The sequence below is a fragment of the Miscanthus floridulus genome, chromosome 10, assembly GCF_019320115.1.
Source record: "Miscanthus floridulus cultivar M001 chromosome 10, ASM1932011v1, whole genome shotgun sequence".
In the NCBI taxonomy this organism is placed as follows: Eukaryota; Viridiplantae; Streptophyta; class Magnoliopsida; order Poales; family Poaceae; genus Miscanthus; species Miscanthus floridulus.
Window position 1 is genome coordinate 134,710,009 of NC_089589.1, and position 72,089 is coordinate 134,782,097.

The 72,089-nt window shown below is 47.2% G+C and overlaps 1 protein-coding gene and 1 pseudogene across 1 annotated transcript; one reads left to right on the forward strand and one right to left on the reverse strand.

Moving 5' to 3' along the window:
* Nucleotides 1–13,519: 13,519 nt before the first annotated feature.
* LOC136487312 (disease resistance protein Pik-2-like) lies at nucleotides 13,520–23,388 on the forward strand (annotated as a pseudogene).
* Nucleotides 23,389–27,757: 4,369 nt separating this feature from the next.
* Nucleotides 27,758–30,697, reverse strand: LOC136485779 (protein ALP1-like). Its single transcript, XM_066482617.1, has 2 exons — nucleotides 30,286–30,697; nucleotides 27,758–28,981 (listed from the first exon to the last, which is right to left on the reverse strand). The coding sequence occupies exons 1-2, from the start codon at nucleotides 30,419–30,421 to the stop codon at nucleotides 27,945–27,947; spliced, it is 1,173 nt and encodes a 390-aa protein (XP_066338714.1). The 5' UTR covers nucleotides 30,422–30,697; the 3' UTR covers nucleotides 27,758–27,944.
* Nucleotides 30,698–72,089: the final 41,392 nt, after the last annotated feature.

Genomic DNA, 72,089 nt, shown 5'->3' on the forward strand with positions numbered 1-72,089 from the left:
TTTGGCTTATTGATTGGGTCGTTGTTGTTTTTCCCTCTCTTCGGTTTTGTAGACATGTCCTTGACATAGAACACCTGATTCACATCCTTGGTAAGGACGAACGGTTCGTCTTTGTACCCAATATTGTTAAGGTCCACGGTTGTCATTCCTATACTGGTTGTCGACTGCTACCCCGCCTCCAGTCGCCTTTACCCATTGGCACTTGAACAAAGGTCCCTTAAAAGTAGGTGCATAGTTTAGTTTCCATACCTCCTCTATGCGGTCATAATATGTTTGCTTATTTCCATTAGGGTCGGTGGCATCTATGCGGACACCACTGTTTTGGTTGGTGCTCCTTTTATCATGGGCTACCGTGTAAAATATATTCTCATTTATCTCGTACCCTTTGTATGTGAGGATATGCCACGATGGCTGCCTAGCCAACAAATATAGTTGCTCATCAATACTCTCATCACCCGGACATTCTTTTCGCAACCAGTCGCTGAAAGTTTCCATGTGCTGACGCGTAATCCAAGCTTTAGACTTCCCTGAAAACTAGGATCGGAGCAACTCTTTATGTGTCTCGATATACGGATCCACCAAGGAGGAGTTTTGCAAAACTGTGTAGTGTGCTTTATTAAAATAATTGTCCTGCGTACCAATATATGGTTTCTTCCCTAGTGTCCCCTTTCCACTTGGTCTCCCTTCGTGTTGCGATTCATGAACACCAATCGGGTCAAGGTCGGGAATAAAGTCAACACAAAACTCAATGACCTCCTCTGTTCCATAGCCCTTGGCGATGCTTTCTTCTGGCCGAGCACGGTTGTGAACATATTTCTTTAGGACTCCCATAAACCTCTCAAAGGAGAACATGTTGTGCAGGAACACAAGACCGAGAATGCTAATCTCCTTGACCAGGTGAACTAGGAAGTGTGTCATGATATTAAAGAAGGAAGGAGGGAACACCAACTCAAAGCTGACAAGACATTGAACCACATTCTTCTGTAGTTTAGCTAGATCCATTGGATCGATTGCCTTCTAAGAAATTGTATTGAGGAATGCACATAGCTTCATGGTGGCTAGACGTACATTTGGAGGTAGAATTCCTCTTAATGCAACTGGAAGCAATTGCGTCATGAGCACGTGGCAGTCATGGGACTTTAAGTTTAGGAATTTCTTCTCTAGCACATTTATTATACCCTTTATATTCGAGAAGAATCCAGATGGTACCTTGATGCTTCCTAGGCATTCAAACATGCTTTCCTTCTCTTCTTTGCTAAGAGTGTAGCTGGCAGGACTTAAGTAATGGCGTCCATCATATGTCTTCTCTGGATACAAGTCGTCTCGTTCTTTCAAACACCGTAGGTCCTGTCGTACTTCAAGTGTGTCCTTAGATTTCCCATACACACCCATGAAGCCTAGTAGGTTTACACAAAGATTCTTCGTTAGGTGCATCACGTCAATCGTGCTACGGACCTCTAGGACTTGTCAATAGGGTAGCTCCCAAAATATGGACTTCTTCTTCCACATGGGTGCATGACTGTCGACGTCGTTCGGAATAGGTTCGCTGCCATGTGCCTTTTCAAATACTACTTTCACATCCTTGACCATATTGAGTACATCCTCACCAGTTCGGTTGCCCGACTTGGTCTGGTGGTCTGCCTTACTTTTAAAATGCTTGTCTTTCTTTCTTAGAGGGTGATTCATAGGAAGAAATCGACAATGGCCAAGGTACACGACCTTTTGACATTTTTTCAAGAATATACCTTTAATGTCATCAAAACAGTGCGTGCATACATTATATCCCTTGTTTGATTGTCCTAAAAGATTACTTAGAGCAGGCCAATCATTGATTGTTACGACAATAATGCTCGCAGGTCAAAGTGCTCCTGTTTGTGCTCATTCCACACACGTACACCTGGTCTATTCCATAAAAGTAGAAGTTCTTCAACTAGTGGCATTAGGTATACATCGATGTCGTTGCCAGGTTGCCTTGGGCCTTGGATGAGCACTGGCATCATAATAAACTTACGCTTCATGCATAACCAGGGAGGAAGGTTGTAGATACATAGAGTAACAGGCCAAGTGCTATGACTACTGCTCTGCTCCCCGAAAGGATTCATACCATTCGTACTTAAAGCAAACCTTAAGTTTCTTACATCATTTGCAAACTCTGGGAATTCTCTATCGATTGCTCTCCACTGGGACCCATCAGCAGGGTGTCTCAATATATTATCTACCTTATGGTCTTCTTTGTGCTATCGCAACAACTTTGCATGGTCTTTGTTTCTGAACAAACGTTTCAAGCGTGGTATTATAGGAGCATACCACATAATATTGGCAGGAATTTTCTTCGTGGGACGTTCGCCCTCAACATCACCAGGGTCATCTCGCCTGATCTTATACCGCGATGCATGACATATCGGGCATGCATCTAACTTCTCGTACTCCTCGCCATGATAGAGGATGCAGTCATTAGGACATGCATGTATCTTCTGGATTTCTAATCCCAAAGGGCAGACTACCAATTTTGCTTCATACGTAGTGGCGGGCAATTCATTATCCTTCGGAAGCATCTTCTTTTGAATTTTTAGTAACTCCCCAAATCCCTTGTCAGATACACCATTCTTTGCCTTCCATTGCAGCAATTCCAGTGTGGTACCCAATTTTTTCTGCCCCGCATCACAAGTTGGGTATAGCAATTTCTTGTGATCCTCTAGCATGCGCTCGAACTTGATCTTCTCCTTTTCACTTTCGCATTCTCTTTGTGCGTCACGAATGGCCTGACCAAGATCATCAGCGTGCTCATCTTCTGCCCCTACCTCTTCTTCAGCTTCCCCATTGCAGTATCATTGAAGGCACCATATTCAGCAATAATGTCATCATCGTCCCATTATTCTTCTTCACCTTCTTCTATTACAACCCCGGTTTCTCCGTGCTTCGTCCAACAAATATAGTTTGGCATTAAACCCGACTTCAACAAGTGTGCATGAAGACTCCTTGAGCTAGCATATTCCTTCAAATTCTTACATATGGCACATGGACAGCACATGAAACCATCGTGTTTGTTTGCCTCGGCCACACGTAAGAACGAATGCACGCCCTCAATGAACTCTTGGGAGCGGCGATCAGCATTGTATATCCAATGCCGGCTCATCTGCATTACATGACATACATACCATATTAAAACCTACAACATAATTAGTTAATTATACGACATGCATGCCACCACACAAGGTATTAATTTATGAAAGTCTCGCTACAATATAGACAATCCCAACTACCACTAAAAAAACTAAAGCTAAAATGCACTTCAGCCGCATAAGGATTTCGCGACCAATCCCAACTAAAAGAGACAGATCATGCGTTTGTTCAACATCTATGGGCTTCTTCCACAGGATCACTACCTCATTAGCCGCCGTAGCCGCCTGTGTAAGAGAGTTTTGCACGTGTTCAACATACTCTTCCTCCTAGTACCAGCCTGAACATCCAGTGCCATCCCACTGAAATTAAAACAAAAAAATTAGAACTTTAATCACAATCATCATGAAAATAAGTATAAATTAACCATAATCATCAAATACGACAAAATAACTCACATTGCAATCCGGACACTGGTAGAAGATACGGTCCTTGTTAGGACACTCCTTCCTCACCCGGTACTCCATCACAATCCTCTCCTCACACTTGCCGCATGCAATGAGAGGGAGGTCCGGCCTCAGTCGCTTTGAAACCCGACGAGAGGCCTCAGTCTCTATTCTCATTTTTAATATAATATAAATTTCTCATTTTATAAACAAATAAAATTAAAAAAACTCTAAAATTCTCTATATCTCTAAACCATAAAGTGTGCTATGCATGCTAGAAATAAAAGTTGAATACTAGTTTTGAATAACTACTTTAACCTTCCTTCATCCAAATATGCAAACTTTAAAGTGATTTTGAGCTTAAATGGCTTACAAATAAAAAAATCCACCATAAAAACCATATATATCTAGTCCACAAAATGAGATATGCTACTGATGAAACATGAGAGTATAAAGTTGGTAACCTTTAGAACCGAAGAATCGATGGGGGAATCGAAGAAAATCTTGTGATTACCGGCGATGAGGAAGAAGAGAGGCCGGCGATGAAGTAATAACACTGAGCTCGAAGTGGCTCGGGCTTGGGGAGAAAGAAGGGCTATATAGAAGGGGACCTTTAGTACCGGTTGAAGACAGAAACCGGGACTAAAGGTCTCTTTATAGTCCTGGACGGAGCCTCCAGCCGGGAGTAGACTTTTACTCCCGGATGGAGGTACCAACCGGGAGTAAAAGTTAACCTTTAGTCTCGGTTGGTATATCCAACTGGGACTAAAGGTCCCCTGCAGCAAAAGCCTACCGCAGTAGCTGTTGGGCATGAACCTTTAGTCCCGGTTGGAGCTACAAACCAAGACTAAAGGTCTCTCTAGTCCCGGGCGCGAAAAATACCGGGACTAAAGCCAAATTTCGAAGTGGATCAAAGATCGTTTCTCTACTAGTGTGTCCGAGGTCTGGGCCATGCTCGCTTGTCTTAGGAGGCGTCCTATTTCACAGACAGAATAGTGTTTTTTTTTTCTCATAAATTAGTAAACAGTATTTTTCAGTGAATCGAAGAGCCATAAGTGAGATTATTCGGTACAAAGTATTTGTAACAGCGCCAAACGGGAGAGCCATGCGCATGCGTGTGCAGCTTTTGTGCGTGCCACTCTGCCTCCTGGTCGGCCTATAAAGCTCTTACCGTTAAGCAGTTGGGCTTGGATCGGACAAGGCGTGTGTGCAGCCTGCGTGCCGAGTCGGTGGGCGTGAGTATAAGCGTCGCCCTCCGCCCTGTAATCGAAGACGGCAACAAATATAATAGGGGCTATTGCATCCATACCTCTATTTTATATTGATATTATAATTTTACCTCTATGTTTTTTAACTTTGTGAATTTATCCCTGCTTATCCAAAACGAAACACCACTTTGCCCCTATTCCGTCATCCTCTGGTATTAACTTTTGTACCAAAGGACAAATATGCCCTTGTGATTTTGCCCCTGGTTTTTAGGGCTATCTGTGATTTTACCCCTAACTTGAAATAAGACACATATACTGTATTTTGAAAAAAAATAGTTATTATATTTGGTCAATTCAAATTTAATATTGAAAAAAGTATTCATAAATCACATGTTCGATGTCTATAGTAGTCCTGTCCTGGCTATGATACCAAAAAAGTTAGAAGCAAAATAACAAACGAAATCAGCAAGTCAAGTCCATTGTTGCATTCCGGTGAACACCTTGCCTGCAGCCTGTGCTACTTGCCAATGCCGTTCGCAAGCGCGTAGGCCGGGGTGCCGCAGGCCGTGTGGAGGCGGCCGTCGTTGCGGAGCGAGTCCGGGAGTGCGGAGAGGCCGAAGTCGGAGATCTTGAGGTTGTCGTCGCCGTCGAGGAGGACGTTCTGAGGCTTGGCGTCGCGGTGCGCGACGCCGCGCGCGTGGCAGTACGAGAGCGCGGCGACGAGCTGCACGAAGATGCGGCGTGCGGTGTGCTCCGGGAGGCGGCGCCGTAGGAGCGCGGCGAGCCTAGACAGCAGGTCCCCGCCCATCGCGAGCTCCATGACGAGGTAGATCTTGGCGCGCGTGGCAAGCACCTCGTGGAGGCGGAGCACGTTGGGGTGGCGCAGCCGGCTCATGGCCGTCACCTCCCGGAGCACGCGCGGCGCCATGCCCGCCGTGCCCACGACCTCGGCCTTGTCGAGCACCTTCACCGCCACGGCCTCGCCGCCGGCGACCGGTCGCGCGAGGTAGACCTTGGCGAACGTCCGCCGTTTTATATGGGCACAGCTGCGCGCCTGCACACCCGCAGCGCTGCGCTCCCGCCGGCCATGCCGCGACGCCCGCCCAGCGGCACCCGCCGCGCCGCGAGCTCGCACGGCCGCAGCACCCGCCCAGCCGCGCCCCCGTCGTGGCTGCTGCACCCACAGTGCCCGCCTTGCTGCGCCCGCCGCGCCGCGCCGCGAGCCCGCCGGCCGTGCCTCCCCCGTCGATGTCGCGCGCCCTGGACCAGTGGACACGGTCCGAATGGGATAACTGTGATAAGGGCATTTCAGTCATTTCGCATCTGATTTTATGTGTTTTATTTTTTTTAAATCGTTTAATCAGCCTCTAAATAAAGGACATCCAAATCAGGGGCAAACTGCTCCTTTTCAAAATAACAGGGATAAAATCACAAAGTTAAAAAAAAATAAGGGTAAAAGTACAATTGAACTTACGGAGAGGGGAAAAACACCGTTTTCCCAATATAATATACGAACATGTGCCGAACCAATTGTCTGCAGCTTTGGGTCAAGCAGGGCCGACTTTGATCAACATGGGCCAGTTGGATGATTGTCTTGGGCCTGGCGGGCCAATTCCTTCTTGCTATAGGCCTGGCAGGCCATTCTTGCAATTTTTACAAGCCTGTGTGGCATTCTCTGTACCGATCTAGCAAGCATGGTGCATTGGTGCTACTCCAGTCTCCAGAGGATGCATAGATGGATGAGCTTCAAGAGGAAGAGATACAGAGGTAGATGTCACTTTATTCAATACATGTATACTAAAACATAATTTACAATGCTTTGATTAAAGTGTACTCCCTCTCTCCCTTTATATTTATCGCTATGGAAATATGCCGGTCATACTTTCTCAACTTTAACTAGGTCTATAAATAAATTTATTATGAAAATAGATTCAATGATTTATCTAATGACACTAAGTATATACCGTAAACATTAATATCTTCTTGTATACATTTGGTCAAAGTTGAGTTCATTTGACTTCTCGGGAAGTGCGAATGACAGATAAAAAGGGACGGAAGGAGTACCCATCAGATGTTATAATGCTTACTTAAATGTAGTGAAAAACAAAATAAAGAAAAATATATTCTATAATCTTAGTATTTGGTCAATAAAAAAATCCTCTACAAGGTCTATCATGTTAATTAGAAGAAAAAAAAGCATCACTCTACACGTCGATAAATTACCACTAGTATTGTTATCTCAGTATTTCGGCAAAAACAGCTCTCCACGATAAAGCTGGAGGCCTAGAAATCTCCATAGAGTCATTAAGGGTGTGATTGTTGGTTCGATGACCAGGAGAGCCTGGCTCTCTCCTGCGAGCCAGGCCAGCTGCATGCAAGACTTGAGATTTGGTTAACTGAATATATACACATCGGTTGTTTGGTTGCATTTCGTTTGCTTGCCTCCTGCATCTGCACTCTCTCGCACGAGCCATCGATGAGCGCCCGCGCGAGCCAAGCCCAGGAGAAATGGAAGTTTCACGTTTCTCTGGAGTCAGGCTCGGCCGGCCAGGCTCTAGCAGCCATGAATGGAACCAAACGGCATGTTCGTGCCTGGCTCTAGCACCCCTAACAGTGATGCTAACAAGATGGTGTGTTCTAGCAGCCATAACAGTGTTCATGAAACTGCAGTTCATAATTGTTTCTCTAAATTTTAACGTGACCATGTCATAAAAAAAGTATGCTTCTGGCAATAATTAAAAAATGTTAGAAAATTTTTTTAAGGTAATTTAATATGTATACAAATTATTTCATATAAATATTGTTTTTGCATACAATTAACTGCTTGTTAGTAACATTTCGTATATGTGTGTATAGCTAGCAATGAGTAGTACTAGTAGTAGTATTATCATATTTATATAAAAAGGCTCAAAATTTTAGTTTCGTTCTAGGTAAAAAAAAAACTCAGGACCGGCCCTGACGAAGACCCTAATAGACACTACTAGAGAACAGACTTTAGAACGATGTCCCAATTTAGCATTAGCCTCGGCATTTGTTGCCCCCGGGACTAAAGGACCCTTTAGTCCCGGTTGGTATACCAACCGGGACTAAAGGTCCCTGCCCAACGGTCGTCCGCGGGGCAGGGATCTTTAGTCCCGGCTGGTATTACCAACCGGGACTAAAACTTAGTCCCGGTTTGGGTGATGCCCCAGGAATAAAGATTAATCTTTAGTCCCGGTTTGGACCCCTAACCGGGACTAATTATCTCGGTCTATAATTCAGCTCATTTCTTCCTCCCTGAGCCCGAGCCATTCCATTATTCAAACTCACTGCCTCTGTTCTTTAGCTTGCTGTTGTTCTTGCTCTCTCCCCTCCATTGGTGTTGCTCTTCGATTTTGGAGGTAACAAACTTAATCCTCTTATGTTTTATCAGTAGCTTATCTCATTTTGCGATGTAGATGCATGTGTAACTTTATATGTTGGACTTTATTATGATTTTATATGTCATTTTTAGCTCAAAATCACATGATGATTTGCATATATGTTTGGATAAACAAAAGTTAAATTAGTTCATCAAAATCACGCCTCGCTCGTCCTCGCTGGAGCACGCGCCATCCTCATCCCCGATGGCTTACGTGATCTTAGAATTAATTTTTCCATGAAATGAAAAACTTAGAAAATTATAGAAAATCCGTACTAGTTGAACTTGCGGACCGTGTTCATGTCGGCGAGCATGTTCTCTGCCGAGCGGTAACGGACGTCAAGGAGGAGCTTTGATTCTACGAGGGAGAACGGCAACGGTCGTGGAAGACCGTGTTCCCTTTCTCGTAGAATCGGAGCTCTTCCTTGGCCAAGTACGGTGCCGTCCGGTGGAGAAATGCTCGCCGAGATGATCACGTAAGCAAGATCAACTAGTACGGAGGTTATTTATTGAAACATGTTTTTGAGCTATAATTTGATGGATATTTGATAACTTCAGACCTACAAATGTCATCTACAAATGTTACTATCCTCGGCAACCTAAACGTCCGCGAGCTCGCCGATATCGAGCAGGTCACTTAGAATTATTTTTTCCATGAAATGAACTACTTAGAAATCATGCCTTTTTTTAGAATTAAATTTTTCATGAAATGAAAAACTTAGTAAATAGTTAGAAAATTATAGAAAATCTGTACTAGTTGAACTTGCGGACCGTGTTCAGCTCGGCCAACATGTTCTCTGCCGAGCGGTAACGGACGTCAAGGAGGAACTTTGATTCTACGAGGGAGAGCGGCAACGGTCATGGAAGACCGTGTTCCCTTTCTCGTAGAATCGGAGCTCTTTCTTGGCCAAGTACGGTGCCATCCGGTGGAGAAATGCTGGCCGAGATGATCACGTAAGCAAGGTCAACTAGTACGGATGGTTATTTATTGAAACATGTGAAATCCGTACTAGTTTTGTTTAAATATATCATTTTAGAAAATATGAAATTTACACTAGTTTGCAAAAATAAGTATAGAAAGTAGATGACAACTGGTACCGGATCCTCAGCCTCTCGTTCGGTTGCGAAACGACTGAGGCCAGAACTCCCTCTCATTATCTGCGGCAAGTGTAAGCAGAAGATTGTGATGGAGTACCGAGTCAAGAGACAGGGACCCAACAAGGGTCGTGTTTTCTACAAGTGCCCGGATCGCGATGTGAGTTTCTTACGCATTTTATAATTATGGCTAATTGACCTGCTTTTCTTGAATATTTTTGACTAAATATTTTTTGGCTTTAATTTCAGTGGAAGGGCAATAGATGCGATGGTTGGTACTGGGAGGAAGATTATGCTACATACGTGCAGAATTTGGGTGCGCTTGAGGTAGCGGCTGCTGCTGATGAGGCAGTGAGCCAGCAGGAGAAGCTTATTGATATTCAACAGAAGAATGATTTGTCTGTTTTAGTTGCGTACGATCACAAAATAATTATGTTACTGAAGTGCATTGTAGTTTTAGTTTGTTTAGTGATAGTTGGGATTGCTTACGTTGTAGCCAGGCTTAGTTAATTAATCAACCGTGTGTGTGTCATTTATGTTGTGTAATAAAATACTTAATTATGTTCAAGGTTTTCATAATTTATCGTGTAATACAGATTATGTCACGCCATTGGATGTACAATGCCGATCGCCGCTCCCAAGACTTTATTGAGGGCTTGCACTATTTCTTAGGTGTGGCCGAGGCAAATAAGCGGGATGGTTTCATGTGCTGTCCATGTGCCCTATGCAACACCGCAAGGATTGCAAGGCACCACTTAATGTAGTTGAAATACCAGTAAGTAGTACTATATATACTTCCCCACATGTTTAATTACTATATCGTACTTCAATTTACGTGTGAGATGCTGAGAATAATCTTCTTCTCGTACAGTGGTGTTTGCGGCAGGAACCAGGTAATAACTTGTGTGGATACTACGTTTGTGAATTTATCACTGCATACATAAGAAGAACTCCTGAAGATGTCCTCAGAGTATGTATATATCATTTTTATTTATTTTTAAATGAATATATATATTTATATATATATATATATGTATTAATACTTTTCCTTTTATTTCAAATGCAAGACTGAATGGTTGAAATGAAGGGTCATGCAAAAAGACCATCTGAAAGCAGTTCAAGAGTCAATAGCAGGATATCTTCTAGAAAAAGTGCTAAATCCCAACGGCGAGTTCTACTTTGATCTAAGGAACTAATGATGTAAATTAAATGTTTATTGATATCGTTATTTTCGAGAACAAGATTATGAAAGTGTTGTATATATACATATATATCTATAATATATATAGTTTCATACTTTATTCGAATAATGCTCGAGATGAGAATTAGATGTATTTATATGCGTGCGTGTATTTATATTAGCAGCGTAGAATACGTACATAAAAACATATTATATATTAAACAAATATGTGTAACTGAACTGAAAATAAATTAAACAAAAAAAAGAAAAAGAAAAGGAACCTTTAGTCCCGGTTGGGGTTACCAACCGGGACTAAAGGGTGCGTCAGGTTTGCTCGGCTGGAGGGCCTTTAGTCCCGGTTGGTAACACCAATCGGGACTAAAGGTCCCTCTTTAGTCCCGGCTTGATGACCCGGGACTGAAGGTTCCACCTTTAGTCCTGGAATCGTTGTCCTGGCACGGTAACCGGGACTAAAGGCCGTTACCGCCCGGGACAAAGTCCATTCTATAGCAGTGAGACAGTGATTAATTACTGATTGCATTGTCTACTGGAGTAATGAGGCCGACGAAGAAGACTGACAAACAAAAAGTGTGCGCCTATCCGATGGATCAATCAATTTCTAGTACTGTTGTGTAGCTGGTAGGTGACATGGACGGATAGGGATAAGCACCTCAAAAACCGGTCATGAAGTGATGACTGATGAAGACATAACATCGACCAACTGACCAGGGCCTTGTTTAGATCCCATCAAAATTCTAAGTTTTTTCACTCTCTATTTATCACATTAATTTTTGACGTATGTATGGAACATTAAATGTAGATAAAAAAATAACTAATTGTACAGTTTGGTTGTAAATCACGAGACGAATCTTTTGAGCCTAGTTAGTCCATGATTAGACAAAATTTGTCAAATACAAACGAAACGTACTACAGTGTCCAGATTGCAAAAATTTACAATTAAATAAGGCAGGCAGGCATGCACCGGAATTATTGAGCCAGCAGCTCCGATGGACAAAAGTCTCCAACGGCCAGCAGCCCCGATGGACAACAACGGCCAGCAGCACCGATGGACAATGCCTAGTACAATCAGGAAAGTCTCCAACGGCCAGCAGCACCGATGGACAATGCCTAGTACAATCAGGAACAGTGGATCGGAGAGCTGCTGCCACTACTCATAATATAATGGAATAAATAGAAGGGCCATCTGGTTGTTGAAGGAGGCTCCACGCTCATGGAACTAACCAAGTAAATATCAAAATGTGTGCATGAATATATAGGAGTACTTTATTAACTAGGACAGCAGAGCAATGCTAATAATATAGTCGGCTTGCTAGGTTTTTTATAGCATTCTCTTAGCCCACTCATATAGTAGCTAGCTCTTCACTATTAATACATGGTTCAATTATCTCTCTCATAAAGTTTTTTTTTGTTTTTGTGCCTAAGCCGGCTGTAAGCTTACAGCCTGTTTCTTCCCTCTCTCTCTCCTCTCCTATCTTCTCCTCTTCAGCATTTAGCCAGCTTACAGCCTGCTATTATACTGCTCTCAGCCGTGCTTTGCGCGACCTATAATCTTATATCAGACATAAGTATCAGAGTTCATATTATAACTATAACTAATAAAAAATATGTATGTTAATTAGCAAGCTTTTTTGTTCTGTTCATTTTCTAACTCAACATGTGTATAGATACTATGTGATTTCTCTTCAATTGTGATAAACCTATCAATTATTGATCCATATGTTTTGTCTTCCATATACATAGTTCTTCCCCTCGACATGACACCTCAGTGTATCTTCAATATCTATTTAGTTAAAACTTTCATTTTAGTTATAGTGGAACTACTTGTTGCATCCTATGTCTAGATTTTAATTTTCAAATTTCAAATTTAATTATTACTAGAGTTTTTTTTATCATCAAGTTAAGTTCAAACCCAGTTCATAACAGCAGAGGTTAGTAATTATTTAGAGAACAATACTGATCCAACACTTATTATTATAAATGGTGATTAAGAGTGTACTTGCTAGATTTTCTGTTTTTGAGGTTACATATGTTATAAAAAAACTATGCCTACATGAGGACCAATATGTTATAAAAAACTTATGTCTACACGAGGACTAAGTGTGATAGGCATATGATAGGATAGAGAAGATAGATGACATGACACAAAACCTATTCTAAGAAACCTACTTGCTAGATTTTCTTCGATTATTGATTTCACATAGTACTTTCATGTACCTCCACCAGCGTCATTTATTAATTTCTCTATCGGCCGGCCCCGGTCTAGCTATCATGTATTCATTAGACATTCCATCATGTATTCATTAGATTTTCAAACATGTACTATGTATTGTTGCACAGTATTTTTGAGATGTTCCATAGTCTATTTTTTAGAGTATTCTTGTTTTATAAATATTGTATTAGGCAATGTTTGTGTAGGACATGTGAGATGTTCCATAGTGTATTTTTTGTTGCTCAAGTATAGCGTCAATGTGATGTTCCATGCCCATGATGTATGCTATCCATCACTCATCACTGAAGTATTGGATGATACGTTGTCGAGAAATGGAAGTTTCACGTTTCTCTGGAGTCAGGCTCGGCCGGCCAGGCTCTAGCAGCCATGCATCAATGCATGGAACCAAACGGCATGTAGAACACACGGTGTGTTCTACAGTAGTGCAAGCACCAGCACTGGTTGTAGGTATTAAACATGAACATCTAATCCTTATGTCTAGTCTGTGCAGACGCACGGGTTGACTGACCAGTGCAGCTAATCCACTTAATAACTCGATTATTTCTTAATCTCTACATTATGCTGGGACTAAACTCCAAAGAGGTCACACCAATCCGACTCAGCATTTCATTTGTTTGTGACGTTTACGAGTGTTTTCTTGTTTGGTCAATTGGTCTAGTCTAGATTAATAAATAAGACATCCGATGTTATCATTTATACTTGACCTGTAGGAGCGATGAAACGCGGCTCTGCCCATACTTTTCTGCTCGTATGGGGCCAGCGCTGGTTATATATACACTCATCCACCAGTAGATCCTCATCACCCAAGTTCCACACACACACACACACCAAGCGACACAGAAGAGCGCCCGTGAAGCATCGAGTATGGCAGACCTGGTGTTGGGGGCGATGGGCAGCCTCATTCTCAAGCTCGGCGAGTTGCTGATCAAAGAAGAATACAAGCTGCAGACCAGAGTGAAGGAGCGCATCAGCTCCCTTACCCAGGAGCTCGAGGTCGCGCAAGCCACACTCCGCATGGTGGCTGAGGTGCCGTGGGACCAGCTGGACGAGCCGGTTCAGCTCTGGGCACGCCAAGTCAGGGAGTCGTCCTACAACATGGAGGATGTCCTCGACATGTTCCTTGTGCTTGCCCAGCAGGGCCGTGATCTCTCTGAGCAAAAGATGTTGCTCAAACCCGTCAAGAAAATGATCTACTTGTGGAAGAACAACATGGCTCGCCGCGAGATCAGCGTCAATGTCGAGGACATCATGAGTCATCCCTCCAGGAAGTGACCGAGCGGTGTAGCCGGTACAAACTCCCTGATATTATGGCAAGGCCAGCCACAGCGTTGACTGTAGATCCTCGTCTTCATGCCATGTACCATAAAGTGAAAAACCTTGTTGGCATCTCGAAACCAAGAGATGAGGTCATATCCAAGCTGCAGTCCAACATGAAGATGAAGATATTATCAATTGTCGGAGTTGGTGGGTTGGGCAAAACCACTCTTGCCAAAGCTGTCTATGATAAGCTTAAAGGGGATTATCACTGCAGGGCTTTTGTTCCTGTTGGTCGGGATCCTGACTTGAAGAAGGTTCTCAAGGACATTCTTATCGATCTTAATAGGCAAAGATACCTACACTTAAGTATTGCAGTATTGGATGAATGGCAACTAATCAATGAGGTCCGTAATTTCTTCCTTGAAGAAAAGGAGAGGTACGTATCACCCACGCAATTTTGATGTTTTCTTTTTTGTTTTTACTTTGATCAATAATGCTTTAGGAGGAGTAGAATAGTGGAATTTGTATTGTGTTGCATTGGGCCTCATGAGCTCATTATATAGAGTACATATCACTTCACATGAGTAGGCAACGTGGTACTATTCCTATTCACGATAACAATAAATACCCCTCACGCTCTAGTGATGTGTTAATATTGTTTAATCTCCAATCATTTAAATCTTTAACACCAAATTATGCATTCAGTTGGATATTTGTCACACTTGGTTTAAGGACAAAATTGAATGCACGTCACGTGTATGCCAAGTTTAGTTCATTCATTCATATATGCGATGATATAGATAGTGATACACTGTAGTGTTTATTGTAATAAGTGATAATTTTATTACATAATGACCATAGGGTCTAAAAGAAAATTACATAGAGTTCCATCGAAGCAGGGCCTCTATCTCCACAAGCAGTCGACCGGGTGTACACCAACCTAGCCTCAACTCCATCGTCATGTAGCTCCATGTCCAAGCCTCAACAGTCGGGTGGGATAGCAAGGGGATAAAGAGAAGGGTGAGTACATCGAAATGTACTCCGCAAGTATAGGAAAGGCCTACTGGGGTTTGACATAAGCACTTAAGCAACACGTCCAAATTTACCTTAAATCCTTAAGCACATATTTTCTAAATGTAATCACCTCTGGCACCTTTATAACCAAACCATCACATGAGAACCAACGCATTGGAAACCATCTAAGAACCCAAACCAACCATCGGATAACATCCGATTTCCAAAACCACAACCATAACACACTAATCATGAAAAAGTCCAAGCCGTTGTTGACTGTGAGCACGACTAATATATCAGATTTACACATTGCAGAGGTTGCACATATTTACTCATGAGTCATGTATTCCCTTTTTATGCTTCACACTCTCGAGGTGATGAGCAGGGTGCCAGGGTCACAACACTACTAGGCCTTTACAAAGCAGTTGTTTTCAATTTGTACACCCAATAAGGTTTCACTAATTTAGATCACCTCTTGTGCCACGCAACCCACCGACAATGTACAGACATGAGCAACTAATTAATTTACCAAGTCCATAGCCGTATAGACCCCATGATAGTGCTGCTATGCCAAGTTATTTATCCATGAAGTGGTCCTTAGAATCTAGAGCGGGTATTAGCACAAATCCACGAAACACAATATATAATAAAACCAAATAACCAAGATACCAAACCTTCCATCATGCTTAGATTCCCTACTCAACATGTTTCTACTAGCAAAGGGTTACGATCCTAGACACATGTTTCACAATCAATTAATCAAGTTTAACATCGTAACCCAAACCAACCCAAAACTATAAGGCTAAGTGTCGTAGGTTTGTAACCATGGCTAATGATTCGATGTAACACCCTAAAATTTGCCTCTTTTGGAAAATAGGTTTAAAATGATTTAATTATGTATTTTGTGCTCATGAAATGTAGGAAAATAAATAAATTTCTCATGAATTTAAAATTTATCAAAAAGTAGCAACATGTATGTGCATTCATGCCGCTGCAAATTACTTTGGGAATGATTGGTCTTGATTCAAAGTTCAAATGAACTCAAAATCCATTTGAAAATACTTTTGAAAAACTCTAAAAATAAAAAGAAAAAGGATTTTTCCATTCTCTTTCCTTCCTTCCTCGGTTTCGGCCCGCAGGCCTTTCTTTCCGCGCCAGCCCACCAGCCCAGCCGCGCTGATTTCCTCCCTCCGCCCGCGCCCAGCTTCGCGTGGCCCGCTCGCCCTTTCCCCGTTTTCTTGCTGGGCCGGCCCAGCTCGGCCTGGCAACTGCCGCCGTGCCCTCCTCCTTCCCTTAGTCGCTGACCGCACGGCCCCACGCATCAGCTCCGCTCCCTTCCTTCGGCAACCGCCCGCTCATGGCGCTGCTGCAACCGCCGCCACGACGCGCGTCGTGGGCGCGTCCTCCCGTTGCCTCGGCCTCGTTAAAAGGCAGCCGAGCCCCCCCCTCGCGCGCCCCTGCTGCCCCGCTCCGTTTTCGCCTCGTCCCGGCCGAAACTGCCGCATGGAGGAGCCCCGCCGATCTCCGACCTCGCCGTCCGCGTCGCCGTCGTCTCCGAGCCGTCCCCACCTCTGTTTCTCGCCCGTGGTGAGCTCGCCGTGGCCCCCTCTCTCTCCCCATGCGATTCATTTTGCGTTTCGTGGTTTGTATCGCCCAATCCGCGAGCGCCGTGAGCTCTTGGCCGTCGGCCATGGCGGCCGCCGCTCCAACCTTCCCCTCCGGCCGTCTTCTCGTCATGGCCATGAACCCCCTTACCCCCCCGATCTCACGGGTGTCCTCGGTGATCTTTTTGGTGGACCGTAGGCCCCTTACCGAGCTCGCCGGCGTGATCTTTGCCGCCGGCCATGGCAAGCCTCGCCGGCGTCACTGTTCCGGCCGGCCAAAACCCCCCAGGCTAATCCGAACCGTCCGATCTGGATCTAACGGCCGGAAATAGAAGATACCCCTTCGGGGGTAAATTTGCTAAAGAGTCCCTGGATTTTTTCTAAGTCCTAACCCGCCGTCCTTAGCGTATTTCTCCGAATGCGCAAACCCGTTTAGAAAGCGTAAACTTCGCTGTTTAAGTCAAAAGTACGCTTTCAGTATTTACAGAAATGCCATTCGAACTGTTTCGCTTATAGAATTGTCGTTTTAACTCCGAATTGATCCATTCAAATCGCGTTAGCTTCGTAATTTCATAAGCTACATGTTGGAGCTACTGTTAGTCAAGTTTGGAACTTTTTAATTTCATGATTAGAATTAATTAAATATAGGGCTTTTGGAAAACCCGTTTTAATCATAACTTTCGCATTTTAGCTCCGTTTTTCGTGAACTTCGCATTGGCGTGATCGTAGCGAAACGTAGATTAGTTTTACAAACATTTTATTTTGATTTCAATACTGTTGGTGTACTGTTCTAATGATAGGAGTGTTTGCTTTGCATGAATGCTTTTGGAATGTTGTATGTTGCCGTGTTGGTCGCGTTCAGACGGTGAGGAAAACGTTGGAGACCAAGAACTCTTCGACGACCAGCAGGACCAGCACGAGTTTGTGAACCAAGGCAAGTATAACATGGGCCTTCCTTGATGTCCTATTTCACTTTAATCAATTACTCATTTGCATGTGTCTAAATTTGATACCCGTAAGGACATCCTAGTGATTGTTATCCTGTTTCTTGTCTCCTAGGGGTTAAATGCATATGGGTAGATGGCTAGTGCTCTAACTGAACATGATATACAAATTGATGAATGATACTATGGAACAAAGTGAGTAACATGAATTATAACAACTGTTCCATAGGGCGAAAGTGCAAATGACCTTTGTTCATGTTGCTCCCGGCCCTCCATAAGGACTTATCTGTCGGCAAAAGCTGGGACTGACAGTGCAACCGGGAGAGTCATATGGCTCTGACTTTAGCTCAGTAATAGGATCTTTCCTAACTAGTTAGAGGTTACCTTTTTGGCGCAAATGGGGCTTGCCACTTTGGGTATAGGGCTGCCTCTGTTCCTATGAGTATAGCCGCGATGGATTTGTGCCATAGGAAAGGGGGGTTCCTACATCTGCCTGCCAAGGAAACCTAGCGGCCCTAACTTGTTAGGGAAACCTATGAAATGGCTTCATAGTGTACCCTGCCCGCTCACCTTGGTAGTGACATGGGAGTAATTAACCCGGGCGTATGGGGATCACGACTCGCGGTGAATGTGCACCACCTCTGCATAGGGTAACAAACTGTTATAACAGCCGTGCTCACGGTTACGAGCGGCCCGGAAAACTCACAGAATAACTGGTTAATTGTTGATGATCACTTAAAGTTGTTCAATGATGATATATGGTACACCTGACCCCGATATTTGTTCTTATGGGAATTAAATGGGGGCTTAAGCATAACTTGATAATACTTGAGAATAAAAGTTTGACCTATTAAAAATGCTAACTGCAGTAAACCAGAGTCTATCCTTTTTGAGCTTCATAACCCCATGTTAGCTTGCTAAGTACGGAATGTACTTACACTTGTTTATTTTCTTTACTTGGATAAAAATCCCGGATGGGTAACAGATGACAACGGGTATGAGGATTTCCCGGAGGATTATTAGGCTTGTGGTCAACCAGTTGACCTTCCCTGTGATGACGGCCACGAGAGTTCATTCTATTTTTATTATTCCGCTGTGATGTATGAGACTAAGTTCTATTATAACTCTGATGTATGAGACACTGTGATGATACTATTGTATTTTGTCAGCTTGTGTGTGTGATTGATTCCTGGGCACACACGAGTTTTGTGCATTCAATTTTATCCTTAAAATTGGGTGTGACATTCGAATGTTGATGTGTGTGTGATTCAGTGTACTACACTCAAGACAAAAGAGAGTTATCCTGGTTTGGTCTCGATGCCCTATGTCCATCAGAGAGTATTCCGTGTTGAGTGCTCGAGGGTCGATAACAATCAGAGAGAGGGGAGATAGATGAGTATTGTAGGGCTCCTCTAGCTCTAGATTTTTGGACCCCCTCTAATGGTGCCTTGTTTCCCCTTATATACTGGAGGGGCCAGGGTTATAAAACAAGGTGCGGGTCTCTTCTCTAAGGGCTCGTTCATTTAGGGGTATTCCTGGCATGAATCAATCATGGTGAAAATTAGCTATATAAACTACTGAAGCATTCCTGACAGGATTGGTTCCAGGGGTGATTCCCTGGAAACCAAACGTGGCCTAAGGGAGTAGTCGGGTCCAATCTTGTGGATGCTTCCTAGGATCCCTGTTCCAGCCCCTTCGTGTTAGTCTTCACTTCTGGCCATTAGGGTGTGATCTTGTGGCACCTCAGCAATCGTGGTTGGCGTCCCTTGTCAGGCAACGCCAGCAGTGCTATTGTGGATGGCGGGCAAGACATCTCAGTGAGTGCGGTCACTAGAGCACAATATCTTTTCTGCCTTCTCCACACCATGGGCGCGACACTCTATTAAATCTATCGTGTGAAGCCTTCACGGCCAACCTCTCTCTAGGGTGCCTCCAGCACGGGGGCTCCTTGTCGTTCTCGCCACGCCATGGGCATGACCCTTGCCAAAGCAAAGCAAGTGGTGCCCAGCTAAAGTAGTGGAGCAGCTCTCTGCTAAGGCCTTGTTTGGATGCATGTATATTCACTTTAATCCACATGTGTTGGAGTGGATTAGAATAGAACTTAGTTCAATTCCACTTCAACACATGTGGATTGAGATAGATATATGTGCATTCAAACAAGGCCTAAAGCTAGGAACGTTGTACCATACCGTGGGTGTCAGGTGGAAGATTCTCCATGTTCCTGGGCCGTCCGAGCCTTCGTGGGGTTTTTCTAATTTTAGGATTAACTAATTGTGGGAGTAAAAATAATCCCAAAATATCTAGAATTACTATTTATATCACGAAAAATACTTCAAGGCTCATAAAAATTGTGGAGATAGATTGAAGGACGAGGAACACAAATAAATTATTTTGAGCTTATGAAAAGGTTTTCAGAAGATTCCAAATAAATATATTTAGCTCAAGGAAATAGTAATTAGATTCTAGAAAAAAGCTAGAAATTTCCCAAGGAGAAATATAATCGTCTCCTAGAGGTATTTTGAAAAAAAAATCACTCATAAACACCAAATGCAACAGGCATGAATCCCACACAAAACCCTTTCAAATTAATTGGAAAAATAGTAAAAGCATTTTTTCACACAAAATTGTTTTTCATACTAATGAAATATTGAAAATTTTACCAAAAAATTTTAATTTATTTATTTCAATTAATGGAAACTATTCACAATCCAAATTTGAATTTAAATTTTATGGTGCGAGAATATTGAAAATAACGCGAGCATATTTATTAGGAAATATATTTTCATACAAATATACTTTTCGTATGTGTTATAAGCAGTTCATATAATAAAATTACTAGTTAAAACTGTATTTTGCAGACCATTTCTAGGCGTAAAACGTCACATATTTGTGATGGGAGGGAGTACTCATTTTGATGTCATGTTTCTTAATTTTGTTCATACAGGTTGTGGAAAAATTCATTAAATAATAATTTGATTCTTTTGGACTCTAGTGCCAATGGATATTTTATTGTTATTGATGATATATGGGACATACAATCTTGGCAAACAATCAAATTGGCTTTTGATGATGAAAATAATTATGGAGGTAGAATAATCATAACCACTCGTAAAATGGAAGTTGCCAGAGAAGCCGATGAAGTTTACAAGCTACAACCACTTCCTCCTAATAGTTGTAGAGAGTTGTTCTTTACAAGAATATCTGGTCATGAAGGTAAATATGTTAATAACCAGCCAGATGAGATATCTGATAAATTTATAAGGAAATGTGGCGGTATACCCTTAGCTATTATCACAATGGCTAGCCTATTAGCGGGTAAACAAAGAAATGGATGGTCAGAACTATATAAAACTATTGATTTTGGGCGTAAAGGTAACAAGGAAGCAGAAAAAACTATGAGGATATTGTCCTTTAGCTACTATGACATGCCTTCGCATCTTAGGACATGCTTGTTGTATCTTAGCGCATTTCCAGAAGATTCATTTATCCCTAAAGTGTCATTGGTTTGGAAGTGGGTAGCTGAAGGCTTTGTTCGTGAGGAAGAAGAATTAAGTTTATTTGAGACTGGAGAGGGTTACTTCAATGATCTCATAAACAGAAGTATGATCCAAGCGGTTAAGTCAGACTGTGACAATGGGATCATAGATGGTTGTCGTGTCCATGATATGGTACTTGATTTCATCCGTTCTATGACACGTGAAGAAATTTTTTTCACTGTATTCAATAATGGTGAAGCCAGACTAGTCCAGAGCAATGAACTAGTAGCACGTAGGTTAGCCCACCATAATTGGACAATGGGGCGCAGTCATAAAGCTAACAATGTTGACAGGGAGAGAGTGAGGTCCTTCATTGCACAAGACTGTGTTAGTGGCAAGTGGGTCAGACTTTCTAGCTTCAAACTTTTACGCGTGCTAGCTATAGAAAAGTGCAACCAAACAGATGACGGTTGGAGTAACCGTATTAAGCATTTAGGACATTTAATTCACTTGAGATTTCTCGGCCTAAGTGGAACAAGGATCAACAAGATCCCCGAAGAAATAGGAGCTCTAAGTTCCTTGCAGACACTGGACTTGTGGGAATCTTACATTTTAGAATTGCCGCCGAGCTGCAGCTTGCCAAAACAGCTGCTGTGCCTCCGTATTACTTTTGACAAGGCCCTTGGTACCGAGTTGCCTTCGTTGGAGAGTCTGACATCCCTAGAGGAGCTGTCAATAGATTTCCAAGGGGTTTCTACGAATGAGAGGTGGCTATTGAAACAGCTGGGCAGTCTGAGGGAACTCAGGGTATTAAATGCATACGGTAGTCATTTCTGCAATAATGAGGAGGACCAAATACATTTGGTGGAGTCTCTGTGTCATCTCCACGATCTCCGGCATCTGTCAATTCAAGGTAATATTTGTCGATCTAGCTCAAGTTTGACCAATATTGTAGTAAATTATATTAACATTTATGTCTTCAAATAAATTTACTATGAAAATAATCATGAAAGTTTGTATATTTTTTATATAACTTTAATCAAAGTTTAACTGTTTGACTCTTTGAAAAATGATAATTGCATTTCTTTATAGACGGAGGGAGTAGTAAATACGATGGATTCAGAACCTGGGAAGCACCGGAATTTTTTCTCCCGCGCCATCTCCAACATTTGGATGTAGTGCACACATTCAAGAAGCTGCCAACTTGCATCAATCCTTCGTGTGTTAACCTCTCCCACCTGGAGTTGAACCTGGAATACTTGGGTGAGCAGGCCCTGATAATGCTCGGCATGTTGCCACAGCTCCGTTTTCTTGGCCTGGACCACTCGCCGAATTATACTCCCAAAATCAGCAACATTAGTGACAGTGGTTACTTCCCGAAGCTGAGGTCGTGCAGACTGAGTTCAAATGTTGTGTTCCTTTCCAAAAAACAGGAAAGGAGCGTGTCATTTCATTTGTGGAATGGATTCGGCAACATAGCCCGTTCCTCTGATTTTGAGGCACATGATATGATGCAGAGACACACGCCAACTGTTTCTGATGATGAATTGCAGAGACCCCTCCTCTCCCAACCCAGCAAACTCCAGCATGGATTGGTAGCAATGGCATTTTATTTCCTTGCACTTTTCCAAAATATTATGGCATTTGTAAAGAAATGGTCAATTAAAAAAGTGGCCCAACAGCCCTTGGTCTCCGATCATGGCTCCGCCCCAAGGAATGGAGATGACCACAGTGCCATTCCCTCTGTTTCTCATGATGAAAAGAAGGGCTTCATGCAAAGCCTCGAAGTGCTTCATTGTTCTGCCAGTCGCCATCCTTACTACGACAACCTTGGATTGGAAAACCTCCCTTCGCTCCGTGAAATCCATGTTGAGATTTCCGAGAATGGAGAGGAGGAGAAAGTGAAGGCAGCGCTGAGGGTCCAAGCCCAACTCCATCCCAACCGTCCTGCACTTCATATTTACAACCATATGGTATCGTGGTGACATGGTGTCAAAAAAGGTACGTAAATCAGTCCTGTGTTCTATAAGACAATCGAGTATCATCTACGTACTTCATAAATTTCCGTATGCTTATAATATATCCTAAACTGTTCATCCTTAATTAGGTCGAGAAGATCCAACAGCAGCAGCTATAGCAGGGACATGATCCTTTATCGATCGTCCCACCCGCATTGGCGACACTCCATTTCGCGACACACACCATTGCGGCTGCAATGGCGGGTACGAAATGTAAAAGCCAGCTGGTAATGGTAAGTGTGCATGCACTGCATATTTCTTTTTTAAAAATGGTATAGAGATAGATGCTGACATGATTGCTATAGTATGGCGACTCAAATTCTACTTAGACTAGAACTCAAGAGACATGTGTGCTATTAAGACTTATAGTTTTATTAAGACTTGAGTGTAGAATCCTATTAGGAAATAAGACTTCTTATATGTTCGAAGGCCTTGGAGGAGACTACGTATAAACAAGGGGGTGGAGGCCATAGGTTTCATTCAAGCCAGCACAAGGGTCTCATCGAAAGCTTGTAAGGAGCAATTAGGAGCGCCTAATGGTGTCTTAGGTTGCCTGCATGGATCCGTATAATCTGAGAACAGAGCCTGTTTGGTTGCCTGCTGAGTGGATGCAGCCTGCATGAGCGGATGCAAAAATACACCCTTATCCTGGCCAGTGGATACGCTAAAAATAAGCTTCACTGGCCATCCTGGCTGAGTGGATGCAGTGTATCTTATGCGCTCCCACGTGTCAATCTCTCAGGTTTGGTAGACTGTATCCGCTCATACAAGCAACCAAATAGCATCTCAGTTTTTTTTTTCATCCGCTCATACAACCTCACCAAACATCTTTTTTACTAAAATACGGTTCCGCTCAGCCTGCATCCACTCAACCAGGATGTACGATGCAACCTTCATCCACCAACCAAACACACCCTAAGAGGATTATGCTAGACAGTTTTATTGCACTACATTCTTGTATAGGGTCAAGTAGGGTTGAGGGAGCAACAATTAATAGTACTCTTTTGGAGTTCTGCTAATAGAATTTGTAATTGACTTTACAAATTCCTACTTTATAGTTGTGGTTGTTTCAACATCATCATCTAGGGTCTTTTATGAGATTCACATACGTCGTTGTTGATACGGTGCAAACGTTTTGTCATACTCGCAATATCATTTTATAGATTCAAGGGTTCCTGCACATAACTAGGGTTATCAGATTTTAACAATTGCATATGCAGACTGAACTGTATAAAACACACACATGGCCGTATGAGCACCTTGACCCAGTGCCCTATATTTTTTGACAGCTGAAATTCAATTCTTTGACGCTTCCTAAAAAAAATTCAATTCTTTGACAGGAGGGAAGGCCGCCCTTGGTGCCGTTTAAGAACGCATGACGAGTCCTTACGGCTCCAGTGGTTGCCGAATCTCAACTGGGGCGCAAACTCCTCCATCTACCTGCACCATACGGAGTAGGAAGCTGGTGGCGTCAGCAGGGACATACGACATTCATGCATGCTCATGAAGCAGGCCACTTCTTTTCATGCTTATTGGGTCTGTCCTCTGCATTGTGCTTGGATTTCTCAAGTTTGTCAGGCCACACCAAAGGCGACCAATTGGTGATTTGTCGATATTCTTGATGGCATCGAGGGTTTGCCATGCACGGTTGCGGATTATGCAAATTTATGTCGAGATTTCCTATCTAAGATTCAGTTGTCTCAAGTCCAAACCATAAGAGTATATGACAAGACTGCTAGTACCGATTTTCTATCAATACTGCTGATGGCATATTGTTTACTGATGCATAGAAATACTGAACAAGGCTCTCCTTAAAGAATAAACCAGTACTGAAATTTTGAAGTTGGCTTATCCGCTTATGGATTCAATGGGTTGATGAGTTTATCAGTGGTCTTAAGTGCAGCGCTTTCTTTCTGTTGACATAACCATGGAACTGAAAATAGTTTGGTTATGTGTACGTGGTTCAGTTAGTGAACTGAAAATCATTTGTCCAACTAATGTTAGAATTGACTCATGAAAGCAATTATAGTAGAATGACTCCAACACGACATAGAAATGTGCATGGCTTGCTGAAATATATAATGCCGTTTATCTATGAAAATGGCTATTTGTGACTAGTCTTTGCCCATGGCTCCATGAGGTAGCACAGTAAATACACTTCACGGTGTTGGTCAATTGCTAATTACGTGAATTATTGAATTCAAAATGCATGTCAAACAGAGAGGTGGCTTGGACTGCAGACTCACATCGTTTGTATTTCATGAAGTTTGATTCAGTTTCTTCAGCAAGGTTGGCGAAATGCTTAGAGTTTCTTCAGGAAGGTTGCCCCATGTAATGCAGTCAAGGATTCATTAATCATTACAGCTGCAACTGATGTAAGAAACGCATCTACTTGTATCATACTGCTGCGGTTGATGCTAACTCGAAACACGAATTAATGGATACTTGGATAGTATTATGTGCCAGTTAATTTTTATTTTTTGCTGTTGTAATTGTGATGCATGGAACAGAGCAGCCAAGCAGAGAGCTCTGAGGCTGCTTTACCGCGCCTGGTATGGCCGGGACGTGATTGGCATGCCGGCTTTGTGGCAACTGCTACTCGGCCCGCTAAGCCCACCGGTCAGACGCGGCAGAGCTCGGCAGGCTCCATCCGCGTGTACCGCGGCGGCTACGTAGGACCGGCGACGGCGACGGCGGCTATGTGGACTTTGATCAACAAACATGTGTCGGTTGGATGATTGTCTTGGGACTGGCAGGCCATTGTTGCAATAAGGCTAGACTTCTGTGTTCCTATGGGCCTGGTGGGTTATTCTTGCAATTTTATAAGGCGTGCCACTAGCCCGTGGGGCATTCTCTGTATGGATCTAGCAAGCACATGCAACTCTAGAGGATATATCTATACTATAGTATAAAGAGCGTGCAAGCCGGCAACCTCCGTCCCTCTCACATATCACTGTCACCGGTACAGTAAACGTGATGTGTTTTCCGGTGAACAGTAACGAATTTCTTTGAACAGTAACGGGTTTATGAACAGTGACGGGTTACTACGAACAGTAACGGATTATTATGAACAGTACTCCGCCCGTTAAGGAACAGTATGATTTTTTTTTTACGCAAAACAAATTTTTTTCCCCCACTGTTACCCGCGCAACGCGCGGGGTTACCTGCTTGTATATATATATAGACATACATTAGGGCCAAGAGATACAGAGGTAACTAGCAGTATGTCCCTTTATTTCAATATAATCTCCTTCCTAAAACAAGTACACACCTCACTTATCACTTATCGAACAGTCAATTTTTTTAAGTTTAACCAAATATATTAAAAAAAACTTTATTCAATACTCCCTCCATCCCAAATAAGGGCACATCTCCTATAAAAGTGTGTGTGGGGGGGGGGGGGTGCATCTAGCTTGTCAAGGAGATTTTTTTTTTAATTTTGACTAAATATATAAAAATACTAAAACTTATGATGTGTAATAAGTATCGTCGAATTGGTTGTGGGATATACTTTCATAATAAGCTTATTTAGAAATATAAATATTGATATTATTTTCTTTGTGTTTAGCAAAACTTAAAAGAGGTTTGATTACTCGATAAGCAAGATAAAATATTTATATCTAAATGCATTGCTTTTGATATAAAATATTTAGAAATATAAAATACATTGCTTTTGATATGTATTTGGACATAGTTCATATCTAAATGCATAGCAAAAAATATGTATCTAGAAAATCCAAATCGTCTTATAATTTGGAATGGAGGGAGTAATAAACAATTTAAAATGCTTTGATATTAGAGTACCCATCAGATGTTATAATGTAGTTAGAGGTAGGAAAAAAACAAAATAAAGAAAATATATTCTATAATCTTAGTATTTGGCCAATAAAAAATCATCTATGAGGTCTGGAAATTAACATGTTAACTAGAAAAAAAAAGCATCCCTCTACACATCGATAAACTGCCACTAGCATTGTTACCTTAGTATTTCAGCAAAAAACAGCTCTCCAATAACGCTTGAGGCCTAGAAATATCCAGAGAGTAAGTGCATCGCCAAGAGTTCTCAATAAAGCCTCCCAATCTAGTATTTTTGGCAAAAATGGAAGAAAAAAAAAACAATCTCCAACAGTTCTCAATCTCACCTGCCAATCTTTCCGCGCATGGAAAATAGACTGATCTATATCCACGCGTCTACCACGCGCGTATCCATTGGCCAATCTAAAAGTGAAAGGTCGTGGAAAAGAATAAAGAGTAGTAAAGGGTTCCTGATGCAAATCTACCAGAGATAATATATAAAAGTGGTTAGGATAATTTAGTACATGATTTCTAATGTAAAATTATCTTCTATATTTTAAGAGTAAATTATTGAAACGGTAGGAGATGCTCTTATTTATTCCTTCCAATAATTTTTTACGAGTTGAAAAATTACATGGTTTTGGAAAGAAATTGTTGGGAACTCCGAGATGCTCTTAAGTGGAGCAAATGCGAACATCTTACACCTTCTACAACCTTCTAGAAACTAACAGAGCTCTAGGTGTCTCAAGGATCAAGGTCTAGATGAAAACCAGTAGAGATCTGACATTTGAAGTCCATGTGCATCTATACTACTCCCTCTCTTCCAAAAAGACCTGTCCAGGTTCGTAGCTAGGACTAAGATTTTATTGGGACGGAGGGAATACACTACATCGTCGCAAACAAACATTCATGAAATTTTTCAAGACCACCAAGGCACAAACACGATAAACCAAAGGAGCCAAATTGATTTGACAAGTTTGCAACACCTTTAATTTTAAGAGGGTTACAGTGAGTTTGATCCGATGGCCTCACCTGCCTCAGTTACAACTCTGCAAAACTGAACATCAAAAAGGATTTAGAGCTGCCTGAAACAGATGAAAACAGCACTCTTCTCGATCATTCTTTCCTCCTCTTGGTTACCTGCTGATTAGGTGCTGGGACAGTTTGTCCCTCAGCCTGACTCCATTCTCATCGGCTAGCTGGCACACCTGCTGCCTGTACTTAGCGTCATGGTCGCTCGACCACGCCCGTGCCTCGTCCATGGCTGTTTCCTGAAGGTCTATGATTATGTTGTGCAGCAAGCAGCAGACATGGATTATCCGGGGCAGCTTGTGCTTGTCCGGACGCCACATCTCCCCCTGCAGGAACTTCCATGTGTCCTTGAACTTGGCCAGTGTCCTTGGAGCGACTGTTCTCGCTGCAGAGTGCCTACTGTTGAACTCAGCACTGGACTCTGTGAGGTCCTTCTCTTGGTAAGGTGTGAGCAGCCAGGGAAGAAGAGGGTAGCCCGAGTCACCAATCAAGTATTCCCCGATCTCTGATCCATCTGATACCTTCACCTTGCTGCCATTCAGCCGCTCACCTTTCTCACAGAGCTTGAAAAGGCCAGAGCTGTGCAAAATGCTCGACTCTTTCATGCTACCAGGCCACCCAGTCACGATGTCTGTAAACCTCGTATCCAGATCAACAACAGCTTGCAATACCATGCTGTAATTTTTCTCCTGATCAAGCCAGACCTTGCAGTTTGGCTCAGCTGATGAAAGGCACATTGTGATGTGTGTTGTGTCCACAACGCCGCAGCAATTTGGCAGACCATGGATCTTCTCAAACTTGGACTTGATCTTCTCCATTTCACTGGAGTCTGGCCAGCGCAAGTGGTGGCTCGCTCGCTCCTCCATGGCCTCAATGAATCGCCAAGTTATCAGCGACACGGTTGAGTGGTTCACTCCAAGAGAGGATCCTACGGTCACCAGTGACCCACCAGAGTTCAGCCTCCGCAGAGCAATGGCCACTCGATCTTCCAAACACAGCATTGTGCCATCAAGAAAGGTATAGCTGCTGGACCTCACCATCATTTCATCTTTCACCAAGTTGCAGACATAGTCAAAAGCTCTTCTTGGCATTTTGAACACAGACTCGAATCTCAGTGCATCCTCGATATAAGATAAGGTTCCTATAAGAAGAAAACATAAGACTAGTTATAAGTTTGAAACTTCCATAATTGGTAAGTGGTAAGCAAGAACAGAGGAATTACAATAGAGCATTCCATCTAGCTTTATTAACCTTGACAGGAGTATCTAAGAAGGAAACATGATATTTACGAACATGAACACTAATCACAGATAAATTACACTAGAGTATTTGTCAGGTACAGATCAAATTCCAATCTACATAATTCCCATCAATGACAAAGTAACCTATGATATATACGAACATGCCAGAATGCACCAACTCAGAAAGTCATAATAATCAGTAAAATAAGCATAACAAACACTACAGGTCATAATTGCTAAGTTAGTTCTATGTCGAGCAGTCCAGCACCAAAAGAAAATAGTAATATTGAAACCAGAATCAGTTATCTATGTGACATGTATAAATAAAAAATGTCTCTTTTAAATACTTGTTTGAAGTTATACTCAGTAAAACTGGGACGAGTAAGGTTAGCTTATGAAATAGTTCAGAAATAAGTTTGGGGTTGATCGTGTTAGAAAGAGCATCACTGCCCTTTACGTACAACTTCCATCATGCTCTATTTCTGCTTCACTAAATTAGGATTTGAGAAGTCCTTCAACTTCTGAGAAAATTAATTGCAAAACAAAAATGAAGCCTAATGTACTGTGCAAAAAATAGAATGATTGATACAGGTGCTGCTATAAGTACAAGGCTGAATCACATGGCAAACTCAATCACAAAGCTAATATGTGCTTATAGAGCAAGAACAGCTATCATATCCGTAGGCAGTAGCTATCAGTCCTATGAACTGATCAAGACCATTGCCATAATTAAACCACATGACTAAAGCTGCGTTAATTTCAGACCTCCAAAATTTTAGCCATTCAGCAAAAACTGAACTTTTCAATCCTGCCAACTTAATAATCACAACAGGGATACAGAATCCAGTGCTCTGTTCTTGGCAACCTAGTTTAATTCGAAAATGGAATCACACCTAAAACTGGAATGTTCACTGTTGACAGTTCACACCTAAAACTGAACACGACTCAGGCCAGCGGCATTGCTCCAACTCCAGCATTACCACCGCACTAATCACGCCCACTCCGTACCAAGATCGACAGAGCCACAAGATTACCGGCGCAATTCCTCCCTGATGCGACACAGATCTACCAATCGCCGCCCGACGGTCGGGAGCAAGCATCCACCGCGCAATCCGCAACAAATCTTAATGACGGAGACCGACGCACGGCCACCAGCGAGCACCATAGTCAGCCATCCAGAGGCGGACGGGGGAGGGAGACGCACCTGACATCCGCATGCAGAAGGCGTCCCACCAGTCGGCGGGCGGCTCGCCCGCGGCGGCAGCCGCCATTGCGGCCGCGGCCGCCTTCTTCTCCAACGCCGCCTTCCGGCGGCGCTTGGCCCCGCGCAGCGGCGGCATGGCGCGGGCGAGGAGGAATCGGGAGGATCGGCCCGCAGGCGCGCGGGTAAGGGACGAATCAGAAAGCCGGGGCGGCGGGCATGGACATGGACGGCGAGGTGCGGCCGCGGTGGCTTGGAGGACTCAGCGGCAGGCGGCGGAGGATGCAGCGCATGAGGAGTGCCGCTGGGAGGGTAGACGTTGGCGCAAGTTCCTGCGCTGCGGATTGGGATGTTTGAGAGGGGAGGGGAAGGGAGAAGCGGCGGCAAGGGGGAGGAGGTGGAGAGGGCGGAGAGGGACAAGGGAGGAGGAGCCTCTTTCTTCTACGAGGCTTTTGCACGTACGCTATTAAAACAGTTTACGATTAGACATAGGTCATCAAAAAAAGTTAAGCTCTCATGAATGTTATTGTTTTGATTTTTTTTTTTTTTTTGCTCTCCAAGTTATTCCGTCTGTACTCTGTTTATTTTTTACCATTTGACAGCCCTTATATATGGACCCGGTCAGTGTAAACGTCCAAAATACCGTTCTCTTATCTTCTTGCTTCTTTCTCTCTCTAGTGGGGCCAAACTGTCAGCGACGCGGCTCCACCTTCCTCCTCGCCACGCGCCAGCCTCGCGTCGTGCCGATGTCGGGGCGGAGCTCGCTCGCCCACGCTTGCGCTCACCGCGGCCGGGCGAAGCTCCTCCCTCGGCTTCCGCTGGAAGGACGTTGCCGAGAGGGGCACGAACTGGAGGTTCTTGAGCCGCTCGTGCCGCTGCTGCGGCTCCCCTTTGCTCACCCTATCCATCATCGCCTTCACCACCACCTCCGTGGTGGCCGTGCTCTCGCCAACGACCACAACACACCGCTTGGTCCCACTCGCCATGCAGTCGAGCACGTGCATGGCATCGTCATCGGACTTGTTGGGGCGCCTGCTGCTTGGGTGACTGGAACCTGGTGCAGGAGAGCTCGTCGCGTGGGCGCTGGATGGTATCGTCGTGTTCGGTTGATGCTCCGGTGACGATGACGACGAGACGGCCTTCTCGACGTTGGCCTTGACCTGGGAGCTGGAGAAGCCAGCCTCGCGCATGACGCGGCTGACGCTGGGGGTCGTCGAGGATGGAGATGATGAGCTGCTCGATGTCGACCTTGGCGGCGAGCACCGGCTGCGGCGGTTGTCCCTGTGCCTGCCCTCCTTCCACGCCGCCACGGCGCTGGTGTGTTTGCGCGCGCTTGAACGCGACGACGAGCGCGTTGGACAGCACGAGCGTGTGTTGCTTCCCGTGACCACCATGGTGGAGGGAGTGAGGGTGGAACATGACAGTGGTGGCGGGGCCGGCTGTGGGGAGGCGGTTGAGTGCGACGTTGAAGCAGAGCTCGAGCTCCTTGCACTGTAGCGGGTGGGAGTAGGAGTGGAGGAGCCCCACCGCCGAGAGCATGGTGCTGGCGACATGGAGCGGGGTCACCTAAGCATGGCCGCGCCGTTGGGCCAGGGCCACGGCCTGCCGTACCACGCCCACCGCCTCCGAGGCCAGCGCCTGCAGCACCGCGCAGCCACCGGCTCGCATCTTGCACTTGCTTGCTTGCTGCTCCTGCTGGCTTTGCCGAGATGTCCATCCTCGGCAACTGATGCAATTTGGGAGCAACGTGCAGGCGCAGGTGCCTGGCTGGACTGGATCCTCTTGCTTGCTACCTGTGGTGCCTGGCCGTCAAGTTCCCTAGCGTCCCCGCGGGGACCACCCCCAAGAGCGTCGCCCCAGGGACTGCAGCACCACCACGCGACCGTTCTCACAGGAGACCCCCATCCACGAGCACACGCCCACGTCGTCCGAGGTGTTCCACGCCAGGCGCCGCCCCACGGCGTCACGGAACGCCAGGAGCGCCCGCGCGTCGCTCGTGAGGTCGTCGGCCCCCGCCCGTGCCGCCAGCGCCGCGACGATGAGTAGGGGCACGGGGAGCGTGGAATGGAGGCGCAAGAGAAAGAGAGAGAAAAAGAGAAAGTTTGGGTGGCTAACAAACGGACCCACTGTAGGGTAAAATGGTTATTTCACCTGTCTGTTTGACACCGTTAAATAGAAAAAACGGATTGAATGGCTTGGAGAGCAAAGAAGTTTAGAACGATGGCACTCGTGGAAGCTCAACTTTTTAATGGCTTGTGCGTTGAAAGCATCTAGGCCCCTAGTTGGGTTTCGGTGATTAATGACAATACGTGATTACTGTGACTAACGTGTGTTTTGCAGAAACAATTAAGTTAGGTCACGGTAATGGAGATCGATTGGGCAATCAAGGTTGTCATGCCCCTACGATGGAAATCATTTCGGTTTTCAAATGATAGACGACAAGGTTAAGGATGGACTAGTTCTAAGTGTCGATTGGAGTTGGAGAGACACTTAGAGTAGTTTAGGACTTTATTTTTCCTTTGGCCGTACTATTAAGGGGGGTATGAATAGGTAGCTTGACCTAGGTGAGTCTAGTGAGTTAGATGTGGTGCACACTTGTCAAAACTAGCACTAGGTAGCTCCATAATAGCCCTTTGATCCAATGGAGCAAACTTCATTCACATATGATCGGGAGTTGGAAGTGAATGGAGGGTCAAATACTGACCGGACGCTGGCTCAGGGTCCGATCAGTTCATTTGACCAAGGTGAAAGCGTCTGGAAGTGACCGGACGCTGCGAGGTAAAGCCACCGGACGCTGAGGGCCAGCGTCCGGTCGACTCCAGTAAGGTCCCAAAGAGGGAGAATCCTGATCGGACGCGTCCGGTCAATGCTGACCAGGCGCTGATCAGGTTTCGGCTACTGACCGGACGCTGCTCAGCAAGTGACCGGACTTTGGAGGTCCAATGTCCGGTCGACATCAGTAAGGTTCCAGTGAGAGGAAAACATGACCGGACGCGTCCGGTCATTACTGATCGGACGCTGCCAGCGTCCGGTCAACACTTAACCACTGGAGTTCGGGGTGTACTGATCGGAGCGTCCGGTCAACATGACCGGAGCGTCCGGTCAACATGATCGGAGCGTCCGGTCACCCCGCAGAGGCACATAACGGTTTGTTTTTCAGCCGGTGTTATAAATACAACCTCCGCTCGTGTGTGGGGGTACTTTTGCTCATTCCAACAGCCGAGAAACATGTTTGTGAGTGCCAAAAAGAGCAAGGTCCTAGTGAGGTGATTGAGATTTGAGAATCCCAAAGAGAGCCCTCATTAGTGAAGATCAAGAGTAGCAAAGTGTGCATCCACCGTTCTCATTAGGCTTGTCATGGTCAAGTGAGAGTTCGTGCTTGTTACTCTTGGTGATCGCCATCACCTAGATGGCTTGGTGGTGATTGGGAGCTTGGTGATCATCTGGAGAGCTTGTGGATGACCCAACTCGAGTTGTGAGCGGTTGTGGGTGATTCACCACGACGGAGTGTCGAAGAATCAACCCGTAGAGAGCACTTGATCCTTGCGTGGATCAAGGGGGAGCTACACCCATGCACGGGTGCTCCAACGAGGACTAGTGAGGAGTGGCGACTCTCCGATACCTCAACAAAACATCACCGCGTTCCTCCTCCTCTATTTACTTTGAGCATTTACTTTGAGCAATTCTATTCTTGTCTTTACATTCATAGAATTGCCATGCTAGAGTAGGATTAGAACTTAGGTTGCAAGTCTTTTGTATGATAAAACAATTAGATACACTTTCTAGGCACAAGAGGTTAATTAGGCTAACCATAGGATTTAATTATTACAAAGAAATTTAGAATTAGCCCAATTCACCCCCCCCCCCTCTTGGGCATCTTGATCCTTTCAATTGGTATCAGAGCCTCGTGCTCATGTTTTTAGGCTTAACTGCCTAGAGCAAGATGTCTCACGGGGATGGACCTCCTCCTATCTTTGAGGGAGATGATTTCCCTTATTGGAAAATTCACATAGAGGCGTATCTAGAAGCTTTAGATGTTGGTATACTTAGAGCCGCCTCACAAGGCTTCCCAAAACCTCAGGATGCTACTCACCTACAAGGTAATGAGGTGAATTATGAGAAGTGGAATGCAAAGGCTCGAAACACCATCTTTAGAGGCCTTTGCAAAGATGTGTTCAATCGAGTGAGGAACCACAAAAACACCCATGCACTATGGTCGGACGTTTATGCGCTCCATGAGGGAACTAAGAGTGAGCGTGAGGAACGCTATCATCTTGTCATGAAAAAGCTCAACTCTTTTGAAATGCTTCCTAAAGAATATGCTAATGAAATGTATTCACGTTTGAATGTTCTTGTAGAGGAAGTCAATGGGCTTGGACTTACTTAAATGCAACCATCCGATGTTGTAAGAAAGATCTTAAGTGTCCTCCCCATTGATAAATATGGGCATATTGTGATCGTGCTACACCAAGGTGATCTTTCCACCGCTACACCGACACAAATCTTGGGGAAGATCAATGCTCATGAGATGTACATGCACATCACACCTCAAGATGGCTCATCCTCTACAAAGAAGAAAGAAAAAGATTTAGCATTCAAAGCTAGCCAAGAAAAGGGCAAAGCAAGACTTGAGTATGAGAGCTCAAGTGATGATGAAGTTGATGATGAAAGTCTTGCTCTCATGGTGAAGAAGACCGCCAAGATGCTAAAGAAGCTCAACAAGAGTGGCATCAAGTTTGATGGCAAGAAGAAGAAGTTCTTTACTAGCTCTAGAAGGAAGCCAATCTCCGAGATTGATTGCTTCAATTGTGGAGAACTTGGTCATCTAGCACACCAATGCACTAAGCCCAAGAAAGACAAGTTTAAGAACAAATACAAGGGCAAGAAAGATGACTCAAGTAATGAAGAAGAAGAGAAGAAGAAGAACAAGCCATACAAGAAGAGAGATGGCAAGAAGAGGGACTTCCACAAGAAGAAGAGTGGAAAGGCATACATTGTCGGTGATTGGCTCACGGACATTGATTCATCTAGTGCCTCATCCGATGATGATAGTGACAACGAGAAGGTGGCCGCAATTGTTATCAACTCTTCATCATCTTCATCGCCACCACCACCATCATCCTCTACACACCTATGCCTTATGGCCAAGGGTGACCGCAAGGTATCGAACAATGATGATAGTAGTGATGATGAGCATGCTAGTGATGATGATAGCGATAGTGATGATGATGAATATGAATCACCTACTTATGATGATCTTGCTAGATTGCTAAAACAATATACTAAGATTATTATAAAAACTAGAGCTAAAAATGAAAAGCTAGAGGCTAAAAATGATACACTTTTAGCAAAATATGATATAGCCGAAAAGGCTAGTGTTGAGCTTAGAGAAGCTAATGATGCTATATCATCCAAACTCAAGGAGCTCAAATCTTCTAAGAAAGAGCTTAAAGATAAACATGATAAACTTGAGAGGACACATAATGAGCTCATCACTAGTGAAAGCTCTAGTTTGGTTTTGGTGAATTGATGAAACCCTAAGTGCTAACCTAGTTCATCAAGTGATCATGAGATAGGTAGCACACTTCAAGTAGAGAAGCAAATGAAGATCATAACATGACAATGGTGATAGCATGGAGATGATCAAGGGCTTACACTTGAAGAGAAGAAAGAGAAAAACAAAAAGCTCAAGGCAAAGGTATAAACCATAGGAGCTATTTTGTTTTGGTGATCAAGACACTTAGAGAGTGTGATCACATTTAGGTTTGATAGCCGTACTATTAAGAGGGGTGAAACTCGTATCGGAATACGGTTATCAAAGTGCCACTAGATGCTCTAACTCATTGCATATGCATTTAGGATCTAGTGGAGTGCTAACACCCTTGATAATATTTGTGAAAATATGCTAACACATGTGCACAAGGTGTTTGCAGGGTTGAGATGGGTTTGGGTCCCTCTCTCCCTCCCGCCGAGCTTGCGAGGCGGGATTCGGCGCTTTTGGAAAAATGAAATGTCTATTTTCTATTGCGCCGGATGCAAAATTCTTGGTGGTTGGCACACTTGAGCAAGGGTGAAGAAGTTAGAGTTGAAATGGAGTTGATCAAAATGATGCTGGCGTCGGTCTACTGACCGGACGCTGGGTCACTCAGCGACCGGACGCTGAAAGGCTGCGTCCGGTCGAGCTGTCAGACGGCACAGTGGATAGGGTTGAGCATCGGACGCTAGTCTGCGTCCGGTCAAGGTGGACCGGACGCGTCCGGTCGAAAAAACATGCCTCGGGGAGCTTACTGGAAACGACCGGACGCTAGGGCTTCAGCGTCCGATCAGTTTTATCGGACGTGTCCGGTCATGCTCGGGAACTTACTGTAAACGACCGGACGCAGGGGTTTCAGCGTCCGGTCAGTTCGAAGGAGCAGCGTCCGGTCGAGGCTGATGACCGTTGAGTCTGGACACGTGGCTGACATCGAGCGACCGGACGCTGAGAGCCAGCGTCCGGTCAGTCTGACCGGAGCGTCCGGTCAGAACGCATTTTGCCCAGTGAAGGGGTATAACGGCTCTATTTGGTTGGGGCTCTATTTATAGCCCCATGGCCGGCTCAAGCTTACTCTCTTGGCCATTTCTATTGACATAGCATACTTGTGAGCTTAGCCAAAGTCCTCCCACTCATCTAGATCATTGATTCATCATCATAGTGAGATTGGGAGTGAATCCAAGTGCATTGCTTGAGTGATTGCATCTAGAGGCACTTGATGATTGTGTTTCGCTGCGGATTTCTCTTGTTACTCTTGGTGGTTGCCGCCACCTAGACGACTTGGAGCAGCAAGGATCGTTGAGTGGAGGAGGTGATTGTCTCCGACTCCGATCGTGGTGATTGTGAGGGGTTCTTGACCTTTCCCCGGCGGAGCGCCAAAAGGTACTCTAGTAAATTGCTTGTGGCTTGTGTGATCCTCATCTTGTGTTGGTTGTGCAGCACCCTATTGAGGGTTTGGCGAGTGATGCCAATCAGCGCGTGAACCTCCAAGTGAGTGAATCGCCACAACGAGGACTAGCTTGCCGGCAAGCAAGTGAACCTCGGTAAAAATCATTGTGTTCATCATTTGATTCCGAGGTGATTGGTCATCATTGTTATTCATCTTCGTGATTGATTGGTTCTTCATCTACACGGCGGTATAACTATCCTAACCACTCTCTTTACTTTACTGCAAACTAGTTGACAAGCTCTTTAGTGTAGCTAGTTGTGAGAGCTTGCTTGCTTGGTTGGTGTGGCTCTTTAGTTAGTCTTTGAGAGCACACTAACATAGGATAGTGTCTTTGCTATTGTGTGAATAGACACTATCTAAACTAGAATTGTGGTAGGTGGCTTGCATTTTAAGTAGGCTAGTGCAACACTCGCTTCGCCTCATAATTGTCTAACCATTTGGTTAAGTGTTGTTGTAGAAATTTTTATTAGGCTATTCACCCCCCTCTAGCCATTAGGACCTTTCAACTAGCCACAACAAGCTAAGAGAAGAATATACTACTCTTAAGGTTAATCATGATAATCTTGTTATTGCTCAAGAATTCTTATCCAATGAGCCACATGATGCTACTAACGATGTTGTTAAGATTGATATAGCTACATCATGTGATGACTTGATTATTGAGAGCATTGAGCAAAGTTCTAGTAGCAAGGGCAAGCAAGTGGTTGAGGCTGATGATTATGATGAGTTTGTCAAGCTCAAGAGTGATAATGAAAAGCTCAAGAAAGATCTTGAAGAACTCAAAACCACCAAGTCCATTGTGCTAGAAACTATTGTTCATGATGATGGTTTGATCCTTGAGAATGAGAAGCTCAAAGATGAGAACAAGAAGCTCAAGGAAGAGAAAAACAATGATGCTCTCAAGGAAGAAAACAAGAAGCTCAAGTTGGAGAAAGAGCATCTTAAGATTGGATTGAGCAAGTTCACTAGAGGCAAGCATCTTCAAAGTGACCTACTAATGAACACCGTCATAAAGATGGATAGAAGTGGCATTGGGTACTTGGCAAACAAAGAGAAGAAGGCTCAAGCTCAACATCAACAAAAGCCAAAGTCAAAGAAGTGTTTTGAGTGTTGACAAGAAGGCCACTTTGCTCATGAGTGTCAAACTCCACCACCACAACCCTTGCCCAAGCATGCTAGACCTTTTGCCTTCAATGCTCACTACATGCTTAGAAAGGATTCTAGTGGAAAGATGAAAGTCATATTCTTAGGTCATCCCAACAAGAATAGGTCTAAGAAAATTTAGGTTGCAAAGTCACTTGTTGAGAAGGTGAAGGGCCCTCAACAAGTTTGGGTTCCTAAAGCTTGATCTCTTGTGTGTAGGTGAACTACAAGACCGGTGGAAGTCATTGGGTTATTGATAGTGGTTGCACACAACACATGACCGGTGATCCTCGTATGTTCACCTTACTAGATGAAGAAGTAGATGGACAAGAAAGAATCACACTTGGAGATAACTCAAAGGGCAAGGTCAAAGGATTGGGCAAAGTGGCTATATCAAATGATCATTTCATCTCCAATGTGCTATATGTTGCTTCATTGAGTTTTAACTTGCTATCTGTTGGACAATTGTGTGATCTTGGCTTCCAATGCTTGTTTACCGAGAAGAAGGTTGTTGTATCCAAGAATGATGATGATCATGTGATATTCAAAGGATTTAGATACAACAACTTATATCTAGTGGACTTCATCTCCAAAGATGCAAACTTGAAGACATGTCTATTCACCAAAACAACACTTGGATGGCTATGGCATAGAAGACTTGCTCATATTGGGATGAGCTCACTCAAGAAGCTAATGAAGAATGATTTGGTGAGAGGGTTGAAGGATGTGAAGTTTGAGAAGGATAAGCTTTGTAGTGCATGTCAAGCCGGCAAGCAAGTTGCAAATACCCATCCAACAAAAGCTTTTACGTCAACCGCAAGAGTGCTAGAACTCCTTCACATGGATTTATTTGGACCAACAATATACAAGAGTTTGGGAGGAAACCTTTATGTCTTGTGATTGTTGATGACTATTCAAGGTATATATGGGTATTCTTCCTTCATGACAAATCCAAAGTTGCATCTTGCTTCAAGAAGTTTGCCAAGAGAGCACAAAATGAATTTAAAGTGAAGCTCAAGAAGATAAGAAGTGACAATGGGAAGGAATTTGACAACACAAACATAGAAGCTTATTGTGATGAAGTTGGAATCAAATATGAGGTCTCCGCAACATATACTCCTCAATAAAATGGTGTAGTTGAGAGGAAGAACCGGAAATTGATCACTCTTGCAAGAACAATGCTTGATGAGTACAACACCCCCGAAGCTCTATGGGCGGAAGCTATCAACACCGCATGCTATGCATCAAACCACCTATTCCTTCAAAAGTTCCTTGGCAAGACACCTTATGAGCTGCTGAATGGGAAGAAGCCGGACGTCTCATTCTTTAGGGTGTTTGGTTGCAAATGCTACATCTACAAGAAGCGGCAATACCTAGGGAAGTTTTAAAGACGTTGTGATATTGGTTTTCTTGTTGGTTACTCATCAAAGTCCAAAGCATATAGAGTATTTAATCATGCCACCAGCTTGGTTGAAGAAACATATGATATGGAATTTGATGAATCTAACGGCTTCCAAGGAGCACATGAGAATCTTAATGATGTAGGTGATGAACCATTGAGGGAGGCTATGAAGAACATTCCGGTTGGAGATATCAAGCCTAAAGATGATGAAGATGATATACAAGTGATTGATCCACCTTCTTCATCAAGTGTGCCACAAGATGATAAAAAAGATGGGAGAGTAGAAAATAAAGATACTCATGTCTCCCATGAACAAATGGTGGTACAAGCACAAGATATTGATGCTCCACAACCTCCCCCTCAAGTGGTCAATAGAAGAAATACACCTCTACTTTAAGATCATCCACAAGATCTCATCATAGGGAGTCCATCAAAGGGTGTAATGACTCGATCACAAAAACTTACTTCATTTATTGCTCATCACTCTTTTGTCTCTTGTTTTGAGCCTACTAAGGTAGAAGAAGCTCTTCAACATCCGGATTGGATAAATGCAATGCATGAAGAGTTGAACAACTTCACCCGCAATGAAGTTTGGACTCTTGAAGAGTGACCTAAAGGTGCAAGAGTCATTGGAACAAAGTGGGTGTTCTGAAACAAGCAAGATGATTAAGGTGTTGTTGTGAGGAACAAGGCAAGACTAGTGCAAAGGGGTTCTCTCAAGTTGAAGGTTTGGATTTTGGAGAGACCTTTGCACCGGTTATAAGATTAGAAGCCATCCGTATCCTCCTTGCATATGCATCACATCATGAAATCAAACTATAATATATCAAATGGATGTGAAAAGTGCATTTTTAAATGGCTTTATTAATGAACTAGTCTATATTGATCAACCTCCCGGGTTTGAAGACCCTAGATATCCTAATCATGTTTATAGGTTGTCCAAGGCATTATATGGGCTTAAGCAAGCCCCAAGAGCTTGGTATGAGCGCCTTCGGGACTTCCTCATTGAGAAGGGCTTCACCATTGGGAAGGTCGACACCACACTATTCATCAAGAAGTTTGATGGGCATATCTTCATTTGTCAAGTGTATGTTGATGATATCATCTTTGGATCATCAAATGAAGATTCATGCAAAGAGTTTGGTGAATTGATGTCGAAGGAGTTCGAGATGTCAATGATTGGAGAGCTTACATTTTTCTTGGTTTTCAAGTCAAGCAAATGAGAGAAGGGATTTTCATCTCTCAAGAGAAATATACTTATGATCTTCTCAAGAGATTCAAGATGGATGAATGTAAGCCAATCAAGACACCAATGCCAACTAATGGACATCTCGACCTAGATGAGAGAGGTAACTCGACTGATCAAACTCTCTATCGCTCTATGATTGGTAGCTTGTTATATTTGACCGCATCTAGGCCCAACATCATGTTTAGTGTGTGTGTGTGTGGTAGATTTCAAGCTAATCCTAAGGAAACTCATTTAATTGCCATAAAAAGAATCCTTAGGTATCTTAAGCACACACCAAGCATTGGCCTTTGGTATCCCAAAGGAGCTGTATTTGAATTAGTTGGCTATTCCGATTCGGATTATGCCAGTTGCAAAGTTGATAGAAAGAGCACATCCGGAGGGTGCCATTTGCTTGGTAGATCACTTGTGTCTTAGTCCTCCAAGTAGCAAAATAGTGTGGCTTTGTCCACCGCCGAAGCGGAATACATTGCCGTGGGTGCTTGTTGTGCACAAATACTTTACATAAAACAAACTTTGCTAGACTATGGTGTAGTTCTAGATAAAGTACCTCTTTTGTGCGACAATGAAAGTGCGGTAAAACATGAAAATAATCTGGTTCAACACTCTCGCACCAAGCACATAGATATTCGCCATCACTTTCTTAGATATCATGTTGCTAAAAATGATATATCACTAGAAGGTGTAAGGACCGAAGATCAATTGGTGGATATCTTCACTAAACCGCTAGATGAGGCAACATTTTGTAGATTGCGGAATGAGCTCAATGTGCTTGATTTTAGTAACTTCACTAAAAAATGAGCTTGTGTTGTCCCTTGCATTGCATTGTAATATACAAATATGTTTAATGTTTCGTAATGCATATAGGGCTTGTCTAACATGGTTAAGATAACCGCTGAAAAACGTGTGAAGAAGCTTAACCTTGGATCAAACTTGACAAGCACTAGATTTACTTACAAGTATTGCATTGCATATGCATGAATGCTTGTTTTATCGTTTGTCTTCAAATTGCCCTCTTATTGCCTATTTTCTTAAAAAGAATTATAGCCTAAGGCAAAATATTTTGAAAAACTTGAGGGTTTGAGAGAGGTCACTCACATTAGTCCCAATTGGTGTTTATTTGGATCTTATTCGAGTTGGGACTTGATTGGGAACAGACAGCTCGAAGGACTTTGAAGATTTGTTGAAGAAAGAGTGACCGGACGCCTGCACCGGCCTCTGGAGTCCAGCGTCCGGTCCAGTTCACAGGAGGTTGAACTTGCTGTGAAGGAGGACCGGACTCTGGCTTTCAGCGTCCGGTCAGAAGGCTTTCAGCATCTGATCATGTGAAGAGACAAAGGGCTATATTGACCAGACTCTGGCTGCATCCGGACGGTGTCCACTGGATGCGTCGGTCGCAATTCCAGAGGAATTAGACCTCTCTGGAATCGACCGGACGCTGGGTGGCAGCGTCCGGTTCGCTGCCACCGGAGCGTCCGGTCAATAGATTTCGTGCAGCATATGAACTCTTTTCTCCTTTCCTATCTATCATGTTAGGGAACCCTATATTAATTTAATATCAGCGCCGTGTTTTGACCTAACCTATTCCACCGCTAGAGGCCCTAGCGCCGCCGCACGCCCCGAGCACCACGCCACCGCGCCACCGCCGCGGGCCTCCCCGTAGCTTCCAGCTCCGCCGCTGCTCTTGCCCACGCGCCGCCGCTGCTCTTGCCCACGCGCTGCCACTGCTCTTGCCCCCACGCCGCCGCAAGCCTCACCTGTGCTGCACTGAGCTGAGCCGCCGCATCCACCGCAGCACTCCCGCACTCCCCCTGCGCCATCAGCCGCCTAGTGCTAACCCTAGCCATCGATTCACCGCATTGCATCTCTAGTGCCGACGACCAGCGTTTCAGTTCGCCAGAACCCTAGCTTCATTGTATGACCCAGTGGTTCCCCGATCCTTTCCACGTCTCGTCGTTTCACCGGATCGTCAGCGAGTCGGTTTCGTTGAGGTGTCAGTGGCAGTTGTCAGTCAACTCGGGGCCAAGCTTGCGAGTACGGAATGAGGCCAAGCCTTCAAAGTGACAGTTGATCTTTGTCAGCGGAAGTTGATTCATCTCAGATCCTTCAGATGGCTCGTACGAAGAATGTCGGAGGTGGTCCTGGTGACGAGGATCCAAGGCCCCTGCCTCGCCAGCCTGTAGAACCAAAAGGCAAGAAGTTGGCAATAAGGAAGCGCAAGTATCTAGATGTAGATATAGCGAGAGCCACCGCAGTTGCAGAGGCCGCAGAGAGTGCCAAGAGAGGAGATGCTCGCAGTGGAGTCCGGATTGCTGATCAGCTTTCACCAGAAGCGAGGGCTTCACTTGAGCGAGTTGAGCGCCTTCATGGTGGTCCAGTTGGGACTCTCATGATTGGCGAACGGCGTGTTGCCATTGATGAGGTTCAGACTTAGGGGGTGCCACAGCAGCAGCCATAGGCAGCAGAGTAGACTCAGGCGCCACAGCCAGCACAACAGTCTTAGGAGGGTGAGTAGGCCGAGCAGGCCGGGGAGACAGAGCCGGCACCACAGCCATAGTTACGCCGCTCTGGTCGTACCCGTGTGCCAGTCATGCCGAGGTCAGACACTAAGCGGAGGGGCTCTCATCCACCGCCTTGACCACAGGGTCCACCTCCACTGACCCATCTTGACCTGAGGGCCGCCATGGCCAAGTAGGTGTAGCAGCTGAGGTTCGTGGACTTTAAGGTGTGGTTTCCACCCAGGAGGGATGAGAGAGCATCATAGGGATTCTATACACCTTTACAGGAGGACTTCTATAATGCCTATCTCAACAGTGGAGCAGTCTTCAGATCACAGAGAGTGTGCAACATAGAGTCTATAGTAGCAGCAGCTGGAGAGCAGATTCGCCCGTATCTATCCTATTTGCCAGGGCTAACAGATCTTATTAGACGGACAGGGCTGTATGTTCCATCTTGGGTTCGATAGTTCTATGCCTCACTCTGGATTGACCCGCAGCACATGTTTATACACTTTGCATTCGAATGTAGAGACTACCAGCTGATGAGTACTAGGGTCAGGGAGATTCTCAGGCTTCAGGAGTAGCCAGTCAGGCTCCATGAGGTGTGCTATGGATAGACTGCACCCCCTAGACGCCCTCATGGTGGTATGGTACCTCCTATAGACTTAGTTCGTCACTGTTTCACAGAGCCCTTTAGCGAGGGGTTGCGGAGGAACCCCAGTGATCTCACTCCCACTGCTCGCGTGATTGAGGCTATCATGAGGAGGACTTTACTTCCGAGGATGGGATATAGAGAGGGATTGACTCGTATACAGCTCTGGCTTCTCAACTCTCTGATGCAGCAGACAGTTTTTGATATTTGGGATCTTCTTCTATCAGAGATGGAGGACACTATAGCTGAGGGCTTCAGAGGTCATAGGTAGCTACCCTATGCTCACTGGATCACATTCCTTATCCACAGAGCAGTTACAGTTAGGTCGCCTAAGATGCTAGCTGAGTACAGTGGTGCCACTACAGAGTTTCCTGCTTATAACCTGACTCAGATGATCCACCACAGTACACCATAGGCACCTAGCCAGCCGCGCCGTCGCCTAGAGGTGCCAGAGTCTGTAGCCCAACAAGATGATATTATTAGGGGTATTGCAGCTACAGAGGAGCAGCTTGCTCAACAGGAGGGGTTGGTCACTAGCGAGCCCAGTGACAGTTCTGATGATGACTACTAGCCTATTCCTTAGATGCCTCCACGATGACATGATGCTGAGGCCGGTAGCTCTAGTTCAGCGCCACCTGCCCCGCAGATAGAACCTGCTCTTCTTGCTATACTTGAGCGGATGAGGCAGGACCAGGCGCGGTAGGCTCAGGAGACAGCTGCTACATTTGCTCAGTTTTAGACTTAGCAGGACGAGTTCCAGTGACAGCAGCTAGTTATTTAGCAGCAGACACAGGCTCTATAGCAGCAGCAGGCCATGCATCAGCAGTAGATCCTCATGCAGCAGCAGCTTCTCGGATTCATGCAGCATGTAGTGACAGCGATTGGGGCCCTGAAAGGTCCTTGTATGGTTTTGGTAATTGAGTGACAACCTAGGTGGACTAATTATGTTTATGTGAGATACACAGGTGATTACTCCACAGGTACATATGTGTGAGCAACATATGCCATGAAGGTGAAAATGGCTTGGAGATGTTGCAAAGCTCACACATGTGATGATGAAGGAGCTCATTGCACATGAGACATGACATTGAGTCATGTGATCAAGGTAGAGAAGATCAAGACAAGACTTGGCTTGATAGACTGGTTGCAAGCGTGAAGGGCAAGTCGGAGGCTTTGGAGCGATGGACCACGTGGCGGTGAAGCTTGAGCAAGACTTGGCGCCGATGGACGAAGGCAACGGTGAAAAGCATGTGATGTCAAGATCGATGAACCAATATGATCACGTGATGATATGAAGTGTATCATATCATTGTTGATCATGTTGGTGCATGTGTTGCATCAACATTGGAGGAGATGGAATGGAATGCGCAAGGCAAAGGTATAACCTAGGGCATTTCATTTCACCGGTCATAAGTGTGTAGAGAAGTTTGTGACCGGGTTTAGGATAGATGGCCGTACTATCAAAAGGGGCAAACTTGTTTGCATATCGGTCATCTAGTGCCACTCGAGTGATCTAACTTTGCATCGTCGCTAGGATTGAGTGGCGTGGCAAGTTGAGTGGCTAATCCTTTGAAAAATGATTGTGAAAATGCTAACACACATACATATGGTGGTGTACACTTGGTGGTGTTGGCACATTTACAAAGGAGATGAAGTTGGAGTTGATGTGGATCAACTCGGCGATGGAACAGAGGTGAGAAGGGTTCGGAACTCCACCGGTGGAGTGTCTGCCCGTAGAGTGCGGACAGTCCGACGGTGCCACCGGCGCCCTGTTCCAAAAAAATAGGGTCTCACAGAGTGGACCGGACACTAGTCACGTAGTGACCGGGTCAGTAGTGGCAGTCAGTGGGCAGGCGTCGGTCATCGACCGGACGCTGGCGCTGGAAGTGACCAGACGCTAGCCGTATGCGTTTGGTCAAGGTGACGTGTGATGACGCAGGCAAAGCAGTGTTGCTGGAGGTGACCGGACACTGGTGCTGCGTCCGATCACGACCAACCGGACGCATTCGGTCATGTCCGGTACCTTAGTAGAAACGACCAGACGCTGGGGTTGCTGCATCCGGTCAGTTCAAGCTACTGTGTCTGGTCGTTAGATGACCGTTGAGATCGGATGAACAACGTTTGAAGAAGAGGACATGTGGCGTGCATCGCATGACCGGACGCTGAGGTCCAGCGTCCGGTCGATCGGACCAGAGCGTCCGGTCGTCCCGAGTTTTGCCCAGTGAAGGGGTAACGGCTCTATTTGTTCGTGGGGTTATAAATAGAAGCCATGGTTGGCCTTGGGCCAGTAGTTGAGCACACTAGAGCCTTGGTGGCTTGTGTAGTAGTGCTTGGGAGCCCTCCATCTCACATATACTTGATAGTGATCATTCGATTGTGTGTGAGAGCGATTCTAGTGTGATTGCATCGTGAGGTTGCATCGAGTGGCACTAGGTGATCGAGTTGCAAGCCGGTGGTGCTTGTTACTCTTGGAGGTTTCCACCTCCTAGACGGCTTGGTGGTGGTCTCCGTTGAAGCCCGCAAGAAGCTTGTGCGGTGCTCCAAAGAAGAGCTTTGTGAGGGGCACTGTGCTCGCCCTGCGGGAGCCGCGAAGAGCAGCTCTAGTTGAGCGTGTCATTGAGCTACCCTCACTTTCGGGGTAGGTTCTTGCGGTGCCCGACGTGCGGGCTTGGCGGGTGATGCCAATTAACCGCCGAACCATCAAGTGAGCGGTCGACACAACGAGGACGTAGTGCGTTGGCAAACACGTGAACCTCGGGAGAAAAATCACCGTGTCAACCTTGTTCTTCCCGTTGGTTTGCATCCTCGTTACACAAGCTTGTAATTACTTTCATATACATTGTGCTTGTGTAGTTGCTCTTGTAATTAGTTAGCTTGTGTAGCTTACTAGTTATCTTCTTGCTTGTGTAGCATAGAAGTAGCTCCCTTGCATGGCTAATTTAGTTTGTGTAACCTTGTTAGTCGCATTGCTTAGTTTGTGTAGCTAAGTAATTGCGCTCTCTAATTTGGCATTGGTTGCCTTGTTATTGAGCATTGCTAGTGAGCTTAGTTGGCTTTGTGCTTTTACTTACTAGCATATGTAGGAGCTCCCTTTTTGTTTAAAGTACTAGTGGCATAGGTTTGTGTGACCTTGCTCCTAGAATTGGTTAGGTGAGCTCTAGCTAGCCCGGCACCTTTGTTGCTTAATTAGTATCTTTGGAAGGTGCTAGAGAATATAGATAGAGGGGTGTAGTCTTGGCTAGACCGATAGTTCTAATTCCGCACTTGTTTCGGTTAGCCGACGCGATTAATTTTAGAAATGACTATTCACCCCCCCTCTAGTCCGCCATCTCGACCCTTTCAGGCCCCACTGCCACAGGCTTCGCCCCAGCTTGGTCAGCCTACCACCACTTCAATGACTCCAGCGTTACAGCCTAGTAGGCTTCAGAGTCAGGGACAGGCACCAGCATAGTATGCTTCACCTACAGAGCAGGTGTCCTAGTGATTTGCTTTGCCAGTGGTAGCCCCGTAGTTCACACCACTTCACACGGGCTTCACACCGGCACAGACGTCGTCACTGCTAGTGCCAGACACTTCAGTCTCCAGGAGTCTTGGAGCCTCCTTCAGTGAGTTGATAGGGCAGCCCACTCCTCCATACCTGCATGTTCCAGGTTCTTCTATGGCTGCACCTATCACAGCGACTATAGAGATGCTCCCCTCCTCAGTGGCATCATCAGAGCCAGCTGCTTCAGTTATACCAGCACAACCTACAGTAGCACCAGTTCCTGATCTAACCCAAACTGCTTCAGCACCACTACCAACTATCGAGGGTCAGACAGCTCAAAGCTCAGGATCAGATGATGATGGCACCCAGTTCCACCTCGCTCCTCGTACCTCAGCGCCCGGCTCGTCCGCTGCAGCCCCGCCAATCGACCCTTAGGTTTTGGTGTTTGACGCCAAAGGAGGAGAGGGTTCGAGTATGTTAGGCTTAGGGGGAGCTACATATCTAGGATGAGCTTAGTTATTATATTAGCTTATCTATTACATTTGGAGTTTTTTATATGTGAGATACACTATTATGCATTTGTGTGTGTGATACATTATGCATTCATGTTTACTACTATATTTATGTGATAGTGATATCTACGTGATCGTGATATATGACATGTGTGCTCTTCACTTTGAATTCTTTATATGTCGTATCACTTGTGCTTTGCTCATTTGCCTTTGCTTCCGCGTTTTACTCCGATGCAAATGAGTTTCATTACTTGTACTCATGCTTATTTCATATCTTTTGAGTACATCATGTTGGCTTGGGTCATATAGGCTTGTCTAACATTTTTGTTCTTATTGCCAAAAGCTTATATGAACCAAGCATGTTAAAAATCTCATCTCTCTCACATACTCGAGGTAGTATTGTCATCAATCACCAAAGAGGGGGAGATTGAAAGCATCTAGGCCCCTAGTTGGGTTTCGGTGATTAATGATAATACATGATTACTGTGACTAACGTGTGTTTTGCAGAAACAATTAAGTTAGGTCACGGTAATGGACGACAAGGTTAAGGATGGACTAGTTCTAAGTGTCGATTGGAGTTGGAGAGACACTTAGAGTAGTTTATGACTTTGTTTTTCCTTTGGCCGTACTATTAAGATGGGTATGAACGGGTAGCTTGACCTAGGTGAGTCTAGTGAGTTAGGTGTGGTGCACACTTGTCAAAACTAGCACTAGGTAGCTCCATAACAGCCCTTTGATCTAATGGAGCAAACTTCATTCACATATGATCGAGAGTTGGAAGTGAATGGAGGGTCAAATACTAACCGGACGCTGGCTTCGGTGTGACCAGATGCTGGCTCAGGGTCTGGTCAATTCATTTGACCAAGGTGAAAGTGTCTGGAAGTGACCGGACACTGCGAGGTTAAGTCACCGGACGTTGAGGGCCAGCGTCCGGTCGACTCCAGTAAGGTCCCATAGAGGGAGAATCCTGATCGGACGCGTCCGGTCAATGCTGACCGGACGCTGATCAAGTTTCGGCTACTGACCGGACGCTGCTCAGCAAGTGACCGGACTCTAGAGGTCCAGCGTCCGGTCGATATTAGTAAGGTTCCAGTGAGGGGAAAACGTGACCGGACGCGTCCGGTCATTACTGATCGGACGCTGCCAGCGTCCGGTCAACACTTAACCACTGGAGTTCGGGGTGTACTGACCAGAGCATTCGGTCAACATGATTGGAGCATCCGGTCACCCCGTAGAGGCACATAACGGTTTGTTTTTCAGCCGGTATTATAAATACAACCTTCGCTCATGTGTGTGGGTACTTTTGCTCATTCCAACAGCTGAGAAACACGTTTGTGAGTGTCAAGAAGAGCAAGGTCCTAGTGAGGTGATTGAGATTTGAGAATCCCGAAGAGAGCCCTCATTAGTGAAGATCAAGAGTAGCAAAGTGTGCATCCACCGTTCTCATTAGGCTTGTCGTGGTCAAGTGAGAGTTCGTGCTTGTTACTCTTGGTGATCGCCATCACCTAGACGGCTTGGTGGTGATTGGGAGCTTGGTGATCATCCGGAGAGCTTGTGGATGACCCAACTCGAGTTGTGAGCGGTTGTGGGTGATTCACCGCGACGGAGTGTCGAAGAATCAACCCGCACTTTGATCCTTGCGTGGATCAAGGGGGAGCTACACCCTTGCGCGGGTGCTCCAACGAGAACTAGTAGGGAGTGATGACTCTCCGATACCTCGGCAAAACATCGTCGCGTTCCTCCCTCTCTATTTACTTTGAGCATTTACTTTGAGCAATTCTATTCTTGTCTTTACATTCATAGAATTGCCATGCTAGAATAGAATTGGAACTTATGTTGCAAGTCTTTTGTGCGGTAAAACAATTAGATACACTTTCTAGGCATAAGGGGTTAATTGGACTAACCATATGATTTAATTATTGCAAAAAAAATTAGAATTAGCCTAATTCACCTCCCCTCTTGGACATCTTGATCCTTTCATGCGTAATTTTAAACTTTTTTAAAGACACACAGGTAAAAGCCTCTTCTTATTGGAGGAGTTGGGGAAGGATGGAAGGGAGGTGTATTTACTGTTTGGGCGTATACACGTAGAAAGTGTGTATCGTGGTCGTATATGTACAAAAGTGGAATGACAACGTGCGTGATTCAGGTGTGTTTTGAGCTACTGCTACAGTGTTACTGAGTACAATTAGTTTCATATGTCTTACATATTGAGATATACGTATGGTTACATGTACATATACATATACATGTTGATGTATTTATTTTGTTTGATTGAGATGCCAAAAGGCACGAAAAGGACGGAGCGGTTTTGTGTTCGGCTAGTCACATTCTAGCTTGTTCTGGCTTATTTCAGCTTATTCTCTTTCACAAAATACTATTGAATCAGTCGAAATCAGTCACAGGATCAGCCAAACAGTGTGACGCGAGGTAGGTTGAAAAAATGTAGGTGGAAAAACACGTATAACGTAATTTGTTATGTTATTCGTCGGAGATGCCAAAAGACCCATAAGGGTGGAGCGGTTTTATTTGGCTAGTAACCGCTATACGTATTGGGAATATGAAATGTGAGTAAAAAATTGAAATATGGGTTGCAAAACGCATATAATGTGATAATATAATTATCTCCTAACATCTAACTAGTCTGATTTAATTTGCTTCCAATAAAAAAATGAGTGATTTAATCCCTAAAGTATTTATACTTTCTTTTCTTAAGTGTGTTTTAGGCTGTGTTTAGTTCCCAAAAAGTTTTCTAAAAAGTGCTACAGTAGCTATCACATCGAATCTTGCGATACGTGCATGGAGCATTAAATGTAGACGAAAAAAAAAATAATTGCACAGTTCGGTTGAAAATCGCGAGACGAACGTTTTGAGTCTAATTAGTCCATAATTAAAAACTAATTGACAAATAAAAACGAAAGTGCTACCATAACCAAATTCCTAAATTTCGTGAACTAAACACAGCTTAGATCGCTGGAGATGGAAGTAGAATGGCACGGAGGCAGATATGGGCAGACCACACAACGGAAGTGTGCTGTGGACCGGGTCAACGCCGCCACCCTTCCTGTCCCTTTCATGAGAAATGTTCAGCTTGGAGGTGTCGCCATTAGCCTATCATTGCTAGTACTTATCCAAATCTTTTCAACAAATCATGTTACCTGTAATGTACAGTAGTACTAAAATCAAATCTGTCCGAGTTCAGCACGAAGGTGTCCATCAGCTGTGCATCTTCGATTTTGGGATTCTTGACAGCGTGGATTTATAGCAGCCAGCTCGGTTTTGGGTATGAAATTAAGGGAAAATAGTTTCCATTTACTGTACATAGATATTCTTTTGACCATCTTGTCATGAGATGGAGCAACCAAAGCCACCGCTAGCGCTAGGCAGGGAGATAGGTGTCACTAGGATGGCAACGGATCGGGTTTGGTGCGGGTATCCGTGGGTTTCGGGCTCTGCGGGTTCGGATTTGGGGATGATTTTTCACCCACGGTTTTTGGGTTCGGGGCCCCGAAACCAATCGGGTTCGGTTTCGGGTTTGGTTTTCCACCCGTGGATATTCAATGGATATCCGAAATAAATCATTTGGAATTAAAACTCATGTTTTATAATATACTAATAATAATTTGTTTACTTAGATTATTAAATTTATTTAAAGTTGACTCATGAAAATATTTATTACTCGTTGCCTCTTGTTTATACATGTGAATATGTGTATATATATCCGCGGGTTTCGGGTATCCATTCGGGTTTCGGGTATCCGTTCGGGTTTCGGGTATCCGCGGGTTTGGTTTTGGTGATGGATTTCCACCCGAATCAGTTTTCGGGGCGCATTCGGGTTTCGGTTTTGGGTGCACGGAGACTGCACCCGATTCGAGCCCGACCCGTTGCCATCCGGGGTGTCAGGTCGGCTGGTCCGATGCAAGGGACTTGTCACTTGTCAGGAGAGGCTGCTGCTTCCTGGGCCCAAAGAACAATGCATTGTACTCCTAATTGTTTTAGCCCATCAAACTATGACAGGTCATGGTCTGTAAATCAAATTTTTTCTCTCTTTTCTCGTATGTGTAAAACAACTAAAAACAAACAAAAATGCAAATTGGAGTCGGCGTAGCATGTAGATGACTCACATGGAAATGGAAGGAGACGGTCACCCTTGGCCTCCCTCAATGTGAGGGAAAGAAGTCGGTGATTTGTATGAGGTTGTGGGCTGAAAGCCAGGGTCTGTAATGGGCTGGATTCGTTTCCACGTGTGGACCGCCGTCCGTCTCTATAAAGGCTAGAGACATTTCCAACTGGTGCTTATTGCTGCAGCCGAACAGTCTTATTAGTTCCACTCAAAAAACAATCCAGAGAAGCTAGTGTATTGTCGTCCTCTGAAAATCAGAGTGGCTATCTCTCAAAATGAGTTTTGTGGTAGTGCCTAAAACTTTCTTTGGCAAGTTATTTTGTTCAAGAGAACGTACTGGTTATGACATTGGGTGCAATTGTAGCATCATGAAGATAGCAACGAGCACTACTTCCAAGTTTGTCGAGAGTTGGACGCTACGTACGGCGATAAATTATTTGGTTCATTTGTATGGCTAAATAATGTTAGAATTGAGTTTTGAGTAGGACTTCATCTGTGTTTTTGCTACATTGTTCTAATAGAAGTGGTCAGATTTTCTTGATTACCAAAAAAAATGAAGCCAAATGTTTTTTTTTCTGACGGAGACCTAGATATAATTAATATTTTATTTATTAAATCGCATACTTTTGCTATTTTTGTAAAAAACATTGTTAAACTTATTAAAAAAATGGAATAACTAGCGTCCGAACGCCCGGCCCCAGGCCCGCGTCAGGATGCAGCTTCGCCACACCCTGTCCCGTCCCCCATGTAACAGAGCGTCAGCTGTGCCCGCGTAACTGGGGAGCCCACCCGCTCGCCACGCCCGCATAGGGTCTCAACCTCGTTACGCCCGCGTCACCTCCATAGCCAGGGGCTGCATCTCCATCACGCGGGGAGATGCCACAAGCTTATGCTCCAGGACCTCCGTCAAGGCCAGCGGAGGCAACATGTCATACAGGAACGGGCTGTGTGCGCCAACGCGGATGCCTGCGCGTCCTCCGGTGGAGCGCTGCCGCCAGCTTACAGCCGACGCCACCATGGGTCCCGCACTAGCTCTCTCTTCCTCGCTAATTAGACCTACATCGAGATCTAATTTTGCAACGCTCAGATAAAACAATTGCAACATACGATTAAAATAGATGAAACATTTGGAACATACACTTGCAACATAGTCATTATAACATATGCAACATCCAGATAGAACACTTGCAACATACGTATAAAACAGATGAAACATATGCAAACATCCGGATCAAAACGCTTGCAACATATGTCTGGAACGGATGAAACATTTTGAACAAACGCTTGCAACATGCCTTGAAACACTTGCAACATATGCAACATCCCGATCTATTTTTGCAACATCTATAAGAAAACAAACTGCAACATATCTTTGAAATGACTGAAACACCTGCAGCATACATTTGCAACATAGGGCAGGGGGAGCGTAGGCCGGTCAATTCCAGCCGTCGGGGTCAGAGGCGGTGGCGAGTGGCGGCGCAAGAGTACCACCAGCACCCAGCGCTTGCGGCGCGCGCGAGCACCGCCGCCGCCCAGTGCCACCAGCACCGTCCTTGGCTTAGCCTGGCGGGTAGCGCGTGCTACGACGAGATGGAGCGAGCGGCGTGGTGCACAGCCAAAGCAGGAGCCAGAAGCGAGCGGCGCAGGTGGGGCGCGCAATGGTGCGGGAGCAAGAAGCGAGCAAGCAGCACGGGGTCCGGCGCGGTGGGAGAAGACCGAGCGGAGTAAGCGAGTGGTGTCCATATGAGAATAAGAGACGGAGGGAGTCAAAGTTGTGGTGCACATCACGCCATGTGTCCGTCGGAAGGGAGTCGCTGGCGTTTTGTACCATTATCAAATAAATAAATATGTAAAAAAAAGTCTTGTAATGGCTCTGCAAGCCTAATTGTTCACCCAGATTGACGGCCCATCCAGTTGAGATCCATGCTCGCGTTGCAGCTCTCGTCTGGCCGTGTGCTTATTCCTTTTAGTTAATGGTCTCTTTTTCCTTTTCAGCCCAGTTGGTTACAATTGGGTTTGTGTGCTTTACCGGACTTTGTTTTCTATTTTAGCCCATCTATACGTTGGATTGGGCCTATATTTTCTGTAGCATTGGGCTACTCGATTGCTGCGTGTGTTTGGATTGCATGTCTTCTCCTTTTTTTTTTCTTTTCTTATATACAAACACAAATTTGGGACACCTTCGTGTAATTGTGTCCACTTTTCTAACAAATTGCAAGCCACTTTTATTTATTTATCCTCTCACATAGTCACATATACGAACCAGCCCATGCCAATTGCCACAAAGAGCAGAGAGGTTTGAAGCCTACATACACGCAAAAAAAAATCGACTTCCACCACGTACCAATTAATGTACGTATAGGGAATGCTAGTTTCCGTTCATTTTTTTTGTCACTATTGCAGTTTGCTTGAGCTTATCCAGAAGGTTGACTTTCTGAAAAACAATCACTGAACAAATTGTTTGGTTAAAAATTGCTTCATCACATGCCCCTTTTTCCCAAATGAAGATTAATGACTTTAGTCATATGAATAGCATCTGCGTGCCATGATTGGGTACGCACTTGCTTTTTTATTTTTCGTTTTTACGCTCAACATATTTAGAGAGTTTTAAACGCCTTCTGGAGACCGGACGAACAAATCTTCTAAACGTCTCACTACCGGAGACCGGCTTTTTGTCGAGTGCCAGGCAGTTTATCGAGTGTTATTTTTCGGGCACTCGGCAAAGACGTCTTTGCTGAGTGTTTTTTTTGACACTCGGTAAAGAGTCTCTTTGCCGAGTGTTTTTTTGACACTCGGCAAAGAGCTTCTTTGCCGAGTGTTTTTTTTTACACTCGGCAAAGAGCCTCTTTGCCGAGTGTTATTTTTTTTTGACACTCGGCAAAGAAAATTTCAAAGCATATTTTAAAGCAGTAAATTAATTCAAATGAAAAAGTTTTCAACTACAAAGTTGTATAACTCATCAAGATGTACAATGTTTGTTTTGGTCTTTTCTTCATATGATAAAGTGAAAATAAATTTGTTCACAAATCTAACATATCTCTCTTTTAGTTTATGAAACTACGAGAGAGATATATAAGATTTGTGAACAATGTTAGAACGACCATGTCGGATGAACAGATGGTCAAACAACCAAAATAAACTTTGTAGATCTCGAAAAGTTATGAAACTTTGTAATTGACAACTTTTTTATTTGAAAACATCTTGTCATGCAAAACTGCGTTTGAATTTCAAAATTTTAAAATTCGAACTTTTCAAACGACCTCGGATGAAAAAACAACCAAAATAAACTCTGTAGATCTCGAAAAGTTATGAAACTTTGTAATTGACAACTTTTTTATTTGAAAACATCTTGTCATGCAAAACTGCGTTTGAATTTCAAAATTTTAAAATTCGAACTTTTCAAACGACCTCGGATGAAAAAACAACCAAAATAAACTCTGTAGATCTCGAAAAGTTATGAAACATTGTAGTTGACAACTTTTTGATTTGAAAACATCTTGTCATGCAAAACTGTGTTTGAATTTCAAAATTTTAAAATTCAAATTTTGTAAACGACCTTGGATGGAAAAACTTCCTAAACTAAAAGTGTAGATCTCGAAAAGTTATGAAACTTTGTAGTTTACAACTTTTTGATTTGAAAACACCTTGTCATGCAAAACTGTGTTTGAATTTCAAAATTTTAAAATTCAAATTTTGTAAACGACCTCGGATGGAAAAACTTTCTAAACTAAAAGTGTAGATCTCGAAAAGTTATGAAACTTTGTAGTTTACAACTTTTTGATTTGAAAACATCTTGTCATGCAAAACTGTGTTTGAATTTCAAAATTTTAAAATTCAAATTTTGTAAACGACCTCGGATGGAAAAACTTCCTAAACTAAAAGTGTAATCTCGAAAAGTTATGAAACTTTGTAGTTTACAACTTTTTTATTTGAATTCGTTTAGGGCCTCAAACATGCAATTTACATTTGGTTTACTATAATATATTGGGAACTAAAACGGAATCCAGACACAAGTGAGAGTGTGGTTTAGTGGTAGAGGAGGTACGTGCACAGCGGGAGGTCTCGGGTTCGAATCGCATCGGCCGCGTAGCCATAAAATTCACGCGAAAAATGTCGTAGATGGGTGGGCGCTAGCCGGTGGGGGCCTCCATCGATAAAAAAAATTCTATTTTTTTTTGTAAAAATTCCCATTTTTTCTGGGTTTTTTCGGTTTCAACTTTGCCGAGTGTCGGGCACTCGGCAAAGGCTTTGCCGAGTGCTCGATAAAACACACTCGGCAAAGTTGGCTTTGCCGTCACTGTTTTTGGCGAGTGCTGTTCGCCGAGTGTTACACTCGGCGAACCATTTGCCGAGTGTTTTATGGCTTTTGCCGAGTGTTTCGGGCACTCGGCAAACTCAAGGAGTCCGGTAGTGTCTGATGAACAAAGTCTTCTAGAGAGTAGTGAAAGAATAATTTGCTAGAAAATATGAGCACCCTACGTACTATATATGTAATACACGATAATTTACTATAGATGTGATATAAGACATACCAAATTTGTGTGATTATTTAATACAAAACAGTTTTCTGTCTCCTAAAATCCTTTGTATTCAGGTATTCGAATGCTTATACTACACGATACTCTATATCTTTGTTGGGTTAAATTTGATACAAGGCTTAGCCCAACCTTATTTCAAACAAATAAATTCCAATATCCATATATAATAAATGATATGTGCAACAAAGGATTAATCCTGTATGAGAAATTGATGAGAGAGATTGTCTTAGATTGAATAGGTGGCTATATATATTGTGTGGTTAAGAAAGGTGGAAGGTAAGTTGTACGCCTCATGTTGCTGCACCGGAATCGGTCTGTCAGGCGGTTAGCCACGGCATGAGTGGTGCGACGCTAGTGAAGGTTTTGTAGCTCCAAATTATAACGGTAAGAAGCTACAAAGCACCAGGTCTTAGACTCTTGTCACGGGTCTATGTTTATTTCCACCCTTGCGTCGAACTCTCCTGTCGTGGGTCTATGTTTGTTACCCGTAGAACGAGAATAGTGGGAGTGAGGAACGATAGAATGAGAGACGGAAGAAGAGATGTGGGAGTGAGGCACAAACGAACGGTGGAGTGAGTGGCGTACAACTAGAAGTCAAAAGCTAGAAAGCCAGCTTTGGAGCCAAAAGCCCAAGAGCTACCGCTGAAACAAACGGTCCCAAGAGAGATGATAGAGATGGACGGACAATGAATCAAGGGGCGGAGGTGGACGAAAGAGATTTTTTTTATTTTTAACATTTTTTATAAACTAATTTTAAATTTAACACTTTTTTTTTCTTCAAAACTATCACTTTTGGTCGCGCCTATTGCCGCCATGCAGGGTGACGCGGCAGGAGGCTGACGTGGCGACGACCGGCGCTGCTGACCGGTGACATGGCAGGGTTGCCGTGCCACCGATCTTGGCGCGGCACTGACGCGCCACGGTGCATGGCGCAGCAGGACCAGATAAATATCGCGAGCGAGCCTCACTACTACCATAAACGTTTTTCGTGGCGGACGAATTTGCTTTCCCGCAGCGGGCAAACGCGTCTGCCACCGCGTAAAGGTCACGGTAAATCGTGGCCTTCCTGCGGCGGGCCGCTTTGCCCGCTGCGGTTAATCGATTTACCGCGGCGGGCACATTAGGACGCCCGCCGCGGTAAATCATTTAAAAAAACAAAAAAACCCAGGAGCCCGCCGGCGAGCCCATTCTCAAGGCCGCCAGCGAGCCCGTACGTTCCCAGCCCAACCCACCGACGCACCCGTTCCCACCTTGCTGGATCCGCCCACCACCGCGGCCAGGGAGCTCCTCCGCACCGGATCCGCCCACCACCTCAGTCGAGCGGCCCACACGCCACGGATCTGGCGCCGTGGATGGACCCACCACCGGATACGCGCCGTGGGGTCTGGATCTGGGCCATGGTGGCCGGATCTCATCGTCGTCATCTGCAAAGGAAGAGGGAGAGGGAGATGAAGGAAGAGGGAGAGGGAGGGAAGTGTTGTACCTACCTCCACGCGCCGCGTCGCCGTGGATCCCCGCCGGAGAAGGTGCCGCCGCCATGGATCTGGCCCCAGCCGTCATGGATCTGGCCCCAGTCACCGTTGTCGTTGTGGACGCCCCAGCCGCCGCCACCGCAAGGAGGGAGGGGGAAGGCCGCCGTCGTGGATCCGCGCCGTGTCGATCCGCGCCATGGAGAGGGAGGGAGGAAGGCCGCCGCCGTGGTGAGGCCAAATCCGTCAGGGACGCCGTGGTGGACGCCGCCGCCACCTTGCTGTGGCGGTCCTTGGCGCCGGCCACGGCGCGCACCACCGGGTATGCCCGCCTTGCAGCGCCATCACCGGTGTCATGGGGTGGAGAGGGAGATGGAGGCTGGCCGGAGGAGAGGGGCGGCACGCCGAGACGGTGTGAGGGAGAGGGGCACGAGTGAGAGTTGGAGGAGAGGGAGCAGGGGCGCCGTGTGGATCTGAGAGTCCAAGAATCGCGATGAAGGGGATCGGGTGCTCATGGAGGCGAAGGGAGGGAGTTCGGCTATGGCTGGGAAACCGTAAGTGTGCCTATTTATACCTGGAGTGGCTATCGGGCTTCGTCTTGGGCCGGTTGGGCCAGGCCATTTTCCGTGGCGGGCCTTATAACATGCCTGCCTCGGAAAATCAATTTACCGAGGCGGACACCTCAAAATGCTCGCCACGGTTAATACCTATTAACCATGGCGGGCATTTTAAGGTGCCCGCCTCGGTAAGTCGATTTTTCGAGGCGGGCAAAAGTGCCCACCATGGTAAATAAAAAACGTCCGCCTCGGTAAATCGTGGGATTTACCGTGGCGGGCTAAAATAGGCGTCCGTCTCGGTTAAGTTTTTGGGGTGTCTCGCAAAATCATTTCTGTAGTAGTGCCTGCCCGCCCGCCTGCCCACACGCCACGCCACGCTTGCCCACCCGCCTGCCGCCAAGCAGCGCCCCGCCGCCAGCGCTCACATGCGCCCGGACGGCCGCCCGCCAGCATCGGCCGCGCCCGTCCACTCTCGCCGCGCAGCGCCCGCGCCGGCAGCGCCACGAACGCTGGCGCGTCATGGCCGCCCGCTCATATCAAGGTACCTCCCTCTCGACTTCTAGTTATTATACTTGTTATTGATTTAGGATAGTTAGTGATTTAGGATAGTTAGTGTCGGGGACCTAATACCAGGGTACCCCAGAAGGTGGAACCAATAACCACCGAACGTGAAAAACTTCTGGACGCATAAGGGCGCCGTGTCACCCCTTGTTCGAGTGACAGGAGTTCGGTTCCGCCTCGCTTGACACCTTTGGGACAGGCTCGGTCTCGCCCGAGGGCCGAGGGATAAACTCCGTCTCGCCCGACGCCTTTAGGGCGGGCTCGGTCTCGCCCGAGGGCTGAGAGATGGATTCCGCCTCGCCCGATCCCGGAGGGGCAGGGTCAGCCTCACCCGACGCCTTTATGGGATAACCCTGCCTCGCGCAAAGGCTCAAGGTTAATCTCCGTCTCGCCCGACGCCTTTAGGGTGGGCTCGGTCTCGCCCGAGGGCTGAGGGATGGATTCCGCCTCACCCGATCCCGGAGGGGCGGGGTTAGTCTCGCCCAAGAGATAGGGATTGGTCTCCGTCTCACCCGACGGCCAAGAACGAGCCTCGCCCTGATCGATATCTATCCCTCATGATGATGGGTACCGGACGAGACAAGACGTTCGGGTCAACCATGGCTCCAAGGACCATACCCTGCGCCCTGGCAGGAAAAGTACTGCCAGGGAACAACAGGACTGATGCTTTAGACCCTTCCGGGCGCCACAGAACCCAAAAGGCATTACAGGTGCGTGCACCTCGCCCTATAGAGTTGTAGGCGCCGCCTTCAGCTCTGGGACACGGAACCCGACGAAGATATACGACAACCGCTACGCTCCAAGAAGGGATTTGCTATCTCCACGAACGACGGATATTCCGTCACCACGCTGTGGACCCGAGGGAGCGGCGCCCGCTTCCCGACCCCTCAGGTCCACCCAGTCAGAAGGCCTTAGCCACGGCGCTACACCGGACCCCGACCCCGCGTTCCTCCAACGAGAACTCATAGGAACCAGAAGGCGTGCGGAGCAAGGCTGGGGGAGGCTCATAAGTCAAAACCACTGTACTACAGCCCATACCCTGCGTAGGGCAGCATTCTATGACTAACCTGACATCCTACAGAGACATCGACAACATTGTAAGCACTTATCTTCCTTCGCACTCATCAGAATGAAGGACCTAACCGGGTAGACGTGAGCCACAAGACTAAGCAGAGTACGCGTCCTAGAGCCCTCACCCTTGTAAAGCTAGCCCCTTCATCTATAAAAGGGGATGCGCTTCCTCCATCAGGAGGGACTGAAAAAGAGGACCGAACAAGAGAACGCACTCATACACACAGTCAAGCGGCTACGAAGCTCTTGACCACCTTTCAACCCTTCCATCAGAGACTTGGGACCAGTCCCTCTCTCGATCGTTTGTACCCCTTACTACAGACCGTTCACGGTGTTAATAACACAAGCAGCAGCAAACTGGACGTAGGGACGTTCCGCCCGAACTAGTATAAATCTTGTGTCCTTTAGCGCACCATCCGAGCCTAACGCGCATTACTATAAATTTACTTGCCGGTGCTTGTAGGAAACACCGACAGTTGGCGCGCCAGGTAGGGGATTTGCGCGTTCCAAATCAGGCGTCGGATGGCCACCCACGCAATCACCTGGGCCCCGGGCGCACACGTGCATTTCGGCGACCTAGATTTCATCATCACACTAGGAGGAGAGCTGGCGCTGACTCACTCAGCCGCCCCATCTCCCCCTTCCATCAACCTCAGCCGTCTCAGGCTTGAGGGCCCACCGGGCAACTCCCGGGGACTCCCGTCACCCAAGGAGGCCTCTCACAATGCCACCCTATGTCCGGAAGGGTTCGTACGGAGCGCCCCGACAGCGTTTCCGTTTGGTCTCCGCAACGCTGCGGCGACCGCTGGCCGCCTCCTGGCGCTACGTGTGGTTCAATCACCCACGGACATCGAGTTCGTGGGGGCGATTGAGCGGGATACGGAGACCCTCTACGAGCTCCTCAATGAGGAGCCAGTATCGCTCTCCAGCTCGAATTCCAGTAGGGGGAGCCACCACCCTTCCCGAGAATGCTTCATGACGCAGACCCCCGAGGGTCACGTCGGGAGCGCCTCTAGGGAAGAGGCCACCCCTACAAACAATCCTGACAGCAGATCCGGGGAAGAGACGATAGCCCCATCTCACCTAAGGATGGAGCAGCTAAGGGCTCGTCAGCAAGAGATCGATGAGGCCGGGCAAGGGCTCGCCCGGGAATACGCGGACATCAATTGCGAGATTGAACGCCGCAAAGACGGGGGGCACGCGCGCGCCACGGCCCGCACCGTACATCAAAGGATCCTCACCGACGAGGGGGCCTTTCCTCACTTTGCCCGAGCCAGCCAGAACATCGCCGCAGCAACCGCCTTGCTGCATGGCCTTCCGGAGGCCGCGACGTCCGAGGATCGCCGCGCTCGCCGGGAGATTCGCACGTTGCTCGAGCGTGCAGCGGCGCAGCAGGCGGAAAGTTCGTTGTCTCGACGACGCAAACCTGACACCAGCCAACGCGCGCCCTCAGTACGTCCCACCAAGGACGCATCCGTACACCAAACACCGCCAGCCGGCGGGCAGCCCTCCGTCGTCCCAGTACATCAACGCCTCGGCCATGGCCACGACGTACGCAGCATCATCGACGCTCGGAGACGTGCCCATGGCGACGACGGAGAAGCAGCACACCGTGGCTATCATCCCCGACGTGGTGGGCGCTACGACAGCAACGAGGACCGAAGCCCGAGCTCTGACCTGCCAGGCCCTCAGGCCTTCGCCCGACACATCCTCAATGCTGCGTTCCCCCTAAGGTATCGACCGCCTACCAACATCCCTAAATATTCTGGCGAAACAAATCCCGAGCTTTGGCTCGAAGACTATCGGCTTGCATGTCAGGCCGGTGGTGCGAGTGATGACAACTTCATTATTCGCAATCTCCCGCTGTTCTTGGCCGACTCGGCGCGAGCATGGCTGGAGCACCTACCGTCCAATGCTATTCAGAGTTGGGCGGATCTGACGGAGATCTTCGTGGGTAACTTCCAGGGCACGTACAAACGCCCTGGAAACCCATGGGACCTCAAAAACTACCGCCAGAAGGCCGATGAAACCCTTCGCGGGTACATTTGGCGCTTCTCTCGACAGTGCAACGAGCTCCCTAACGTCGCCAACGCCGACGTGATAGGAGCCTTTCTGTCCGGAACAACCTACGAATCCCTGGTCCACAAGTTAGGACACAGGGGCCCGCGAACTACCAAGGAACTCCTGGACATTGCCACCAGTCACGCCTCTAGAGAGGAGGCGGCCGGGGCCATATTTGATCGCTCCGACGGAAAGATGAGGCGGGACGAGGACGCCGGCGAAGGCGCCTCTAACCATCCCGCCAAAAAGAAAAATAAGAAGCAACGGCGCGACAACCCGCTCGTGTCCGCCGCCGACCGCAAAGGTGGCCGGAAGCCTACGGAAGGCACTCCGAACCACTTCGAGAAAATGCTCGAGGGGCCATGCCCAAACCACGCCTTCCCGGCCAAGCACCTATACAAGGAATGCGGCCTTATGCGCAAATACTTGGCTGGGGGCCTTAATAAGGAGGAGCAGGGGAAGGAGCCTGTTCCCACCACTGACGACACGGAGGAGAAGGACGACACCTTCCCAACGCCGACCGGTGCCCTCATGATCTTCTGAGGATCAACGGCCTACGACTCTAGGCGCCGCCAGAAGGTCGCACGTCGTGAGGTCTATACCGCTGGACCGGCCACGCCAGCCTTTCTCCGGTGGTCGGAATCCACCATAACCTTCGACCGGACCGACCATCCGGATGCCATCCCACACCCGGGAAGGTATCCGCTTGTCGTCGACCCGATCGTCGGTCCAAAGTGGCTCACCAAGGTACTGATGGATGGGGGCAGCGGCCTCAACATCATGTATGCCAAGACGCTCGACGAGATGGGCATCGACCGAACGCACCTTCGTCCCGTCCGAGCACCTTTTCATGGCGTCGTGCCGGGAAGGCAAGCCGTGCCACTAGGGCAGATCGACCTGCCCGTCACTTATGGGGATCGGTCCAATTACCGGACTGAGACCCTCACCTTCGATGTAGTGGGGTTCCCGAGGACTTTCCACGCCATCCTGGGGCGACCATGCTACGCGAAGTTCATGGCCATACCCAATTACACGTACCTGAAGCTAAAGATGCCGGGTCCCCGTGGGGTCATCACCATCGGCACCTCCTTCCAGCGCGCTTACGAGTGCGAGGTCGAATGCTGCGGACACGCATCCGCAGTCATCGCATCCGAAGAGCTCGCCACCCTCAGAGAGGAGGCCATTGAAGGGACACCCGACGCAAAGAAGTTGTCCGGATCGTTCGAATCGGCAGAAGGCTCCCGGGACGACCTCTTGGATCCCAGTAGCTCCGAGGGCAAAAAAGTCCGAATCGGGACCGCGCTCTCCTCCGAATAGGAAAGCGCGCTCGTCGACTTCCTCCGCGCCAATAAGGATATCTTTGTGTGGAAACCCTCGGATATGCCGGGCATCCCGAGGGAGGTCGCCGAGCATACTCTCCAAATCCTCCTGGGCTCCAAGCCGGTGAAACAACGCCTGCGCCGCTTCGACGAGGAGAAACGCAGGGCCATTGGCGAGGAGATAGCCAAACTACTGGCCGCGGGATTCATTAAGGAAGTATACCACCCAGAGTGGTTAGCAAATCCTGTTCTTGTCCGAAAAAGAGCGGGAAATGGAGAATGTGTGTCGATTATACCGGCCTCAACAAAGCGTGTCCAAAGGATCCGTTTCCTTTGCCACGAATAGACCAAATAGTCGATTCCACCTCGGGGTGCGAAACCCTCTGCTTCCTTGACGCATACTCCGGCTACCATCAAATCACGATGAAAGAATCCGACCAGCTCGCGACATCTTTTATCACGCCCTTCGGATCGTTTTGCTACATTTCAATGCCATTCGGTCTGAAGAATGCAGGGGCAACGTACCAGCGCTGTATGCTTAATTACTTCAGAGACCTCATCGGGCGAACCATTGAGGCCTATGTCGACGACATCGTAGTCAAATCCAAGCGAGCTGACCACCTTGTCGCCGATCTTGAACGAACCTTTGCGAAACTCCGGGCAAACGGCATCAAACTCAATCCCGAAAAATGTGTTTTCGGGGTCCCGAGGGGCATGCTGCTTGGCTTCATCGTATCCGAGCGTGGCATCGAAGCCAACCCGGAGAAAATATTAGCCATCACAAGGATGGGCCCAATCCAAAACATAAAGGGGGTTCAGAGGATCACAGGGTGCCTTGCCGCCCTCAGCCGATTCATTTCACGCCTTGGCGAACGAGGACTCCCCCTTTATCGACTCCTGAAGAAAACTGACCGCTTCGAGTGGATAGCCGAGGCTCAGGAGGCGCTTGACATGGTTAAACGATTTTTAACTAAGCCGCCGGTCCTAGTTCCTCCATGCGACGGAGAATCTCTCCTACTATATATATCGGCCACCACCCAAGTGGTTAGCTCCGCCTTAATAGTAGAGCGAGAGGAAGAGGGGCACGCCTTCAAGGTGCAGCGCCCTGTATATTTCATCAGCGAGGTGTTATCCGACTCCAAAACCCGCTACTCCCAGATCCTGAAACTCCTCTATACCATCCTCATCACAAAAAGGAACAATATACTTATAAATTCAGAGGACTGTTTACTCGGGGGCTTCCCCACAAGGTTATTTCATTACAGTCTCTGCTCGGCTCTACCACAAGTGCTACTGCGGTCGCCGCGCCACGCTCTCCATCGGTGACGCTCGGGGTGTGTACACGGGCCAGCTCATCTACTACGATCGCCGTGCCACGCTCCCCAGCGGCGACATCCTGATATCCCGCCGCTTCGCTGGATCCTCGAAGGCGCCACCATCTACGACGCCTCCGCCGGAGCGTTCGAGGACTACGCCATCATCATCAGCCGCAACCTCAACAGCGACGCCACCGCCATGGCGTCTGGGGACTACGCCATCATCCCCAGCCATAACCCTGACAACGATGTATGAGCAGGAAACGCCTCTCGCCAAAGGAGGAGCACAGCGGACGACGGCGCAGTCGACGACGTACGACGCCCACCGGCGCCTTTTCTCCTTCGACAACAGCGACTCCTCAGCAAGGGCAGCACGCACCATCTCATCTACGTTGGATAACCTCCGGCTCGACATCACACACCAGACTCGCGAGCAAATTTGTGAGTTTTCTCTCTCTCTAGCATTACTCTTCCTCACTCAGGAAGTGCCACGACACACGCACGCGTTCGGCGGAAACGAAGAAGAAGGAGAGATAGCGGCTCGGAGGCAGAAGACGAGGTGGGATGAGAACTCCTCGCCCCCTCCCTATTTAAAGAGGAGACGCGGTAGCTAAGGAAAGGCGAAAGGTTGGACGAAAAACCCTCTCCCTTCCCCTCTTTAAATACGGAATCAATGCTGATTGATATCTGAGGGGACGCGCCGGAACTGATGGGACGAACCCCGGTCGACAAGGCGTCCCTCTTTGGTCAAACTGAACACTGCCTGGGTATGGCCCGCTACTGACCCGCTCCGGACGCGGCGATTAAGGCACCCACATAGGCAGACAACTTTTCGCCTCCCCATGCAGGACCACAGACGACCCGATGATAGGACCTTTCGGATCTCCTGGGCCGGCCGTTCGGCCCAGAAGACACGACGAACGAACGGCCAAAGAAATATAAGCATCTCAACTTTCTTACTTTATGCATTAAAATTAATTCACGAGCTTCCGACCCCGTCAAACGGTGGGGACACGAACATCACTCGGGGGATGCCGAGGATGTCAACCAGTTTAGACATCCCCCTCACCTGACCCCTCCGTACGCTTGAAACTAAGGGCGCGACATACAGGCACAAAGCTTTGAGTAAAACTGGACGAACTAGCAAACCCTACGCCCCGATAGCTACGGTGTTTCTGTTCACCAGAAAAATCATACTCAACGCCCCCCGCGTCTCTAGTTTCGATGTCTGCCTTCTCAAAGAAGGGATCGGAGGGGTCCGCCTATAGAATCTCCCCCAAAAGAGAAGCTGTCAGGTTGCCCAAGTTAATCGAACGGCTCGGATCGTCACCGAGACACGAAAACAAAGAATAGCAATTCTTATGCAGGTTATTCCAACCTCGTCACAAACATCAGGGCCTGAACCCATCTGGTAGGAGGTTTTCCGCCACTCATACCACCAAGGTAACGTTACCGACCCCGCCTTTATTTCGATTAAATTTTGCATTCAAAACATTACATATGCAAAACATTGCATCCCAACGATTCGTGTCGCACCACGAAACGGCTGTCGCCTCATTCGATATAGGCGACCACAGGCCGAGGTTCGAAGGTCGGCCCGCGAAGGGCTCGAGGCCGCCTCACGCTGAACAGAGCCAGGGAGAGATAACTGAGACAAGCCCCAGCGGCCCTGCCTGACCCCGCTCAAAAGCGAACAGGGACGTCTCGACCTTTTCTCGTTCGATTCTAACCCCGAGCCAAACCCACAGAATCTCCATCAAGGAGAGGCCATCAGGCCCCCTGAGCTTATCGAACGACTCAGGCATCTGCCGGGAGGCGGGTTAAGAAGTTGTGGAGTGCCACCAGAGGGCTCTGCCGACCCCATCAGCAAATGATGGACCCGGATTCCACACGAACGTACCCGTTAGTGAGCTCGTTGAGCACGACACTCGAGCCGTCGAGGCAAGTGTCGTTCACTCAGCCCCTCCGATTGCGAAAACCGAGGATGGGGTAACACGCAAACAACGGCCGACCCCTATTAGACCCTAACAAGGCTCGGGGGCTTGAGCCAAACAATACAGGGACACAGGTTCAAAGGCCCCACCTTGCCGAGCCCATAGAGTCCCTAGTTGGGGATTTCTGTTGGAAGACAGGGTGGGGAATATTACGATGACATCCATGGACTTCGTCAACCCTGTCACCAAAACCACAGTTCCGATCTCCAGTAACCCCCGACCCCAGCAAATGCAGGGGGTCGGACCTTACTCGGGGGCTGGTTAAGGTACGGCTACCTCCTTTCTTTCTTTTGGAATAGTCTCCTCGCATTATAACCAGCGGTATAATTCAGGGGAACAGATTGGTAAGATCGTAAAAAATTCAAACAAAACGAAATTACGACGCAAAATCACGAAAAGCATCCAGACTCGAAAAATACTGACACTTGTCCACATATTACATGTAAGTTGTTCTCAAAATCGTTCGACTGATTACTCCCGCGGAGGGAGAACCATCTCTTTCAGATTGTCTGCCAGGTTCTTTGCAAGGGGAGCGACCATCTTCTCCATTTCCTCCAGCTCTTCATCCTCGTAGGTGGACGGAAAGCCTTCGCTCATCACCTTCAGGTTTATTTCCTTCTCGTAATGGGCGTGGGCGACGGTGAAGGCCTGGGTAATCCCGGCGTGAAAGGCACTCTCCTCAAGTTGGCCCACCTGAGCCGTGATACCTGCGACACGAGCCGCGAGCGGGCTGGTCTCCGCTGGCTCCATCACATTCAGGGCGTTAAGGACCACCCCGACCGCAGCTTGTAGAAGATCGTGCTCATCGCTCTCAACCTGAAGGGCCCTTCGCGTATAGGCAGCCTCTTTCTCCAGCTTGATGGAGACGTTCTCAGCACTCAACCTTCCTTTCACCGCGTCACCAAGCTCTGCCTGGAGAGAGCGGACCACCTCGACGTCCTCGTCCACCTTCTGCTGGAGGGCCGCGGCCCTACTCTCGGCCTTCCGCCGGAGGTCCCGCTCCATCTCCAGCTCCTTCAGGACTTCGCCGGCCTTCTCATTGGCCACGGCATTCCTCTGCAGCAGCTCGTCTCGCTCCTTTTGGAGCCTGACAATCTCCTCCCCGTCCAGCTTGGACCTCGCCGACAAATCATCGAACATCCCGTGGGCCTCCTCCACGTCCTGACGCGCCTGGGCCTCCTGCTCCTGGGCGGTAGCAAGCTGGGCGGCCATGTCTGCTCGCAGCCAGGCCTCCTCGGAGAGGCGATCCCACTCCGCCTTCTGCTCACGGAGGAATTGGGATTTATTCTGGCTACGAGCAACAAGAACCTGAAGAGGAAGAAGACTGGTATCAGAAATGCAAAAACACAAAAACATACGAAGAAAGAAGAAAGCCCAGAAAATACCTGAGTGGTAGGGATAACGATATCATGGAGGGCTCCTCTGGCCTGGTCCAGGGCATTCAGCATGGTCGAGATCCCGATGTCAAGACCCTCCCGCCCCATGCTCTCGGAATGATCATCGAGCGAGAAAAGAGCCGACGTCGGGTCCTGAGCGGCCATCCATTGGAGCGGTGGCTCCCCCCACGCAGGGGAGCGGCTTCCTCCCAACAAAGGGGCCGGTGGCGGCTCCCTCCTAACCCTGTGCGGCACCACCGCCGCACTCGAGGACCCTCCAGCTGGACCCTCCTCCGTCTGGGCCACTTCGAGCGTCACGGGTGGATTCACCTGGGCCCCTGGTGGCGTGGATTGCACTGCACCCTCGGGCGCTACCACGACCGCGCCCGGCTGATCCTGGCTTGGCGCGGTCACGACCACCTCCACCGGCGGTATGCGGCCCTCGGCCGGCTGTTCCACGTCCGCCATGGAGGAAACCGCTCGCTCAGTAACCTCCGCAGGTGTGGGAGCCACCACGGGCGCCGTCGGTTCGGCCAACGCGGCCCCGACGTCGGCACCACTCCTACCCGAAATAGGGGAGACTCCAGGCGATGCCGTCTGTCCCGCTTGAAGGGCGAGACTCTTCTTGGGCGCCACCCCAGGGGGTGACCCATCCACAAGAACCTGCACAAAGGTAATAACCATTAAGTCAAAATAAATGGTTATTAGGGATGAAAACAGAGGAATCAACAGCTTACGTTAACGTCCTCGGCCGGCGGAAGCGTTTTGGGGATGGATCCCCAGATCCCTGCCCTGACTCATCTGGGCGGGACCATTTCATGCCCGCCCCCTGCTCCGGGGCAGGGGGGTTCATCTCGACGGGCGCAGCACCGGAGTCGCTCCCCTCCATCATCTCGTCGGGCGCGGCACCGGAGCCGTCCCCCTCCATCGTCTCACGGGGTGCAGCACCAGAGCTGCTCCCCTCCATCGTCGCCTCGGGGATGGCGGTGGTAGGCCCGCCCTTCCCCATCCACCGGTCCTCGGTCAGCACGCCGTGCGAAGCGGCGGACTCGCCGGCCTCCACTGACCTCATCGATCTACTTCCCTCCACGTGGAAAGGGAAGGGCCCCTGCACAGATGGGTGGCCACTCGTTAGCGTGTCCTCGTCCTCCAGGATGCCCCAATCCACGCCGACGGCTACCTCGTCGTCGTCATCATCATCATCGTCATCGTCGTCATCCTCACTACTCACGTCCTCTCCCCGATCCCGTGCCTCCTGCTTCAGTCGTTTCGCCTTCTTCATCTCTTCCCTTGCTTTCTTGTCCCGCTCAGCCGCGAGTCGATTCGCCGCTGCCACGACCTTGTCCTTCGGCAGTGGAACCGGGCTGTCCTTAAAGACCAGCACCCTCGGCTGGTCCCAACGTCATAAAGCAAGTGTTAAAAAAATGGAGATCCAAAAAAAAAGAGCATGGGAGAGGAGGGCTTACGAATTCAAAGAACCCAGGCTCCGGCCGCATTGGGGGGTGTCCGAGCACCGGATACACAATGTCGAGGACTCTGCCCGCAGAATCCTTCGTCGGCTCCGTCGCCTCCTTGATGCGCTGCGCCACTTCCGAGTAAGGGAGCACCTCGTCGACAAGCACCGTACCCTTGAACGATATCCCGGGCATCATCCGATGCAAGGGAAGCACACGCGCCATCAGGGGCGCCACCCTCCTGGCATGGTAGGCACCGATGATCCCTGTCCCCTTTACACCCCGGCCCTTCAGGGCTTGGAGGGCGGAAAGAAGGTCGGTGATGTGTTTCTTGTCTTTGGACTGGACGCCCCAGCCCCACGACTTCAGAACGTCCACAATAAGATGCCCAGTATACTTCGGTAGGGTGGCACTCGCATCATCCCTAACATAAAACCACTGCGAGTGCCATCCCTTGTTGGATGTCGCCAGATGCATGTATGGGTAACCCTTCGACCGGGTATGGCGCAGATGAATACTGGCACATCCCATCGGCGCGTTCACATCCTTCCCCCCAATCTTCCTCTTTGACAGACTAACGTTAAAGAAATACCGCCACAGATCAAAATGGGGATCGATCCCCAGGAAACCCTCGCACAGGGCAACAAACGCTGCCATATGCTGAATCCCATTGAGAGTTAGATGCTGCAGCTCTACCTCGTAGTAATCCAACAGCCCCTGAAGGAATCTATGCGCGGGTACCCTGAATCCCCGCTCATGGAAGATGGCAAAAGAGACGACATACCCTTCAGGCGGCACCGGCTCACCCTCGTCACCAGGAAGCAACCACTCCTGGACGGCGGACAGTGGGCGGAGAAGGCCACGGCGGACGAGGCCCTCCAGACGCCGGGAGGTGATGCTTGATCTGCCCCACAACTCCATTAAAGCAGTAGGGGAGAAGGGCAGGCGCGAGCTTGACGGCGGCTGGAACACGAACGCAGGCCGGTCGACGGTGGCGATGCGGGCGCGAGAGGCTGGGACGATTGGCGGCGGATGTTTCAGAACGCAAAGGTAGGGGAGCGAAATACGGAACCCTAGGGGCAAACCCCGTGGTTTTATAGGGGGCGACGGACGCGAGAAGGGCAACCGTCCGCCTCGATCTCTAGGCCTGCCACGCGCGCCACCGCGTCACGTCGCGGGACACGCGCCCGCAGTCCCTATCCTCTCACCCCAAAAATCTCGGCGGACGGTTCGCCTTCCCCAAGCGAATCCAGACTCTCTACCCACCGGGGAAACACAAGCCACAAAGGCCTGTTCTTTTCTCTTTGGCCCACCTAAGGCCCAGAAGCTCGCCGGCCGGCCTAAGAAAGAAAGGATCCACGAACGATCCGAAATCAAGGGCAGAAGCACCAGTTAGGTCAGCCCCGAATCAGTTCCCAGCCAACGGGACGCCATGACCCACTCAGAAAAACATCCAGTTGATAAAAAACTAAGTCCTTCAGCCTTACCCGCGAAGGGGCCAATACAACCCCCTGGGCGACTCTACTTGAATCACCCGGGGGCTCGGGGGCTACACCCATCGGGTGCGCTCACGCGCACCCTCCGGCAAAGTAACTTCGACGAAGTCAAAAACACCCTCCAGGCGGTTCTACTCGAATCACCTAGAGGCTCGGGGGCTACTATTGGGGACCTAATACCAGGGTACCCCAGAAGGTGGAACCAATAACCACCGAACGTGAAAAACTTCTGGACGCATAAGGGCGCCGTGTCACCCCTTGTTCGAGTGACAGGAGTTCGGTTCCGCCTCGCCCGACACCTTTGGGACGGGCTCGGTCTCGCCCGAGGGCCGAGGGATAAACTCCGTCTCGCCCGACGCCTTTAGGGCGGGCTCGGTCTCGCCCGAGGGCTGAGAGATGGATTCCGCCTCGCCCGATCCCGGAGGGGCGGGGTCAGCCTCACCCGACGCCTTTATGGGATAACCCTGCCTCGCCCAAAGGCTCAAGGTTAATCTCCGTCTCGCCCGATGCCTTTAGGGCGGGCTCGGTCTCGCCCGAGGGCTGAGGGATGGATTC

Excerpts from the sequence above, each read along its gene's own strand:
- LOC136485779 (XM_066482617.1), bottom strand. The coding sequence starts at position 30,421 with ATGCCGCCGCTGCGCGGGGCCAAGCGCCGCCGGAAGGCGGCGTTGGAG. Across the intron at positions 28,982-30,285 it reads CTTCTGCATGCGGATGTCAG|GAACCTTATCTTATATCGAG; the intron begins GTGCGTCTCCCT and ends TTCTTCTTATAG.